The sequence below is a fragment of the Dipodomys spectabilis genome, unplaced genomic scaffold (assembly GCF_019054845.1).
Source record: "Dipodomys spectabilis isolate Male_0828 unplaced genomic scaffold, ASM1905484v1 ptg000733l, whole genome shotgun sequence".
Lineage (NCBI taxonomy): Eukaryota > Metazoa > Chordata > Mammalia > Rodentia > Heteromyidae > Dipodomys > Dipodomys spectabilis.
Window position 1 is genome coordinate 41 of NW_024871410.1, and position 70,260 is coordinate 70,300.

Here is a 70,260-nt window from a genome sequence, read left to right on the forward strand (position 1 = left end):
GTGGAAATCTTGGGCTCGCGCGCGTGGGAACTAGCTCTGCGGGAAGGGGACACGGAGGTCAAGGTTCCACGGGGAGGTGGAAGGTTCTGGACTGTAAGACAGAGCTACTCCCAGCCGGCCAGGCGCTGCGTTAGTGCACATCCGCTGCGTGGAGCATGCTGCGGCCGTGGCGGGGCCTGAGTGTCCTTTCCTCCTGTCTGGCTGCTGCCTCCTTGTCCACCCTCCGGCCCCTCCCCATCTGCTCCCTCCATGATCGGTCGCAGCGTTTCCAGCACTCGCCATGCTGCCCTCCACCGCCCCTGCCCTCCAGCCGGCCCTCCTGCCTGAGGCCCACGGCCTCGCTCCTTCAGTGTCTCCACGCAGGCCTCGTTTCCATGGTTACCACTTTGTCTCTCTCCCCAGGAGGCCTCGATGCGCCCGGGACTCCCTCCTCCCACCCATCCTCCAGGGCGCAGCCCGAGCCTCACGGAGGACGGCCCCAGAGCCGCAGCCTGGGGCGGAGGTGCTCGTTGTTAAACGCCTGGCGGGAGTCAGGTCGGAGCGTGGCACAGGGCTCCACGGACAGGGGTCTCTAGCTGACTTTCCGGCGGCTTCTGCCGGCAGCACAGAGAGGTCACCCCCCCTGGAAAGGTCTGGAATCCCCCCACGGCTCCTCCTGACTCCCCAGTGTATGGAATTCGTGTTCATGTATCCAGATTACAAGAGTCAGCTTGGTTTGTCCTCCTTCCCACCCCAACTCCCTCATGATGCGTGTCCCAGGAGTCACGTGAGATGGCTTCAAGAATGCACTGGAAGCAACAGCAATAAAGCTTCTGGGCCCACCGTGGGTCAAGAGGTACTCAGGCTGGATCCACACCTTACCACCACCCCGCAGCCCTCCACCCCGCCCCAAGAGGCCTCCCGCCCCGCAGCCCTCCACCCCGCCCCAAGAGGCCTCCCGCCCCGCAGCCCTCCACCCCGCCCCAAGAGGCCTCCCGCCCCGCGACACTTTGGGTGGCTCTCTGTGCTGCCATGGGGACAGGAGCCCATCGACTCCCAGAATAGCTGACGGCCACAGAAGCCCCAGGGCAGCAGGTGAGAAAGCGGGACCCTGGATTCCCCGGGGAGCTCAGAGGACCCATGAAGCAGGGAGTCAGCTCAATCCCGGACCCACAGCCTCCCCCACTGCACATCTGAGGCTCAAACTCCAGATAGTTGACGAGAAGAAGCCGTAGGTGGGTCCGACAGCCCTTGACGGTCACCCGAGAGGCCAGCAGACGCCGTGGGCAGAGCAGCGCCTCGCCTGAGAGCGCGTGCCTCCCTTGGGCTCGGCAGCTCCTGCACGGACACGGCTGCCCTGGGCCCCGCCGCCTGGCCATCAGCCAGATCCTCCTGGACGCCTCCACCAAAGCAGAGACTTCTCACTCTCCCTGGGAAGACCGTGGCCCTCAGAGCGCAGGCCAGGCCTCGGGTCAGCTCAAGGAAGCTCTGAGCCATGCTCGGGCGCCGCCACAGGAGAGGCCACGTGTTGGGAGCCAAAAGTTAAGTCTCTCAAACTTGATAGGCTTAACTATCTCACTGGAACAACCTGAGCCTGAGTTTACAGAATCCCACCTTTTCACCACGCCTTAAAGTAAACACCCTGCAGCTACTAACGATCACCTTTTCACCCTGCCCTAAATCTACTTAACGACCACCTTTGCACCACGCCCTAAGTCCAAGCATATAAATACCCTTGTGTGAAAAATAAAAATTGGCAGCTTGATCAGAATCCTTGTCTTGCTGTCCTTCTTCGTGTCTCTTGTCCCTTCATTCCTTCTCGCTTAGGTTCACCGCCCTCGTTGAAGTCCTGCGGGTCGGGACAACTGGCGCCCAACGTGGGGCACGAGCCTCTGACTGAGGAAGGAACGCCGTCCTCCGGGAAAACTTGGCCAAGTACAGTCCGAGATCGCGAGATCGCCTCGACAGACCCCACCGAGAGACAGATCCAGGAGGAGAGTGGGGACGGCGCATGGTAAGTGGCCCACTATGGGACAAGCAATATCGTCACATGATCTATTTCTGTCAGACCTCAGGGAGGCCTTCAAGACACGGGGAACGCGGGTTAAGAAAAAGGATTTAGAATTATTTTTCTCATTCATAGAGGACTTGTAGGAATCATAGATGCAAAAAGATGGCAAAGAGTAGGAGATTGTTTAACAGATTATGAAACCTTTGGTTCAGAAAAGGTTCCTGCTACGGCCTTTTCCTATTGGAATTTGATTAATGAAGTTTTAAAAGGTTCTCTATTTGATAGTGGAATTTTAAAACTTGTAAAAACAGGAGAGGAGGTTCTCCAACATGCCTCTAGGCCCCCCTCGGCTTGCCCATCAGTTGTATTAGATATGACTGCTGGTCAATTTACTGAAAATCCCTTCCTTTTGTGGCCCAGCCCTTCAAGGGCCCACTACCCCTCCTGATCCAGATGTTTTTTCTCCCTCCCCTTTACCTAACCTGGCACCTTTACACGAGACTCTTCAACATAGGCGAGAACACCTTCAACTTTTAAAAGAACTGCGGTCCCTTGATTATGAACTCCGCATACTGGCCTTGGCCGATACTCCAAAAACTGCCTAATAAAATTAAGGTTAGATCAGGCCATCAATCAGTTCTCGCCTTTCCAGTAACTCGGAGCCAGACAGATAGGGCCTCAGAGGGTGAGGAGGATGAATCAGAAGAGGAGGAAAAGGAGGATGAAGAGCAGGATACTGGGGATGAAGAGGAACAACCCACCCAGGGAAAAGGCCAACAAGAGTATAAGAGGCTTAGCCTCCGGTTTGTTGAAAAGCTTAAAAAATGCATGTGCCCAATATGGCCCGACTGCGCCTTATACATTAGCCTTGTTAGAAAACCAAAGTGCGCGCTGGCTCACCCCTAATGATTGGAAGTTCCTGGCCCGCACCACCCTTAGTGGGGGTGATTTTGTTTTATGGAATGCGGACTTTAAGGAACAATGTAGAGAGACCACGCAAAAAAATTTGGCTAAAACATCTTCAAAAACCTGGACCTATACTAAACTTTTGGGTAATGCGCCCTTTGATACCAATGCTAAACAGGCACGCTTTCCTACTGGACTTTTGGCACAAATTCAAAACGCTGGCCTTTATGCTTGGAAGCGTCTCCCTCAAAAGGGATCGGCTACTACTTCCCTGGCAAAGGTTAGACAGGGGCCAGAGGAACCCTACAGTGACTTTGTCTCGCGGCTTAACTTGGCTGCAGAAAGGCTTCTTGGGCCAAGTGAAAGTGAAAGTGCCTTTGCTAAATATCTTGCCTTTGAAAATGCTAATCCGGCATGTCAAGATGTCCTCCGACCACATAAAAACAAGGGTGACCTCTCTGAGTTCGTCAGGCTTTGTGCTGGAGTAGGAACCGCTCACACCATGGGGCTCGCCATAGGTGCCACCTTTACCAAGGCATTTCAAGGTTCAGTCCCCAGCTCACATACTTGCTTTAATTGTAAACAACCTGGTCACTTTGCACGTGAATGTCCCTTCGGCAAACAAAGCCAAGGGGCAGTGCCCTCCAAAGCTACAGGTAGACCACTCCCTGCCACTCATTGTATTTTAGATCAAGAACAAGCGGCCCCAAGGTGGCTGCCTGAACGCTTGATAAAACAGGTGAATGGCTTACCACAACCCAGGGGAAGCCTTCCCCCCGAGGATGATGCCTTTTCTCTTGCAGATGCAGCTAGAACTCCAGACATGGACCATCCTGTTTAAATTTATTAAATAACAGATTAATCTCTTGGTTTCTAAGCCCATACAGGTTCATCACCATCGCCTTGATATGGCAGACCGCAGCATCGAGATCTAGGATTGACCCCAGGCTTTTAATTAGTGTTTTGCCATGAGCTTGTTCCAGTGGGAAACAGCCCTCCTTTTTTTCTTATTTAGAAAACCCTCCTTATTCATAACTCCTGACCATTCAACGGGCAAGACCTATTGCCATAAGGGATAGGTTCGCCCCTCCTCCTATAGGCCCCTCCGCTTGGGGGAGGATGCACCTATGGGAGGAAGAAGAAATGCTCTAATCAAGGGTGCAGGTAAGACTGCAGGGGGATGGATCCGCGAGATCCCAAAACCCAAGACCCCTGAGTGGCAAGCTCTGGTGCATGACGGTTGGCATGCATACCCACAAGCCGTCTCCTCAAAAAACATGCCAAGGTCTGTAAAATTCCCCTCCCCGAGTGAGGACGCTCGCTCGGAGCGGAGAAAAACCCTGGGCCCTTAGAGGAACAGAGCCTCTGTCACCCTCTTAAAAAGAGCAGCCAACAATTGATGGTCAATTTTCTAAACAAGAAAGGGGGAGATGTTGGGAGCCAAAAGTTAAGTCTCTCAAACTTGATAGGCTTAACTATCTCACTGGAACAACCTGAGCCTGAGTTTACAGAATCCCACCTTTTCACCACGCCTTAAAGTAAACACCCTGCAGCTACTAACGATCACCTTTTCACCCTGCCCTAAATCTACTTAACGACCACCTTTGCACCACGCCCTAAGTCCAAGCATATAAATACCCTTGTGTGAAAAATAAAAATTGGCAGCTTGATCAGAATCCTTGTCTTGCTGTCCTTCTTCGTGTCTCTTGTCCCTTCATTCCTTCTCGCTTAGGTTCACCGCCCTCGTTGAAGTCCTGCGGGTCGGGACAGCCACGGCCAACCCCACAGGCAACAGCGTCACAGCCAGACGGAAGCTTGTTCCTCAGGATGGTGCTTTCCACACGAGCAGCAGGACCCCTCCTCAGGCGGCGCGCCGACGCTTGCCCTCCCCGCCACAGCACGCTCCTCCCGCCCCTCCCGTTCCTTTCCTGTGATGATCCCAAGCTCCGTGTCCCCCCAAGAAGCCTGCTGTGGTGCCGCAGGCTGAGCTCGAGGCTCACCCCTGCCGCACCAGGGGCCTCAGCACAGAAGCCAAAGCAGCCTCTGCGCACGGGGCCTCCGCAGCCTCTGCACACGGGGCCTCCACACCTCCACAGCCTCTACACACGGGGCCTCCGCAGCCTCTGCACACGGGACCTCCACACCTCCACAGCCTCTACACACGGGGCCTCCGCAGCCTCTGCACACGGGACCTCCACACCTCCACAGCCTCTACACACAGGGCCTCCACAGCCTCTGCATACGGGGCCTCCACAGCCTCTACACACGGGACCTCCACAGCCTCTACACACGGGGCCTCCACAGCCTCTACACACAGGACCTCCACGCTTCCACAGCCTCTGCGCACGGGGCCTCCGCAGCCTCTGCACACGGGACCTCCGCAGCCTCTGCTCACGGGGCCTCCGCAGCCTCTGCACACGGGACCTCCGCAGCCTCTGCTCACGGGGCCTCCGCAGCCTCTGCTCACGGGGCCTCCGCAGCCTCTGCACACGGGACCTCCGCAGCCTCTGCTCACGGGGCCTCCGCAGCCTCTGCACACGGGACCTCCGCAGCCTCTGCTCACGGGGCCTCCGCAGCCTCTACACACGGGGCCTCCGCAGCCTCTGCACACAGGGCCTCCGCAGCCTCTGCTCACGGGGCCTCCACAGCCTCTGCACACGGGGCCTCCGCAGCCTCTGCACACGGGGCCTCCGCAGCCTCTACACACAGGGCCTCCGCAGCCTCTGCTCACGGGGCCTCCACAGCCTCTGCACACGGGGCCTCCGCAGCCTCTACACACAGGGCCTCCGCAGCCTCTGCTCACGGGGCTTCCGCAGCCTCTGCACACGGGACCTCCACAGCCTCTGCTCACGGGGCCTCCGCAGCCTCTACACACGGGGCCTCCGCAGCCTCTACACACGGGGCCTCCGCAGCCTCTACACACGGGGCCTCCGCAGCCTTTACACACGGGGCCTCCGCAGCCTCTGCTCACGGGGCCTCCGCAGCCTCTGCACACGGGGCCTCCGCAGCCTCTGCACACGGGACCTCCACAGCCTCTGCTCACGGGGCCTCCGCAGCCTCTGCACACGGGACCTCCACAGCCTCTGCTCACGGGGCCTCCGCAGCCTCTGCTCACGGGGCCTCCGCAGCCTCTGCACACGGGACCTCCACAGCCTCTGCTCACGGGGCCTCCGCAGCCTCTGCACACGGGGCCTCCCGGCCTCCACAGCAGGCCCGGGGCTGCGTGAGGGCGGGGACTGGCTTCCGCTCATCAGCAGGGGGCTGGACTCGAGGCCAGTGTGCTGTACACAGGGCACACGCTGCTCGTGTGGGTGCTGGGGTAGAAAGCACTGCCGTGCCCTGTGCACGCTCAGACTCTGCCCGGACCCAGCAGTCGGGTGAGATGTCTGTTAAGTGGATAAAGAAGAAAAAGAGAATATGTTAACACTCAAAATGTCTGAGGAAGATGAGCACTGGCTGGATGATCAGGGAGGAGTGCACGGAGGGAATGTTGCTAGCTGTGTGAGAGGACCGGGGAGGAGCGCACCGAGGGAATGTTGCTAGCTGTGTGAGAGGACCGGGGAGGAGCGCACGGAGGGAATGTTGCTAGCTGTGTGAGAGGATCAGGGAGGAGCGCACCGAGGGAATGTTGCTAGCTGTGTGAGAGGGCCGTGTTCTTCCTCCCGTGTGTCCGCGCGTCGCCGGTGGGCAGCGTTCCGTGTGCCTGCGGCTGCTGTAGCAATGGCAGCGTGAGCACGGCGAGAGGCGGCCGTGCTGGCTGCCACGATGACAGCGCTGGGTGCTGATTCTGGTGCGGGCGTCGTCAGCACCCTTGTGCCCATCCGTCCGAGGACCCTGCCACCAGACACAAGAAGAGTGGACGCAGGCAGGGCCGCGCCCCTCCTGGCCCTGCGCCCTGCCATCCTCCTGGGCCTTGTGCTTGCGTGCGCCCTGCACGGGCCCCGAAGGAGGCGGAGGCTCACCACGCTCACCGCCTTCCTCCAGGTGAGGCGCGCGCTCTCATTACAGGCCAATCTGCAGTCTAACTAGAGAGGCCCGAGCGCACCATGTCTGTCTGGCAGGTTGGCAGGGATTTGCCCATCAACACCCACCCCGAGGAACGGGACCGGAGCACGTGGTACGACTCCACAAATCATTTCTGTGGAACACGGCGGTCGGACACGCCGTGGGCCCAAGGTGACCTCGTTGCCAGGATTTGTTCTAGTTGTCACTAGGCATACCACACCATGTCACTCAAATCGAGAATGGAGTGAGAGACCCTGACAGGCACGCGGCGCGGGTGAGCGGAGCCCGGCCGCAGAGGCCCCGCTGGACGCGGGTGTGTGGAGGGGCACTGCGGCTCCTCCGGCCCAGCCCAGGGCCTCTGCGCTCGCAGCCTCAGCTTCTGCCTGAGAGTTACCACATCCACCACCGTGGGAGGCAGCTGCAAGGCTGTCCCAGACTCTTCTCACCGAGCACAGGCCAGGAGACCTGGGCGACAGAGCCAGGTTCTGCCCAACTCTCACACAGCACAGATCCGTGCGTGCGGCAAAAGCCCCGTCAGCGGCTGGGAGTCAGGGCTGCTTGGTGAGGGAAACACAGGACGCAGAGGAACAGCGCGAAGTCCTCAACCCCCGTGCTCCTCCGCACACGGCTGGCGTGGGGGCTCAGGCCACGCTTGAGCACGGACGCGGGCCTCGTGGCTGCCACAGCACCGGCCAGGCCTCTGTCACCGTAACGTGCTGGCTGTGCTGTCAGACACACAGCCATTCTCTGAAGCCTTTGGTTTCTAATTACACAGGGAAATTACGCGTCACTGCTGTAAATGGAAACCACTGCTCTGAGAAGAGGTGATCAAAGACAAGGCTAAGAAAATGAAACGTTACTTTACAGAAGTTCTAAGTATTAACAAGAGACCACATGACAGCGCGTTCTCAGTAGCCACAACTCTGCAAATAAAAGCTGTGGTATCTTGTGAGGGTTGAGGAATGGTCTAGAAGTCACAAGAACTAAAGTAAAATCGGCTAGGCTTTTCTTTTCTGGAAGCCACAGGGCAAATCTTTGCCTTGGGCTCCCTGAAGGTGAGGCCAGGCCAGGTCCCCAGAGATGGAGGCCAGGCCAGGGGCCCTAGAGATGGAGGCCAGGCCAGGGGCCTTGGAGATGGAGGCCAGGCCAGGGGCCCCAGAGATGGAGGCCAGGCCAGGGCCCCGGAGATGGAGGCCAGGCCAGGGCCCCAGAGATGGAGGCCAGGCCAGGGCCCCAGAGATGGAGGCCAGGCCAGGGCCCCAGTGATGGAGGCCAGGCCAGGAGTCCAGAGATGGCCAAGCAAGTGTATCCGGGCAGCACAAGGGCCCCAGGACCCCCAGTGCCCATCTCAGACAGCTGTAAAGTCTGGAACTGATGACAAACACCTAAATGAAACAATGAACATTTCAGTGGAAAGATAGTTGCCTCTGTTCACTTAGGAAGCATAAGAAATGTCTTCAGGGAGATCAGGAAGATGGCAGAGTAATGACACGGAGCCACCTAGCTCTCTCTAACGAAATGGAGGTTTAGGGCATGAGGGGGCACTCCATCTCAAGAGAGTGACACCACGAAGACTATAAACAGCAGCGGCACACCCCACAAAGGATGCATGCCATGTGCACAGGAGGACAGGGAGCCGGGGGGGGGGGGAGCTCAGCCGCGAGGTCACCCCACATCGCAGGCTGCGATCCTGGCTGGCACAGAAGAAGGATGCACAGCTCCAGAACCGAAGGCCCAGAATGTCCAGAGGAAAACATGGAAACCACAATGAGAGACTTCCACATCCAGCCGTAGAGAATTTCACCTGTGCTGCCTGGGCTCTCAGAGCCAACATGAAGCCCTGAGGACCATGCGGCAGACCCCTCCCAGCCTGGCTCGCCGCTGCTCTGAGACCAGGGACTGGGGATGTGAATTTGCAGGCCGTGAGTAAGTCGCCTGACTTACATAGGCATGAAGACCGAAGCCAGAGGCTGGACCCGGGAGCGGCTGGCCGCACGCTCTCCCCACACCATGGCCCCGTGGAGCCGTGGAGACGCAGACATACCTCGTGGCGGGCTGGGCCGCGGCAGGCCCCTGCTTGCTCACAGGCCCTTCTGGAAGCAGCGACTGGCAGCCATGGCTCATTACTCGGTTTCCCACTCAGTACTAGAATTTGGCACTAAATTGGCCCCCGGGAGCAGCAAGAGCTGGCTCTGGACCCCGTGGAATCCTATGAAGTGGCATGGTGTCTGCAGCAAGGCTGCCCGGGTCAGCCTGCCCCTCTGCTGTGCTGGAGACGGGGAACACAGACCAGGGCTGCCCGCCGCAGGGTCCACGGGCGGCAGTGGGAGGAGGCTGCGTGGGTTCTGACGCATGCTCTGCACAAGTGTGGAGCGCACGTCACACGGTACGAAATGTGCTTCATATAGGTGTGATGCGTGCTCTGCACAGGTGTGATGCGTGCTCTGCGCAGGTGTGATGTGTGCTCTGCGCAGGTGTGATGCGTGCTCTGCGCAGGTGTGATGCGTGCTCTGTAAGGTGTGATGCGTGCTCTGCGCAGGTGTGATGCGTGCTCTGCGCAGGTGTGATGTGTGCTCTGTAAGGTGTGATGCGTGCTCTGTAAGGTGTGATGCGTGCTCTGCGCAGGTGTGATGTGTGCTCTGCGCAGGTGTGATGCGTGCTCTGTAAGGTGTGATGCTTGCTCTGTGCAGGTGTGATGCATGCTCTGTAAGGAGTGATGCGTGCTCTGCACAGGTGTGATATGTGCTCTGTAAGGAGTGATGCATGCTCTGCGCAGGTGTGATGCATGCTCTGCACAGGTGTGATGCGTGCTCTGTAAGGTGTGATGCATGCTCTGCACAGGTGTGATGCGTGCTCTGTGCAGGTGTGATGCGTGCTCTGTGCTGGTGTGATGCGTGCTCTGTAAGGTGTGATGTGTGCTCTGTAAGGTGTGATGCGTGCTCTGTAAGGTGTGATGCATGCTCTGTAAGGTGTGATGCGTGCTCTGTAAGGTGTGATGCGTGCTCTGTGCAGGTGTGATGCGTGCTCTGCACAGGCATGATGCGTGCTCTGTGCAGGTGTGATGCGTGCTCTGCACAGGCATGATGTGTGCTCTGTGCAGGTGTGATGCGTGCTCTGCGCAGGTGTGATGCATGCTCTGCGTAGGTGTGGTACTTGTTCTGTGCAGGTGTGATGTGTGTTCTGTGCAGGTGTGATGCGTGCTCTGCACAGGTGTGATGCGTGCTCTGCGCAGGTGTGGTACTTGTTCTGTACAGGTTTGATGCATGTTCTGTGCAGGTGTGGTACTTGTTCTTTGCAGGTGTGATGTGTGTTCTGTGCAGGTATGATGCATGTTCTTTGCAGGTGTGATGTGTGTTATGTGCAGGTGTGATGTGTGTTCTGTGCAGGATGCATATTCTGTACAGGTGTGGTACTTGTTCTGTGCAGGTATGATGTGTGTTCTGTGCAGGTGTGATGCGTGTTCTGTGCAGGTGTGATGCGTGTTCTGTGCAGGTGTGGTACTTGTTCTGTGCAGGTGTGATGTGTGTTCTGTGCAGGTGTGGTACTTGTTGTTTGCAGGTGTGATGCATATTCTGTACAGGTGTGGTACTTGTTCTTTGCAGGTGTGATGTGTGTTCTGTACAGGTGTGCTGCGTGTTCTGTGCAAATGTGGTACTTGTTCTTTACAGGTGTGGTACTTGTTCTGTACAGGTGTGGTACTTGTTCTTTGCAGGTGTGATGCATGTTCTGTGCAGGTGTGATGCATGTTCTGTGCAGGTGTGATGCATGTTCTGTGCAGGTGTGGTACTTGTTCTGTGCAGGTGTGGTACTTTTTTTGTGCAGGTGTGATGTGTGTTCTTTGCAGGTGTGATGCATGTTCTTTGCAGGTGTGATGTGTGTTCTGTGCAGGTGTGATGTGTGTTCTGTGCAGGTATGATGCATATTCTGTACAGGTGTGGTACTTGTTCTGTGCAGGTATGATGCATGTTCTTTGCAGGTGTGATGCGTGTTCTTTGCAGGTGTGATGCGTGTTCTCTGCAGGTGTGAGTCTTTCCCACTCCCCACACACAGAGCACAGATGTGGAGGGCGGTAGGGGTCTGGAAAAGCCGCTGCCTCTCTGCACAGGAAACCCCGGAGACACAGCGTCGGCCTTGCTGGAAGACAAGGTCTCCCGGTGCTGTGCTCTCTAGCCACACAGGAGCTGCTCAGCAGCCCCCGGGCCACATCTGAGTGAGACCGTCCGAATGCAGACACCGCGACGAAGCCGCTCGCCCTGAGTCACTGCGGGGACGCGCCGGCCCATGCCCAGCGCTGGCTGGCGTTTCCCCAGGCCGCGGTGTCCCAGCGCCTTTCATGGGAAAGGCGGCGCCCGGCTCTCAGGAGACACGCAGGCTGCCGCAGCATGACGGAGGAGCCCACGGCAGGGCTGCGGGGCCGGCGCAGCGTGGGGCTCACGTGGCCACGCCTTCCCCCGCCACCCGTGCCTTCAGGAGCTGCTGGGCGGGGGGGCAGGAGGGCAGCGGCCGTGCCCAGGCCTCCACCGCCGACTGAGGGCTCTCCTGACGGAAGCCTGGCCCCCGCTGATTTACAGTTGATTGGTTTGTTGGCGTGTGGCAGGGCGGAGGCTGGAGCCCAGGGCCCTGCATGCGCTAGGCGCCACACCGAGCCCACGCAGTGGCACGGTGAGTGTGAGGGAGGACGCCATGCTGGCCCCCAGCACTGTCACACAGCCGCTCCGGGCCCCAGGCCCTGGGGGGCCAACGGCATCTCCACGACCTCGCCGTGACCCGGAGCAAGCTGGAGAGGAACAAGTAGCTGTGACAGCACCATCGGTGCGGGGCCGGAGCAGACACGCGGACATTCCCGGGAGGACAGACGCACAGACATTCCCGGGAGGACAGACGCACAGACATTCCCGGGAGGACAGACGCGCAGACATTCCCGGGAGGACAGACGCGCAGACATTCCCGGGAGGGGAGAGCAGCATCTGCGCACCGGGGATGGGGTGGGTGAGCCGGGGACAGCCACCCGGCCCAGGAAGACGCCTGTCTGCAGGCCGAGCGAGGCCCGGAAAGCCAGCCTGCCCACACCGCGCTCTGACTGCAGCCTCTAGACAGGAGGTGGGTGCTGCTCCGTAGCCCGTTTGCTGTCTGTGTGGGGAGGTCTGGCGCTCAGGGCGCGTAGGAAAAGCTTCAGCACGTCTTCCGTCTGCGCTTCCCTCGTCCGCCGGCAGAAGGCCCTCCCGCCTGCGCCTCCGCCCTCCCGTTCGGCGGAGGCCGCTGACAGAACACGATCCCCTGTACCTCCACCGCCATTCCAGGACTGTCCACTGGCCCGGAGAGCACCTGCCCATCTCATCGCCAGCACTGACCCCTCCGTGAGCTGCGGCCCGCCACTGCCGCCACCCCAGGCCCTCCTCGCGCTCTCCTCCTCCACTCCGGCACACTTGGGACCGGCCCTCCCCGGCGACCCTCGAGTCTCTGGGCTGGAAGGCTTGGTGGGTACCGACCCTCTCCCCGGTTCACCCCTCCCCTGGGGGTGACATTCTACTGCCCAACCCCTCCAGGCCCGCTCGCAGAACGTTCCAGACTCCGAGAAAGGACGGATCGCGCAGGTCACAGTTAGAGGCGCCATCTTAAGTAGAAAAAAAAAACAAAAAACAAGTCCACAGGGCTGGCTGACCCCGGGGAGCCGCTTGGCTCTTTCCTGGTCGGATTCTATCGCCTCCTCCTCACACGCTCACCCACCAGCAGGAACCACACGGCAGCTTCGTGCAAGCCCAGTGGACCTAGTATGTATACTTTTGTCAGCACTGGGATTTGAACCCAGGGCCTGAAGTTTGCTTGGCTGGCACTCTACCACTTCAGCTTTGCCTCCAGCCCAGGTTTGCTGGTTATTTTGGAGATGGCATCTCACAAACTTTTCTGCCTGAGCTAGCTCCACACTGGCATCCTCCAGCTCTTCTCCCTCTGAGTAGTTAAGAATGTAAGTGAGCCAATGGCGCTCACTGGCTAGCAGTGTTTCTAGAGAACACCATCCTAGTGTTTAGTCAACCATAAACCTTGGTGGGCAGAAGTGAGAAAGAACAAAGCTAAATGGAAGAGTTACCAGAACTCAGGCAACACTACAGGAGGGGTCTGTGTGGGGTGGGGGAGGGTGTGGGTCTCTGGTGGGGGAGGAGGGGTGGTCCCGAGGGGCTGCCCCGGCGGGCTTCAAGTAACCAGAAAACTCCACACAGGGGCAGCCACACACACAGAAGCCTCCTCTCCCACGCCAGACCGGGACTGCGGGAGCGTGGGCTATGTGGAGGCTGACGCATGAAGCCCCCTGGTCCTCCCAGCCCCCGGTCCTCCCAGCCCCTGGTCCTCCCCCCCATCCTCCCAGCCCCTTCTCCCCCCAGCCCCTGGTCCTCCCAGCCCCTGGTCCTCCCCCCGCCCCGGTCCTCCCCCCGCCCCGGTCCTCCCCACCCCCCCGGTCCTCCCAGCCCCCTCTCCTCCCAGCCCCTGGTCCTCCCAGCCCCCCCCCCATCCTCCCAGCCCCTGGTCCTCCCAGCCCCTGGTCCTCCCAGCCCCAAGTCCTCCCAGCCCCTGGTCTTCCCAGCCCCTTCTCCCCCCAGCCCCTGGTCCTCCCAGCCCCTGGTCCTCCCAGCCCCTGGTCCTCCCCCCGCCCCGGTCCTCCCCCCGCCCCGGTCCTCCCCACCCCCCCCGGTCCTCCCAGCCCCTTCTCTTCCCAGCCCCTGGTCCTCCCAGCCCCTGGTCCCCCCCCCCGCCATCTTCCCGGCCCCTTTCTCCTATACACTATGCTGAAGCTTCAGCTCGATCATAACACTTGTATTCTGGGGGCAGAAAAGAGGAGGAGAAATGAGAAGGGCCAAGTGTAGATGAAAAGTAGCCTGAGAAGTGTGGATTTTCCTCAGAGTATGACCTTGTGTTCTCCCACTGGTCAGGGAGAAAGGTGGGGGGGCAGGGGAGGGGCACTGGGGAGCAGCGTCGGCACACTCTGGGGGAGGGACAGCTGGATGGGGCCCGTCTGCAGCACCAGGGCAGTGGTCCCGAGCGATGCCCTGCTGGCTCCTCCCGCTCTCCTCTCCCTTCTGATGACAGGGGCCCTGTGGCACGCCACGCCCGCCTTCCCTGTGTTCCTGGATCCTCTCCCCGAGGACGCACTGCCCCCAGCCAGGCCAGAATCAGAAACAAGTTTTTAGAGAACGGATCTTCTGCCACCAGCTGAGAACACAAGTATTTCTTCCCTCTTGCTGCAATTGAGCAACTGCCCGTGGAGGCCAGAGCTGCACATTGAGTATCTGCCGTGGAGGCCAGAGCTGCACATTGAGCACCTGCCGTGGAGTCCAGAGCTGCACATTGAGCATCTGCCGTGGAGGCCAGAGCTGCACATTGAGCACCTGCCGTGGAGTCCAGAGCTGCACATTGAGCATCTGCCGTGGAGGCCAGAGCTGCACATTGAGCACCTGCCGTGGAGGCCAGAGCTGCACATTGAGCACCTGCCGTGGAGGCCAGAGCTGCACATTGAGTATCTGCCCGTGAGGCCAGAGCTGCACATTGAGCATCTGCCGTGGAGTCCAGAGCTGCACATTGAGTATCTGCCGTGGAGTCCAGAGCTGCACATTGAGTATCTGCCCGTGAGGCCAGAGCTGCACATTGAGTATCTGCCGTGGAGTCCAGAGCTGCACATTGAGCATCTGCCGTGGAGGCCAGAGCTGCACATTGAGCATCTGCCCGTGAGGCCAGAGCTGCACATTGAGCATCTGCCGTGGAGGCCAGAGCTGCACATTGAGCACCTGCCGTGGAGTCCAGAGCGCACGCTGCACAGGCCTGGGGGTGTGGAGGGCGGAACACTCTCATCCTCACACAACACGCTAGCAAGACAGAGCTACGCAGAACCCAGGGCCGCAGGGGACTCGGAAAGAGGGGCTCACCCGCAGCAGGACCCCGGGTTCTCCTGTGACCCCTACATGGGCAGCAGGACCCCGGTTTCCCCCGTGTCCCTGACACCAGCAGCAGGACCCCGGGTTCTCGGCTGGGGATTCAGAGCCCTGTCCTCTGGCGGCGGCAGGACACTGTAGACCGTGGTGGATGGTGGGGCGCTGCCGCGGGGAACGCACCCTGTGCGCCCATGCTGGCCTCTCCCGCTGGAACACAGAACCACCCCCAGTGCCACTCTGTTCCACAAACCGGGGACACAGACTCCTGGAGCACAGGAGCCCGCACGCGCTCCGCCTCTTCTTCACGGGGCGGGTGGTGGCGGTGGCGGTGGCGGAGGAGAGATCGGCACAGCACCAAGCAACCTCCACACCGTTCTCTCCAGTGGCCACCCTGTCCCTTGGATCACATACAGGACAAACCGGACAGGTGTAGCTGAGCTAGGAGTGGAAGGCAGGCTGCGGGTGTCGGGGTCACAGGAATCTGGGGTTCTACTACAGAATTTAGGGGTCACAGGGAATGTGAGGTGTAGGGTGCCCTGTTAGCTGCTGCGCTGTCCGGGGTGGGAGGGTCTGTGCCTCTGACTTCCTCGCTGAAGGTCACTAGAGACCAACCCGACACACACACACACCCCTCAGATTAGTGGAGAGCCCGTTCCCATGGCAACCTGTGGACAAGCGCATCCTGCAATTGGCATTAATTTATTTTCCCCAGCCTCCTTGGAGTCAGTTCCCTGAAACACAGGGTCTGCCAGCTCTAATCTGCGCCGCCTTTGAAATTCCACCGGCGTGAGTAGGAGCCCAGAGAAGCTGGCAGGCCTGTGTTTACCAATTAGTTTTTTTATGATGCAAATGCTGCACACCATGCGGCAGGAATAAAAGCCAGCGCTGCTGAATATGAAACTGTTAATTGCATTTTCAGAGACACAGCTACAAGGTGAGACTAATCGTACAAATGATAACTGGGCTTTGCCACCTACAGGGTTGCTATCACTCTTGTGGTGATCTGTATTAAAACAGTCCCTGTCCATCTTTGCAGAAAAGGAAAACACATTTGGTACAGCCATCCCATCCTAAAGAGAAAAGCAGGTATGCAAGTGGGAAACAATATAAAGGATCATTTTAATTCCAATCAGATCAAGAATGTGGACGTGCACCAAGGCGAAGGCCAGGGTGATGCTCCTTGAAGCACGTTTTTGCCGTAGAATCGCAGAGCTGAGCTTGCACACGACCAGCACCAGCCCAGCACTTTCCAACGAGTGTGGCTCAGAAGGAAGGAGCTGGTTCAGAAGAAAGGCCCATGAGGATTCCCCTAGCTGCCCCACCCCGGTGGGAACAGCATAGCCCCCCCGGAATCTCTGAAGAGAGGCTTTGGAGGGCTTCCAGCTAGCAGGGAACCCAGGAGGGAGGCCAGGTGCCCAAGACACAGGCATGGCCTTGGCCTGTGCCATTCTGTGCTCAGAAGTTGCCACAGGACCCAGAGGCACCTGCAAGCCCTGGTCTGAGTGTCCATGCGGAGCAAGAATGCGTGTGTCCAGGTGATAGGGTTGGATTTGGGACTTACATCCCTATAGGAACTTGGCCCCGTGTGGTGGCTCGTGCCCATAATCCATAGCCCCAGGCGGTGGGAGGCAAGGGAGCTGAGCTGGCTGGGATCTGCCTTGGTCTCCCAGCCGCCCACGGAGTGGCTTTGGGCTGTGGTCTCCCTGGTGGGCGGGTGCAGCCCCCGGCCAGCGGAAGCTGCATGGGGCCCAGGCTGCCTGCTTCACGGTAGAATGTGTTTTGTCACCAACATGTTTCGACTATTCTTTCTAATACGCAAACATTTGCTAAGTTACTGGGAATTACAACCGAACCTATCTGGATTGGCATACGCCAGGAGAAAGAAGGAAGCTTGCACGGAAGAAGCCCCGTCCAGCGCGCCTTCTCAGGAGGGGAGAAAGGAGGCGCAAGAGAGGCCTGCAGGAGTGGCTCCGGCACCCCGCGTCTCCGCCGAAAAGCCCGCTTCATTCTGCCATTGCTGCGTCTTTAGTATCTTTCTTCTAGAAGATTAGGGAGTCAGAGAGTGATCTCAAGTCCTATTTCGCAGCCGAACTTCCCTGGAGGGCTCTGGGGGACGCTGTGGGACACTCGCGTGTCTCCTTGCTGCCACACCCAGCTCGGGGCGCCGCCCCCCCCTCCCCTCCCCACGGGACACGAGATGGCCCAGCCACACGGAGCCTTCTGCAGACCTCTCACCCTGTGCTCCAGGTCCAGGCAGGCACCCACTCTCCTCAGCACAGGCTGAGCCACGGCATCAAGGGGCCTGGCCAGCTCTGCCGTTCCCTCCCTCAGCATCATTGCTGTCAATGACCCACACGCAGCGCCTTCCACGTCAACGATGCTTCTGACTTCGCCTCCAACACTAGCCTCCAACACAGCCGCACAACCTCGTGGGCCCCACGTGCGGGCATCACCAGCCACTAACCTACAGTGGTTTTGGAAGGCACCTGCACTGAGCATGTCAGATTAATTATTCCCTGAATTATACAGCATTTACCCTGAATTGGGTGACTCACAGCCATACAGGGTGTATGCACAGGTCCCGGCGTGCGCTGGTCCTTATGTAAAGGATTGAGCAGGGTCAGCTCCCGTGAGTGGCCGTGCACAGAGCATGAGGGCACTGCAGGGCCCCTGGGGGTGAGCAGCCTCCGGACAGGCCTGGAGGGCTTCCTGCAGAGAGAGCTTCCCGAGCCGAGCGCTCAGAGGTGAGGGGAGGCAGGATCTGGAGCCTGGTGAGGGTCGGCGGTGGCCCTGGAGCCTGGTGAGGGGCAGGGGTGGCCCTGGAGCCGGGTGAGGGGCGGCAGTGGCTCTGGAGCTGGGGTGAGGGGCGGCGGTGGCTCTGAAGCTGGGGTGAGGGGTGGCGGTGGCTCTGGAGCCTGGTGAGGGGCGGCAGTGGCTCTGGAGCTGGGGTGAGGGGCGGCAGTGGCTCTGGAGCCTGGTGAGGGGCGGCAGTGGCTCTGGAGCTGGGGTGAGGGGCGGCAGTGGCTCTGGAGCTGGGGTGAGGGGCGGGGATGGCCCTGGAGCCTGGTGAGGGGTGGCAGTGGCTCTGGAGCATGGTGAGGGGCGGGGATGGCTCTGGAGCCGGGGTGAGGGGCGGCGGTGGCTCTGGAGCTGGGGTGAGGGGCGGCGGTGGCCCTGGAGCCTGGTGAGGGGCGGCAGTGGCTCTGGAGCCTGGTGAGGGGCGGGGATGGCTCTGGAGCCGGGGTGAGGGGCGGCGGTGGCCCTGGAGCCGGGGTGAGGGGCGGCGGTGGCCCTGGAGCCTGGTGAGGGGCGGCGGTGGCCCTGGAGCCTGGTGAGGGGCGGCGGTGGCCCTGGAGCCTGGTGAGGGGCGGCGGTGGCCCTGGAGCCTGGTGAGGGGCGGCGGTGGCCCTGGAGCCTGGTGAGGGGCGGCGGTGGCCCTGGAGCCTGGTGAGGGGCGGGGATGGCCCTGGAGCCTGGTGAGGGGCGGCGGTGGCCCTGGAGCCTGGTGAGGGGCGGCGGTGGCTCTGGAGCCGGGGTGAGGGGCGGCGGTGGCTCTGGAGCCGGGGTGAGGGGCGGCGGTGGCTCTGGAGCCGGGGTGAGGGGCGGCGGTGGCTCTGGAGCCGGGGTGAGGGGCGGCGGTGGCTCTGGAGCCGGGGTGAGGGGCGGGGATGGCCCTGGAGCCTGGTGAGGGGCGGCGGTGGCCCTGGAGCCGGGGTGAGGGGCGGCGGTGGCCCTGGAGCCTGGTGAGGGGCGGCGGTGGCCCTGGAGCCTGGTGAGGGGTGGCGGTGGCCCTGGAGCCTGGTGAGGGGCGGCGGTGGCCCTGGAGCCTGGTGAGGGGAGGGGATGGCCCTGGAGCCTGGTGAGGGGCGGCGGTGGCTCTGGAGCCTGGTGAGGGGCGGCGGTGGCCCTGGAGCCTGGTGAGGGGCAGGGATGGCTCTGGAGCCTGGTGAGGGGCGGCGGTGGCCCTGGAGCCTGGTGAGGGGCGGCGGTGGCTCTGGAGCCGGGGTGAGGGGCGGCGGTGGCCCTGGAGCCGGGGTGAGGGGCGGCGGTGGCCCTGGAGCCTGGTGAGGGGCGGCGGTGGCCCTGGAGCCTGGTGAGGGGTGGCGGTGGCCCTGGAGCCTGGTGAGGGGCGGCGGTGGCCCTGGAGCCTGGTGAGGGGAGGGGATGGCCCTGGAGCCTGGTGAGGGGCGGCGGTGGCTCTGGAGCCTGGTGAGGGGCGGCGGTGGCCCTGGAGCCTGGTGAGGGGCAGGGATGGCTCTGGAGCCTGGTGAGGGGCGGCGGTGGCCCTGGAGCCTGGTGAGGGGCGGCGGTGGCTCTGGAGCCGGGGTGAGGGGCGGCGGTGGCCCTGGAGCCTGGTGAGGGGCGGCGGTGGCTCTGGAGCCGGGGTGAGGGGCGGCGGTGGCCCTGGAGCCTGGTGAGGGGCGGTGGTGGCTCTGGAGCCGGGGTGAGGGGCGGCGGTGGCCCTGGAGCCTGGTGAGGGGCGGCGGTGGCTCTGGAGCCGGGGTGAGGGGCGGCGGTGGCTCTGGAGCCTGGTGAGGGGCGGCGGTGGCCCTGGAGCCGGGGTGAGGGGCGGCGGTGGCTCTGGAGCCGGGGTGAGGGGCGGCGGTGGCTCTGGAGCCTGGTGAGGGGCGGCGGTGGCTCTGGAGCCGGGGTGAGGGGCGGCGGTGGCTCTGGAGCTGTCTTCAGTGCCTAACCCACTGGAAGAGCTAGGAAATACATGGCTAACGAGGTCTCCTCCAGCTAGCCGAGCTCAAGATTGTGTTAGAAACACTCACAGAAGTGAAGCCTATTTTGCTGGCACTGGCCTCTGAGGACGGATGCCAGGCAAGGGGATGCATCCCTCTGCCCGCCGTGGCCTGGCAACGGTGCTGCCCTCCCCCGCCCCCCGCCAGGCCCACCCCGTGGAACTCTCCACGGCAGCGGCATCCCTCCGACTCCGGCAGCCTCCCGGGGTTCTCAGCGGCTTCTCTGCTTCCCTGGCTGCTGCTCTGCTCAGTCCCACCAGCTTCTCAGGGAGTGCCACATCTGTGGCTCTTCTCTGACTGCCCCGAACGTGTGGTGGGCATCCTCTGGTTTTAGGCTTTTTGAATCCCTGTGTTTGTTTGCTAGAACAAGGCAAGTATTAAGGAAGAGCAGATGCCATTCAAGCCACAGAAATTATAATGGAAAACAAGTTCAAAAGTGTTGAGTGAAAAAAAGTAAGAATACAAGAGGTGGAAAAATAAAACTGAGATAATGTTATAACATGTTTCTAATTCAGGAAAAAAAGCAGGAAACCTAACATCAGTGAGTGTGTGCACGTGTGTGTGAGTGTGTGCGTGAGTGTGTGCATGTGTGTGCATGTGTGTGAGGGGGAGGGTGCGGAGGAGGGGGTGTTAGAATGCCCTGCAGGAAACCCAGACCGCAGCCGCGTGTAATCAGCACAGAACATGCCTCCCCTAAGGGAACTCACAACCGCTGGCCGCCCAGGCCACACAGCTCCCTCCCAAGGCAAAGCAAGGAACCCAGAGCCACCGGCCCTGAGGCTTGGACTCCAGGCTTCCGGCTGTGAGAACAAAGATTTGTGGTCTGGGCTGCCCCTGCTCAGTTAACGGTATTCTACCCCGTCCAGAAAACGTAATGCATAGAACTTTATACAAAGTCGGTGGCTGTTCTTGTGCCAGAACCCACCTGCTTCCGCTCTGGTGAGTCTTAAAGCAAGAATACAGAGAAAGGGCTCGGCAGGGAAATCACCCGCACCTCGCCCGGAGGGCAGGGCCCTGGCGGGTGGCGGAGCTGTCTGGGCACCCCCTGTAAAAGGGCCCTGCCACTTGCGCCTCCTCTAAAATGTCGTGAGGGAATGGATTCGGGATGGCCAGGACAGGAAGGCAGACCTGCAGGACATTCTCACTTCCACTCCTCGATCTCCCCATGCTGCTTCAGATTTTCCCACCCCAAATGCACACTCCCATCCCCAAAGCCTTTGGCGAATAGACTTCAGTAACCCATCACCCAAAACCCGAGTCAGCCTCCCAGCTCAATCCCAGAACCCACCACAGAAGGTCTGACTAGGGCTCCGGAGCCCACCCCGCAGCAGTGCTGGCTCAATCACCATCTGTAAGGGTGCTTTTGGCTTTCAGTGGCACTGCCAAGCATAGGACGCCTGGCTTATAATCACGCAGCTCCGATCCGAAGGCCTCCTCAGGTGGAGGCTCTAAGAGGAGCAGAATGCATCTGTCCACTGCCCTGGTTGGAGTACTGCCAACAGCAAGAAGGAAATCGGAAAGAGGCCTGGATTCAGTGACTCAGCGCTGGGGTAAGAGAGCTGCCCTCCACCCTGTCTACCTCACAGGCCAGGAGCGCACGGATTGCAAGGGCAGCGGTCCCCCAGGCGCGTTCTCACCGGCCTCCAACAGAAGCAGCCAGGCATGGGGCCATGCTCACGGCTCGCGCCCGGAGGAGGGCCGATGGCAGCACAAGGCCGCCGGGCACCCGTGCAAGACCCCTTCTCAGCCGGTCATGCTGGCTGCCTGAAGGCTGAACCAGGGCAGACCACGGGCCCAGGCCAGGACGGGCAGAAAGATTTATGAGACTCTATCTCATGGAAAAAGACTGGGTATGGTGGAGTGCACCGGTCATCAGCTAGAAAGGAAAACCCAAAATAGGCCAGTCACCATCCAGATACATGCCTGGCCAGGGAGCAAGACCTTACATCAAAAGTCACCAGTCTGGAGGCATAGCTCAGCAGGAGAGTGGCTGCGTAGCAAGTGCAAGGCCTGAGTTCCAGCCCCTGGACTGAAAAAAATAAAAGGTCCAACTGTACCCAGCTGGAGGGTGATGCACGTAGTCACCGCCATCAGAGCATTTCCTTCATCACAAAGCCAGGGCGTCTGGACACCTCTCTGCTGGGATTGGCTGGTCAGAGCCACAGACATCCAGTCAGTCCACCCCAGGAAGCAGATCGACCAAGACACAGCGCCACCCCAGCCATCCACCCAACGAGAATACAGGCACTTAAAAGTTATAAAGAAAAGATGCCAAAAGATCATCAATAGATCATGAAGAGGCTCCTGAGACTCGAGCCGGATTCTTGGGCACAGGGGACGGCATGTCCTTTGTGGCCATACTGACATCAGATCACCTTCTGGGTTCCATTTGCCCCACGCAGTGCCAGCAACTCCTCCCCATTCCAGAGGTGGTCAGAACGGGAGATGACCCACAGAGCTGGTGCGTGGAGCAAAGCCTGGCATTCCCAGGATGAACAGCTCACAGAGGAGGCCAGAGCTGCGGCGTCCTGGGGAGACCCCAGCTGCTCTGAGTATTCCCCAGGTTCTGCCCACTGTTCCTTCCATTTCTGCTACTGAACACAGAAAAGGAAGAATCATACATACTGGTACCTTAAAATTTTATTTTAGTTAAAAAAGAAACAAAGATCTTGTTGGGTCCAAGGACTGAGGCATCCTGAGTTCTGCTGGTACCTCGGTCTTTACAATAGTCAGAATCAAGTTTCTACAACAGCCAGAACCAAGCTCTATAACAACCAGAATCAAGCTTCTGCAACTGTCAGAACCAAGTTTCTACAATGAGAATCAAGCTTCTACAACTGTCAGAACCAAGCTTTTACAACAGCCGGAACCAAGCCCTACAGCAGCCAGAACCAAGCTTCTACAACAGTCAGAACCAGGCTTCTACAACAGCCAGAACCAAGTTTCTACAACAGCCAGAACCAAGCTTCTACAACAGTCAGAACCAGGCTTCTACAACAGCCAGAACCAAGCTTCTGCAACAGTCAGACCCAAGCTTCTACAATAGCCAGAACTAAGCTCTATAACAACCAGAATCAAGCTTCTACAACAGTCAGAACCAAGCTCTACAACAACTGGAACCAAACTTCTACAACAGCCTGAACCAAGCTTCTATAACAGCCGGAATCAAGCTTCTGCAATAGTTAGAATCAAGCTTCTACAACAGCCTGAACCAAGCTCTACAATAGCCAGAATCAAGTTTCTACAACAGCCAGAATCAAGCTTCTAAAACAACCAGAACCAAACTCTATAACAGCCTGAATCAAGCTGTTACAACAGCTGGACTCAAGCCTCTACAATGGCCAGAATCAAATTCTACAACAGTCAGAACCCTCTTTCCATGGCGATGGTACCTAAAGGAGCAGCTTCTGTTCTTATGCGCCTGGCCACATGCAAAGCCAGAGCCAAGACTGTGCAGCTCTGTTCATAGGAGGAATTGCTGTGTGTCAGGAGCCAAGGCAGGCTGAGGCGAGCACTGGGGACAGGCAGGCTGGGGTGAGCACTGGGGACAGGCAGGCTGGGGACAGGCAGGCTGGGGTGAGCACTGGGGACAGGCAGGCTGGGGCGAGCACTGGGGACAGGCAGGCTGGGGTGAGCACTGGGGACAGGCAGGCTGGGGACAGGCAGGCTGGGGACAGGCAGGCTGGGGACAGGCAGGCTGGGGACAGGCAGGCTGGGGTGGGCACTGGGGACAGGCAGGCTGGGGTGGGCACTGGGGACAGGCAGGCTGAGGTGGGCACTGGGGACAGGCACTGGGGACAGGCAGGCTGGGGACAGGCAGGCTGGGGCGGGCACTGGGGACAGGCACTGGGGACAGGCAGGCTGGGGACAGGCAGGCTGGGGACAGGCAGGCTGGGGACAGGCAGGCTGGGGTGGGCACTGGGGACAGGCAGGCTGGGGCGAGCACTGGGGACAGGCAGGCTGGGGCGAGCACTGGGGACAGGCAGGCTGGGGACGGGCAGGCTGGGGACAGGCAGGCTGGGGTGGGCACTGGGGACAGGCAGGCTGAGGTGGGCACTGGGGACAGGCAGGCTGGGGCGGGCACTGGGGACAGGCACTGGGGACAGGCAGGCTGGGGACAGGCAGGCTGGGGACAGGCAGGCTGGGGACAGGCAGGCTGGGGTGGGCACTGGGGACAGGCAGGCTGGGGTGGGCACTGGGGACAGGCAGGCTGGGGACAGGCAGGCTGGGGTGGGCACTGGGGACAGGCAGGCTGGGGACAGGCAGGCTGGGGACAGGCAGGCTGGGGACAGGCAGGCTGGGGTGGGCACTGGGGACAGGCAGGCTGGGGCGGGCACTGGGGACAGGCACTGGGGACAGGCAGGCTGGGGACAGGCAGGCTGGGGACAGGCAGGCTGGGGTGGGCACTGGGGACAGGCAGGCTGGGGTGGGCACTGGGGACAGGCAGGCTGGGGACAGGCAGGCTGGGGTGAGCACTGGGGACAGGCAGGCTGGGGGTGGGCACTGGGGACAGGCAGGCTGGGGCGGGCACTGGGGACAGGCAGGCTGGGGTGAGCACTGGGGACAGGCAGGCTGGGGGTGGGCACTGGGGACAGGCAGGCTGGGGTGGGCACTGGGGACAGGCAGGCTGGGGACAGGCAGGCTGGGGACAGGCAGGCTGGGGGTGGGCACTGGGGACAGGCAGGCTGGGGTGAGCATTGGGGACAGGCAGGCTGGGGGTGGGCACTGGGGACAGGCAGGCTGGGGTAGGCACTGGGGACAGGCAGGCTGGGGACAGGCAGGCTGGGGACAGGCAGGCTGGGGTGAGCACTGGGGACAGGCAGGCTGGGGTGAGCACTGGGGACAGGCAGGCTGGGGGTGGGCACTGGGGACAGGCAGGCTGGGGTGGGCACTGGGGACAGGCAGGCTGGGGTGGGCACTGGGGACAGGCAGGCTGGGGACAGGCAGGCTGGGGACAGGCAGGCTGGGGCGAGCACTGGGGACAGGCAGGCTGGGGACAGGCAGGCTGGGGACAGGCAGGCTGGGGACAGGCAGGCTGGGGACAGGCAGGCTGGGGCAAGCACTGGGGACAGGCAGGCTGGGGACAGGCAGGCTCGGGTGGGCACTGGGGACAAAGATGGGTGCAGGTCAGCTCAGCAGCTATCTGTTATCTGTTATCTGCCCTACCATTCCATGTAAGATAAGAACATGTTTCACGGCTCAGGCGTGAGCCAGGCCTGGGCAGGGTTCTGTCCTCAGCGGTGCCCTGAGAGACAAGGTGAGCCCAACCTCCAGCCCCAGGCCCCACCCCAGGAGACGGCTGGGCTTTCAGACACTGTGCTGCACCAGGGAGGCCTGGCCCCTTGTGTGGAGCCCCTGGGGATGCTGGGGCTCACCCCAGCAGCAGCAAGCCCTCAGAGCCATGCACACACGCATGTTTGCATCTCTCTTCTCAGCAGTAAGAATTAGAAGCAGAAACATGAAAATTGAACAAAAACTGAAACACTTAGCAGGATCTGCTGTGTGGAGGTAATTGACACTGGATCAGAAAGCAAGCCCCTGGAAAGGAGCAGCCTGCGGATTAGCGCCCAGCAGCCGTTCAAATCCAGAGCTGGATGTGCTCCTCAGTTTATTTCCTATTGTATAGGTCTTAGTTTTGCTTCCAATTCCTTTTGTAAGGGAGGCAGCGGTTGTGACTGGCAGTCAGTGGCGGCCTCAAAGGCATCTCCCGTGAAGAGAGGCCGCAAGTGCCGATACCACGGCTGTCACAGTGCAGACAGAGTCCACGGGGCTGGGCTGCAGGCGAAGGAGCGGGCAGCTGCAGTGCTTATCATTACTTAAACTTAGTGGCTTCATCTAGAGTGGGTGTCTATTCAGGGGAAATTGAAGAACTCTATCCCTGCTATTGATCTGTTCCCAGAATATGAGTTATCAGGTAAATTGCCAGGGCCTTGCACACAGACATGCACAGAATTCAGGGGGCGGCCGTCTTCACTGGCCAGGTGTGGCTCGGGGGGGGGGCACAGGAGGTGGCACCGGCCTTCCTGCCCACAGGATGCCCACAGGCTGGCAGAACCGTCTCAGGCCAGTTCTGCCCAACGACAAAGGACCCTGGCACACTCGCTATTGACAGGAATTCTGTTGTTCTTTACTCAGGTATTTACAAACATAAACCTCGGAAATCCTTACACTCACAGTCCTGATAAGTCTCACGCTGCCAGCTGTAGACGGAACATGACAAGGTATAAAGCTCCTGTGCTCAGCACCCACCACAAGTCAGCTGCCGTGGGGTGCTGTGTCTTTGTTATGGAGTCTTCCCATGGAGGCCTTCATGGGACCCTGCCCAGCCCTGCCCACTCAGCCCTGGGGACGCCGCGGGATCCCGCGGGGGTCTCAGCCCCGGGGAAACCGTGGGATCCACGGAGGTCTCAGCCCCTGGGGAAACCGCAGGATTCTCAGCCCTGGGGACGCCGCGGGATCCCGCGGAGGTCTCAGCCCCTGGGGAAACCGCAGGATTCTCAGCCCTGGGGACACCGCTGGATCCCGCGGAGGTCTCAGCCCCTGGGAAACCGTGGGATCCTGCAGAGGTCTCAGCCCCTGGAGAAACTGCAGGATTCTCAGCCCTGGGGAAACCGTGGGATCCTGCAGAGGTCTCAGCCCCTGGAGAAACTGCAGGATTCTCAGCCCTGGGGAAACCGTGGGATCCTGCAGAGGTCTCAGCCCCTGGAGAAACTGCAGGATTCTCAGCCCTGGGGAAACCGTGGGATCCTGCAGAGGTCTCAGCCCCGGGAAAACCGCAGGATCCCGCAGAGGTCTCAACCCCCAGGAAACCGCGGGATCCCACGGAGGTCTCAGCCCCTGGGGAAACCGCAGGATTCTCAGCCCTGGGGACACCGCTGGATCCCGCAGGGGTCTCAGCCCCAGGGAGAAACCGTGGGATCCACGGAGGTCTCAGCCCTGGGGACACCGCAGGATCCCGCGGAGGTCTCAGTCCCGGGAAAACTGCAAATTCCCGCGGCGGTCTCAGTCCCGGGAAAACGGCAGGATCCCGCCGAGGTCTCAGCCCCGGGAAAACCACAGGATTCTCAGCCCTGGGGACGCCTCGGAGGTCTCAGCCCCCGGGAAACTGTGGGATCCCGTGGAGGTCAGTTGGCCCTGCCAGCAGCCTCCAGATGTGGCTGCCACCCACACCCGGCCCTGTGGGAGGCAGGAGCCCACTTGGGACGACTCATGGCTCCATTCCTGGGCGTCCAAGCTCAGCCTGGGCTGGGCTGCAGTGAGCACCCCGACGGTGCAATGGGTCTAGATCCTTTACCACCCAGACCTCCCCCCCCACTTCTCACCAGAGCCCTGGGCACAGTGGTGGGCCTGCAGGGGTCATGCAGCCCGGCCTGGGCTGCTCTACCTGGGGTTCCAGGCCAGCCATGGGCTCCTTCTCCAGTCCCTCCACAAGTTGGCTATGTCCCACAAGTCCACCCCCCAGGCATTGCTCAGAGCGACAGTCAGACTACACAGCCTAGAAGAAGGTCAGGCAAGCAATCTGCTCAAGGCGAGAAGGAAGACAAGGGAGAGTTAAAAAACATTTTAACATTTTCAAGTAGGAAAAACTGGAGGGAGGGACAATTATGAAAAGAGCAGAGAAAGGAGCGTGAAGCAGAGCCTGCCGCGGCCTGACCCCTTTATGAGCAGGGAGCGTCCAGATGAGGAGGGAGGGGACTAGAAACAACGGAAACATGCAGCGAAGAGACGAGAAAGGCAAGTTAAGGTCACGGAGGAGGAAGGGGAAAACAAGCAGCAAAAGACGCACGTTCAGTTCATCCGGGTGAGTTGGGAGGACACAGCAACCAGGCGCTTACATTGAACATCGCGAGCAGGAGGCCCTGCTGATCTACCACCACACCCTAGAGGTAGAGGCTCTCAGAGGAGGCTGGCAGAGGCCAGGCTCAGAGAACCCGCGCCAGAGCGGCAGCTGGCCAGGCACTGGGCGGCCAGGTGCCCATGGCGGAGGGGCCCCTCTCCTCCTGTGGTCAATGGAAGCCCTGTTCAGAGGTAATGCGAGAATGGATAGGGACAGGACCCACAAAATCACATAAGAACACCCGTGAACAAGAGAAACACAATTGGGAAACAAATTATGAACAGTTTCTCATGAACCTATCATACAAAATGTCACTTAAATCGGCACTGAAAACAAAAAACACAAAATGACCCTTGTTTCTCAGAAGCTCCCGTTTCTTATCACATTCCTGAAAGATCCAAGGTCCACGGTGAAAACACAGAGCACTGAGAAGCATTCGCCAATGAACAGCAGGTACGTGAGAGATGGGAGGGGAGGAATGGAGGGAGTCCTGCGGTGACGGGTCGGGGGGGGCTGCTCATGGGCGTTACACACGGCGAGGCTGCTCATGGGCGTTACACACGGCGAGGCTGCTCATGGGCGTTACACACGGCGAGGCTGCTCATGGGCGTTACACACGGCGAGGCTGCTCATGGGCGTTACACACGGCGAGGCTGCTCATGGGCGTTACACACGGCGAGGCTGCTCATGGGCGTTACACACGGCGAGGCTGCTCATGGGCGTTACACACGGCGAGGCTGCTCATGGGCGTTACACACGGCGAGGCTGCTCATGGGCGTTACACACGGCGAGGCTGCTCATGGGCGTTACACACGGCGAGGCTGCTCATGGGCGTTACACACGGCGAGGCTGCTCATGGGCGTTACACACGGCGAGGCTGCTCATGGGCGTTACACACGGCGAGGCTGCTCATGGGCGTTACACACGGCGAGGCTGCTCATGGGCGTTACACACGGCGAGGCTGCTCATGGGCGTTACACACGGCGAGGCTGCTCATGGGCGTTACACACGGCGAGGCTGCTCATGGGCGTTACACACGGCGAGGCTGCTCATGGGCGTTACACACGGCGAGGCTGCTCATGGGCGTTACACACGGCGAGGCTGCTCATGGGCGTTACACACGGCGAGGCTGCTCATGGGCGTTACACACGGCGAGGCTGCTCATGGGCGTTACACACGGCGAGGCTGCTCATGGGCGTTACACACGGCGAGGCTGCTCATGGGCGTTACACACGGCGAGGCTGCTCATGGGCGTTACACACGGCGAGGCTGCTCATGGGCGTTACACACGGCGAGGCTGCTCATGGGCGTTACACACGGCGAGGCTGCTCATGGGCGTTACACACGGCGAGGCTGCTCATGGGCGTTACACACGGCGAGGCTGCTCATGGGCGTTACACACGGCGAGGCTGCTCATGGGCGTTACACACGGCGAGGCTGCTCATGGGCGTTACACACGGCGAGGCTGCTCATGGGCGTTACACACGGCGAGGCTGCTCATGGGCGTTACACACGGCGAGGCTGCTCATGGGCGTTAAACACGGCGAGGCTGCTCATGGGCGTTAAACACGGCGAGGCTGCTCATGGGCGTTACACACGGCGAGGCTGCTCATGGGCGTTACACACGGCGAGGCTGCTCATGGGTGTTAAACATGGCGAGGCTGCTCATGGGCGTTACACACGACGAGGCTGCTCATGGGCGTTACACACGGCGAGGCTGCTCATGGGCGTTAAACATGGCGAGGCTGCTCATGGGTGTTAAACACGACGAGGCTGCTCATGGGCGTTACACACGGCGAGGCTGCTCATGGGCGTTAAACATGGCGAGGCTGCTCATGGGCGTTAAACATGACGAGGCTGCTCATGGGCGTTACACACGACGAGGCTGCTCATGGGTGTTAAACATGGCGAGGCCGGTGCGGGCGAGTTGCAGGCTCACTACGGAGAATGGCTGCACGTCGCAAAAGGCTAGAAAAAGGACCGTGAATGCTTTTGCTGTAAAGGAATGGCAAGTGTCTGATCTGGAGAGACATACGACGGATTTAAACATCACATCATGGACATATGTATCAAAATACCACATAGTGCCCCAAATGTATACCACTTTTATGTGTATATTCCACCTAGCAAAGAAAATTTATGAAAAGAAAATCATTAAATGAATCCTGTAAACCTGCTTTAAAACAACTTAAAATAGTTGCAAAAATGATCAAATTCTGTTGCGTGGCAAAGGACGATCTGAAGCCAGCGACAGCCGTCCGCGGGACGGCTCACACTCAGAGATGCCGATTCTGTGAAAAGGGAGCTAGGCCTTCCAAAGAATTTCAATGAGAAAGTACAATCTGCTTTCTGAACCTGACATGCTCATCTGAAAACGACGGATAATTTTGAAGACTTGGTAGAGACAGAATTCGCTTTCCCACTGTGGAGACGCACAAAGCACCGGCACCTCTGACCTCCGCACGGAGCTCGGCCGACACAGAGCTGGCTGCGGGATGCCGGAGCCGCCTGCGGCTCACCCGCCTGCCCGCCGGGGCCGCCCAGGAAGGCTTCCAGCCTTCGGCATTGAGCGCCATCTTGAGCTGTGGAGGTGCACGTGGTCTCTCTGTAGGTAATGTCTGTGCACTCAGATGTGTCATACCTCAATAGAAAAGTACACATGATAAAACAAAACGAGGAAGTCGAGTGGAGCAAAAGGTGACCAGCCTGGCCCTCGAGGCCCTAACATGGAACCGAGAACCAACCCCAAATGCTAGACACAGACAGATACGTGTGGTAACGCGTGACATCCCTCCTTGGCGCAGCTGAGCCGAAGGCGCCGGCCTACCCCATCCAAACAGAGAGAGACAGCTCTCAGCCCAGCACATCTGCAGAACAGCAGTGGGTCCAGTACCCAGACTTCAGGGGGAACTCGGGGCAGACAGTTACGTGACATCATTGTAGAGAAACATACCACTGAACCCAAACCATGAACTGCAATGACAATCCTGAAAACTTGATGAGAGTCAGTTTCTAAAGTTCTATATAGTAAGACACCCTAAACCAATAAAAACACAGCGAAATCTTCAGTCTGCGTTATGTATGATACAGTGACCAAGGATTGGTATTGAATATATATATATATATATATAGCAATGTATTATATACACTTACATATATTTATGGATACTTGCAGGTAATGTCTACATTTGTGTAAAATACAGAGCATTTGTAATATCTATAATGTAACAGTAGTATAAATAGGAGTCATATTTATTTCATCATATATGTTAAAATAAAAGTGTATATTTGTAAAAAAAAAAAGCTAATACAAATACAAAGAACTTTTAGTATTCCATAATAAAAAGACAAAACTCCATATAGAGTTGAAGTGTTTGGACAGGCAGCTCACAGGGGACAGGGACACATCGAGTGGGCCCCTAACCACCACTGCTCAGCCGTGGCGGGTCCCAGCAAGCCCCTGACAGTGGTGGCCCCACTGTCAGTGATGTCCCCAGGATAAACTCCATGCTAGATGCAGCACGGGACACAGAGGCACACAGATGGAAGAGGGCTGTGCAGCAATCACGCGGTGTGACCCTCACCGTGTGAACAGAGTGGCCCCGGGGGCGATGGAGCAGACGGTCAAGCGGAGCCCAGCTGGCCCCGCGAGCCAGGGCGGCCCGGCCCTGAGCACGGCTTCTCCTGCTCCGGGAAGGCTCCTGCCACACCCCCTCCAGGCTTCTTGTCCACCTCCAAGCAAGACACGGCTGCGAGTTGTGAAGCCAGACCAGGGCATGGGCCACGGGCGATCGCCGTGCACCTGCAGCACTGACCACCACCAAGAGAACCTCCCAGCCAGCCCTCAAGGACCAGGCACATGCAGAGGCCCAGCTACCATGGGCGGATGAACACAAGGGCACGGGAAAAAGTGTTCCACGTCAACAACTCCTGCCACCGCACGCAGGAAGCGGGAGGCCTGGCGTGGAACCTGTCAGCTCAGGTTTCAACAAAGCCAGGGTGAAGCGGGGGAGGGGGAGAGGGAGGACCAGGCAAAGCAGCAAGAACCCACTCAGATATGGAACCAACGATGATGATGACAGGCCATTAAGGCCCCCATGGAAAAAGTGGACAGCCTGCAAACACAGATGTGTGACTTAAGCAAACAGAGGGAAACAATTTTTAACAAAAGGACCGTGACTGAAACGATAGAATCATCTAGAATGGAGACGTGTTGATTCAAACTCTCCAAACTGAAGACGCAATGAGAAAGAAATAGAACCGAATGGAACATAATATTCAGGAACTCTGGGGCATTGCCAAGGGGTAACCTGTGTACAGTACACCTCTGGAAGGAAGAGAAAGAGAAAAAGGCACAGGAGAAACACTGGCAATAATAATGGCTGAGCCTTCTCAGCATTGACACAGACCCCGGAGGCTCAGTGAGCACCCACAGCCACAGTACCCGCACATAGTGTATTCACACTACGGAAATCAGAGGAAAACATTAAAGTGCATTATTTTTATTATAATAAAGCCTTGCTACTTTCTCCCATTTTTTGTGATATTACAGGTGTGTGCCAACACGCCTCCACTCCACAGTGTTTAATGACGCTGCAGGACACAGCGGAGCTAGGGGTGGTGGCCGCCGCCCAGGAGGCCGGGCAGAAGGGCCAAGGCCAGGCCAGGCCAGCTCAGGCAGTCAGGGATGCCTACTTAGCAACAAGCCACATCGACAGGCTGGGAGGGTCGCTTAGGAGAGCGATCGCCCACCAAGCACAAGGCCCTGGGGTGGGTGCCCAGGGCCACAAAAATATTTTCAAAGCTAGAAACTGCCAGTGTTTAGTTTTGGGGAAGAAAAAGCAAAACTATGGCCACGCATGGCTGCTGTGTGCTGAGGAAGAGGGTCTCGTACACGTTATTTGACACTTGTACGTCCTGCTCCAAGTCCTGGCTAACCCATGCATGCAGATCATTTGTCACATGATTCTCCAGGGACACAGCCTCTCCTACCACAACCCAGTGCCGGGCGAGAAGGTAAATTCCCCAAGCTGCATCTAGCCTTTTGACTAACTCCTGTACCTCTCGGAGCTCTTATTAGTCAGGAGGTTTCGAATTATTCCTGTATAGATATTTGCTTTTGGAAGACTTGCAAAGGACTGCCTTAGAGAAAAGCTGTCTGCGTTTAAAGACACCGGTGGCTCTGAGGTGCGACGCTGTCTGGGAATGAGACCCCCAGTGGACCCCTCCCCACACAGACGCAGGAGAATGTGGAGGTCAAAGGGCAGGTGGCCACCACCCACAAACTGTGTCCAGCACATCTGCTCACCGGTGATTCGAGTAATGGTGAGCTATTTCAAAATGAGAGAACCATGCCAAATGGCTCACAGTCAGACACACGCTATATACAGAATGTGTGTTTGGATCGACTGTTGTCATATGCTGAATGTGTGTAGATCCAACTGTTGTCACATACTGAATGTGTATGTGGATATGTTGTCATATACTGAACGTGTACATGAACCCAACTGTCATATACTGAACGTGAATGGATCTGACTATTGCCATATTCTGAATGTGTGGATCTCACTGTTGTCATACACTGACAACTGTGTGTGGATCTGACTGCTGTCATACACTGACAACTGTGTGTGGATCTGACTGCTGTTATACACTGAAAACTGTGTGTGGATCTGACTGCTGTCATACACTGACAACTGTGTGTGGATCTGACTGCTGTCATACACTGACAACTGTGTGTGGATCTGACTGTTGCCATATTCTGAATGTGTGGATCTCACTGTTGTCATACACTGACAACTGTGTGTGGATCTGACTGCTGTTATACACTGACAACTGTGTGTGGATCTGACTGCTGTCATACACTGACAACTGTGTGTGGATCTGACTGTTGTCATGTACTGAATGTGTGTGTGGATCTGACTGCTGTCATACACTGACAACTGTGTGTGGATCTGACTGTTGTCATGTACTGAATGTGTGTGTGGATCTCACTGCTGTCATACACTGACAACTGTGTGTGGATCTGACTGCTGTCATACACTGACAACTGTGTGTGGATCTGACTGCTGTCATACACTGACAACTGTGTGTGGATCTGACTGCTGTCATACACTGACAACTGTGTGTGGATCTGACTGCTGTCATGTACTGAATGTGTGTGTGGATCTGACTGCTGTCATGTACTGACAACTGTGTGTGGATCTGACTGGACTCTGTGTCCCAGACAAAGCTGCAATGCACAAGGCTGGGCTGGGCCCACACCAGACATCTCTGATGAGAAAACCTTTTGCTGTTGTTTTACGTGTGAATTGGAAAGACATGTGCACTCATCAGATATCCATTTTTTTAAGCTGTTTGGCGATTCAAGGTTCCAGTTATCCACAAAAGCTCTCCTGCCAGACATCCTCCGCGTGTCCCATACTTACATCAGTAATAATCAGAAGAGCCTTTCATCAAGAGTGTGTGAGAGCCGTGGGTTCCACCATTGCTCAGCAGAGACCACCCCCCCCCCCCCCCCCGTGTGGGGAGCGCAGGCGCAGGGCGCCCCCCCCCCCCCCCCCGTGTGGGGACCGCAGGCGCAGGACGCCCCCCCTCCCCCTCCCCGCCCCCCCCACCCCGTGTGGGGAGCGCAGGCGCAGGACGCCCCCCTCCCATGTGGGGAGCGCAGGCGCAGGACGCCCCCCCCCGTGGGGGGAGCGCAGGCGCAAGACGCCCCCCCCCCCCCCCCGTGTGGGGAGCGCAGGCGCAGGACGCCCCCCCCCCTCCCCGCCCCCCCCCCCCCGTGTGGGGACCGCAGGAGCAGGACGCCCCCCCCTCCCCCTCCCCGCCCCCCCCGTGTGGGGAGCGCAGGCGCAGGACGCCCCCCCCCCCCGCCCCGTGTGGGGAGCGCAGGCGCAGGACGCCCCCCCCCCGTGTGGGGAGCGCAGGCGCAGGACGCCCCCCCCCCGTGTGGGGAGCGCAGGCGCAGGACGCCCCCCTCCCCCTCCCCGCCCCCCCCCCCCCGTGTGGGGAGCGCAGGCGCAGGCGCAGGACGCCCCCCCGTGTGGGGAGCGCAGGCGCAGGACGCCCCCCCCCCCGTGGGGACCGCAGGCGCAGGACGCCCCCCCTCCCCCTCCCCGCCCCCCCCACCCCGTGTGGGGAGCGCAGGCGCAGGACGCCCCCCCGTGTGGGGAGCGCAGGCGCAGGACGCCCCCCTCCCCCTCCCCGCCCCCCCCCCCCGTGTGGGGAGCGCAGGCGCAGGCGCAGGACGCCCCCCCGTGTGGGGAGCGCAGGCGCAGGACGCCCCCCTCCCCCTCCCCGCCCCCCCCCGTGTGGGGAGCGCAGGCGCAGGACGCCCCCCCCCGTGTGGGGAGCGCAGGCGCAGGACGGCTCCGAGACTGAAGGACCTGGGGCTTGGAAAGTTGAAACCAGTGGGGCTGGGAGAGGCTTAGAGACAGCGCCCTGACACCCCTCCGTCTCCAGCCATCTCCCAAGCGGACCTTGGAAATGGTGAAGAGGAGTTTCCCGGCCGCCAGGGCTCGCCTGGTCCATATGCCCAGCCTGGGTCCCTTGCCGGTGTGCGCGCCACGCGGGCCCTGGTCTAAATCCACACGCCGGTCTTCATCGGCCCTGATCCTCTGTGGTCAGCCAAGGAGTGGGAAGTCCGGCCAGCACAGAGCCAGCGCCCTGCCCTGCCGGTGGCGTCCAAGAGCTCATGGCGCAGCGCCGGCCTCCGGCCTCCGCCAGCGTGGACCCCTCCTCCCAGAGGTGTCTGAGCGCAGCTTCCTGCGCCGGCCTCCGGAGGGCAGGCTGCAGGGAGAGGCGGCTGTGCGCACCCTCACTCGCACTCGCCCCGCCGCCCCCCCAGGTGCTTCCAGCCTGAAGGAACAAACAACACTGCGAGCGAGCGTGCACTCCAGAGCAGACGGGCCTCAGAGGCCCGAGGCCCCGGCGGGGCGGCCGGTGCGCCCGCCTCGGGGGCGGCGAGGAACAGGAGGCCACCACCACCACCATCATCACCACCACCACCATCATCATCACCACCACCACCATCATCATCACCACCACCACCATCATCATCACCACCACCACCATCATCATCACCACCCGGCCCGTGCGGGGCCGCCCGGCCCACCCGGAGGAGTGCCCGGCTCCTCCTGCTGATCACGGAGTCCCAGCTGCCTGCAAGTTCACCTTATTTTCTTCAAGTGTGCAGCCTATTCAGTTCACAGATTAATCCAATTAGCATTTCATTGTGGCAACTAAACATGCCGCATATAAATTTACATGTCAAAATACACACTCTACGGCGAGCCTGGCGGCCAGCACGGGTCGGCAGCTTTGCGGGCAAAGCTCCGCACAACAGCTGCAGCGGGCGCGCGGCTCTCCTGCCTGCAGCTCCGTGAGCCGCGGGCGCACGCAGACATCGGGCCAGAGGCTATGGACACGGGAGCTGGGAGGCTGCCACGCCCGAGCTCCTCAGGTGACGGGAATCTGGCCTCGGCTCCAGGAAGTCCCCGTGCTCCAGTGTCAGGACTGTCAGGGCCGCCTTGGTCTAGACAGCAGGCGCAGATTAACGTGCAAGAAAGCACCTCAGAGGAAGGAGGAGGAGGGGGAAGGGAAGAAGGAGGAAGGGGAGGGGGGGAGGGAGGACAGGGGAGGAGGAGGGGAGAGGAGGAAGGGAAGGAGGAAGGAAGGAAGGAGGGGGAGGGGCAGGAAGGAGGAGGAGGAGGAGGAGGAGGAAGGAGAAATGTCCCGGGCCACCGTGAGCATCTCCTATCAACTGTGAGGAGTTCTGAAGAAGAGTGGATAACATGACCGGAGACAACCCGTTTCCTCGTGTTTTGTTAAAACTCACTTAAAGGAATTAAATGTGTTTAGTGAGGGGCTCTCTCATGGAGGCGTGCTCCTAACTCCCACGGAGGGAGTGATCCCAGACACGCCACAGACACGCCACACCACCAGACACGTCACCAGACACGCCACCAGACACTCCACACCACCAGACACGCCATACCACCAGACATGCCACACCATGCCACAGACATGCCACGCCACCAGACATGCCATGCCACAGGCACGCCACCAGACACGCCACTCCACCAGACATGCCACACCACCAGACACGTCACCAGACACACCACGACACCAGACACACCACCAGATATGCCACGCTACAGGCACACCACGCCACAGGCACGCCATGCCACCAGACACACCACACCACCAGACACGCCACACCACAGGCACACCATGCCACCAGACACACCATGCTACCAGACACGCCACCAGATATGCCACGCCATGCCACAGACACGCCACGCCACCAGACATGTCACCAGACACACCACGCCACCAGACAGACATGCCACACCACCAGACATGCCACACCGCCAGACATGCCATGCCACCACACATGCCACCAGACATGTCACCAGACACGCCACTAGATATGCCACATCATAGGCACGCCATGCCACAGGCACGCCACACCACCAGACACGCCACATACAGGCACGCGATGCCACAGACACACCACGCCACAGACACGCCAGGCCACCAGACACACCACGCCACCAGACACATCACCAGACACGCCATGCCACCAGACATGCCATGCCACCACAGATTGCCACTAGACATGATACGCCACCAGACATGTCACCAGACACGCCACCAGATATGCCACGTCATAGGCACATGATGCCACAGGCACACCACGCCACCAGACACGCCACCAGATATGCCACGGCACCAGACAGGCCATGCCACAGGTACGCCACACCACCAGACACACCATGCCACCAGACATGCCACACCACAGGCACACCACGCCACCAGACACACTACCAGACACACCACGCCACCAGACATGCCACTCCACCAGACACGCCATGCCACCAGACACGCCACGCCACCAGACACACATGCCACCAGACATGTCACACCATAGGCACGCCACGCCACAGGCACGCCACACCACGGGCACGCCACACCATCAGACATGCCACGCCACCAGACACGCCACACCACCAGACATGCCACCAGACACGCCACACCACAGGCACGCCACACCACCAGACACATCATGCCACAGGCTTGCCACACCACCAGGCACACCACGCCACCAGGCACGCCACACCATGAGGAACGCCATGCCATCAGACGCTTGCACGCACAGCAGCCGCCGGGCTGCCAGCTGCTTTTGCTCAGCGCCCAGCTGCGTTTGCTGGGTAAGGAGTCAGGCTGAGGGCATCAAGGGGCTGGGTGAAGCCCCACACACGGGAAGGGCGTGCAGAGGCCCAGTGTGGATGGCAGATGGCAGGCCCACGGTGTGGTGTCAGTGCATGGCCCTCCGGTTCACCTCCGCCTCGGAGCCACCTTCCAGAGGTGGAGACCCAGGCTCAGGGAGACCGAGTCACACACCAATGAGAGGCAAAGCCAGCTCTGCTCTGGCTTTACTCTTCACACAGCCCGCACCTACCTATTGCCTGTGGCTGTACCAGGAAACAAGGAAGGAAATTAGGGGCAGGCAGGCTCGCTCACTCCTATAATCCAGTGTGGCAGGGGTGGAGAGGGGGAGGATGAAGGCTCAAGCCAAAAGTTATCAGCACCCCGTCTCAACCAATACATCAGATGTGGTGGGGTGCGGCCGTAATGTCAACTGCTTAGAAGGGTTACAGTTCAGGACACCCTGGACGTGACCTGCTCTCTGGGGGCGTGGTCTGCCACACTGGGCATGTAACCTGCTCTCTGGGGACGTGGCCTGCTCCCTGGGGACGTGGCCTGCTCTCTGGGGACGTGGCCTGCTCTCTGGGCATGTGGCCTGCTCTCTGGGCATGTGGCTGCCACACGGACATGGTCTGCTCTCTGGGGACATGGCTGTCTCTCTGGGGACATGGCCTGCTCTCTGGGGACATGGCCTGCTCTCTGGGGACGTGGATGCCACACTGGGATGTGGTCTGTCTCTCTGGGGGCATGGCCTGTCTCTCTGGGGGCATGGCCTGTCTCTCTGGGGGCGTGGCTGTCTCTCTGGGGGCGTGACTGTCTCTCTGGGGGCGTGGCTGTCTCTCCTGGGGGCGTGGCTGTCTCTCTGGGGGCGTGGCTGTCTCTCTGGGGCGTGGCCTGCCTCTCTGGGGGCGTGGCTGTCTCTCTGGGGACGTGGTCTGCCTCTCTGGGGGCGTGCCTGCCTCTCTGGGGGCGTGGCTGTCTCTCTGGGGACGTGGTCTGCCTCTCTGGGGGCGGGGCTGTCTCTCTGGGGGCGTGGCCTGCTCTCTGGGGGCGTGGCCTGCTCTCTGGGGACATGGCCTGCTCTCTGGGCATGTGGCCTGCTCTCTGGGCATGTGGCTGCCACACGGACATGGTCTGCTCTCTGGGGACATGGCTGTCTCTCTGGGGACATGGCTGTCTCTCTGGGGACATGGCCTGCTCTCTGGGGACATGGCTTGCTCTCTGGGGACGTGGATGCCACACTGGGATGTGGCCTGTCTCTCTGGGGGCATGGCCTGTCTCTCTGGGGGCGTGGCTGTCTCTCTGGGGGCGTGGCTGTCTCTCTGGGGGCGTGACTGTCTCTCTGGGGGCGTGGCTGTCTCTCCTGGGGGCGTGGCTGTCTCTCTGGGGGCGTGGCTGTCTCTCTGGGGCGTGGCCTGCCTCTCTGGGGGCGTGGCTGTCTCTCTGGGGACGTGGTCTGCCTCTCTGGGGGCGTGCCTGCCTCTCTGGGGGCGTGGCTGTCTCTCTGGGGACGTGGTCTGCCTCTCTGGGGGCGGGGCTGTCTCTCTGGGGGCGTGGCCTGCTCTCTGGGGGCGTGGCCTGCTCTCTGGGGAGGTGGTCTGCCTCTCTGGGGGCGTGGCCTGCTCTCTGGGGGCGTGGCTTGCTCTCTGGGGACGTGGCTGCCACACTGGCACATAGTCTGCCCCAGCATGCTGTCTTCATACACAGCTAGAGTGACATTGCACGCCTGCATGCGTGTGTGCCTGACACATCACAGGGTGGGGAGGGGGGAGGGGAAAGAGGAGGAGGAGGAGGCTGTCTGCAGCACTGGGCCCCAGAGGAGCATGGGTAAAGGGTGCATTTGCTCATTTAGCATGACAGCACTAATAATCTGCTAAATCGCCGGCCCCTTCCAGTGAGACCGGCCGGGCAGGTGACCACCGAGTGTCGGTGTGCGTCCCAGCCAGCCCGGGAAGAGAGGAAGCCGCCACGCGCCGCGCTGTCCGCGGGCGGACGCCTCGGAGACCGGCAGGAGGCCGCGTCCCCCCGCAGGGCGCCGACCAAGGGGGCTCCCTGCCTGCGGCTGGGAGAGGACGGCGGGGTGGGCGCGGGTCTCCCCACCCACACCCACACTCACACCCACACCCACACTCACACTCACACCCACACTCACACTCACACCCACACCCACACCCACACTCACACTCACACCCACACTCACACCCACACTCACACCCACACTCACACTCACACTCACACCCACACCCACACTCACACTCACACCCACACTCACACTCACACTCACACTCACACTGCGGGGTCGGCGCGGGTCTCCCCACTCACCCACACTCACACCCACACCCACACCCACACTCACACCCACACTCACACTCACACCCACACTCACACCCACACTCACACTCACACCCACACTCACACCCACACTCACACTCACACTCACACTCACACTCACACTGCGGGGTCGGCGCGGGTCTCCCCACTCACACCCACACCCACACTCACACACACCCACACTCACACTCACACCCACACTCACACTCACACCCACACTCACACCCACACTCACACCAACACCCACACTCACACTCACACTCACACTCACACCCACACTCACACTCACACCCACTCACACCCACACTCACACTCACACCCACACTCACACCAACACCCACACTCACACTCACACCCACACTCACACCCACACTCACACCCACACTCACACTCACACCCACACTCACACCCACACTCACACTCACACCCACACTCACACCCACACTCACACCCACACTCACACTCACACCCACACTCACACCCACACTCACACTCACACTCACATCCACACTGCAGGGTCGGCTCGGGTCTCCACACTCACACCCACACCCACACTCACACCCACACCCACACCCACACTCACACTCACACTCACACTGCGGGGTCGGCTCGGGTCTCCACACTCACACCCACACCCACACTCACACACACACACACACACTCACACTGCGGGGTCGGCGCGGGTCTCCACACTCACACCCACACTCACACACACACACACACTCACACCCACACCCACACCCACACTCACACTCACACCCACACTCACACTCACATCCACACTGCGGGGTCGGCTCGGGTCTCCACACTCACACCCACACCCACACCCACACACACACACACTCACACTCACACTGCGGGGTCGGCGCGGGTCTCCACACTCACACCCACACTCACACACACACCCACACTCACACCCACACCCACACTCACACTCACACCCACACTCACACTCACATCCACACTGGGGGGTCGGCTCGGGTCTCCACACTCACACCCACACCCACACTCACACACACACACTCACACTCACACTGCGGGGTCGGCCCGGGTCTCCACACACACACTGCGGGGTAGGCGCGGGTCTCCCCACTCACACCCACACTCACACACACACCCACACTCACACTCACACCCACACTCACACACACACCCACACTCACACCCACACCCATACTCACACTCACACTCACACCCACACTCACACTCACACCCACACTCACACTCACACCCACACCCACACTCACACACACACTCACACTCACACTGCGGGGTCGGCCCGGGTCTCCACACACACACTGCGGGGTAGGCGCGGGTCTCCCCACTCACACCCACACTCACACCCACACCCACACACACTCACACTGCGGGGTCGGCGCGGGTCTCCCCACTCACACCCACACTCACACCCACACCCACACTCACACACACACTCACACTCACACTCACACCCACACTCACACCCACACTCACACCCACACTCACACTCACACCAACACCCACACTCACACCCACACTCACACCCACACTCACACTCACACTGCGGGGTCGGCGCGGGTCTCCACACTCACACCCACACTCACACCCACACCCACACTCACACTCACACCCACACCCACACACACACACACACTCACACTCACACTGCGGGGTCGGCGCGGGTCTCCACACTCACACCCACACCCACACTCACACACACACACACTCACACTCACACTGCGGGGTCGGCTCGGGTCTCCACACTCACACCCACTCACACACACCCACTCACACTCACACTGCAGGGTGGGCACGGGTCTCCCCACTCACACCCACACTCACACCCACACTGCGGGGTCGGCGCGGGTCTCCACACTCACACCCACACTCACACTCACACCCACACTCACACTCACACTGCGGGGTCGGCACGGGTCTCCCCACTCACACCCACACTCACACCCACACCCACACTCACACTCACACCCACACTCACACTCACACTCCAGGGTCAGCCTGCGGGTCTCCTCACACTCACACTGCAGGGTCAGCCTGCGGGTCTCCTCACACTCACACTCCAGGTCAGCCTGCGGGTCTCCTCACACTCACACTCAGGTCGGCCTGCGGGTCTCCTCACACTCACACTCAGGTCGGCCTGCGGGTCTCCTCACACTCACACTCAGGTCGGCCTGCGGCTCTCCTCACACTCACACTCCAGGGTCAGCCTGCGGGTCTCCTCACACTCACACTCCAGGGTCAGGCTGCGGGTCTCCTCACACTCACACTCCAGGGTTGGCCTGCGGGTCTCCTCACACTCACACTCCAGGGTCGGCCTGCGGGTCTCCTCACACTCACACTCCAGGGTCAGCCTGCGGGTCTCCTCACACTCACACTCCAGGGTCAGGCTGCGGGTCTCCTCACACTCACACTCCAGGGTCAGGCTGCGGGTCTCCTCACACTCACACTCCAGGGTCGGCCTGCGGGTCTCCTCACACTCACACTCCAGGGTCAGGCTGCGGGTCTCCTCACACTCACACTCCAGGGTCGGCCTGCGGGTCTCCTCACACTCACACTCCAGGGTCAGGCTGCGGGTCTCCTCACACTCACACTCCAGGGTCAGCCTGCGGGTCTCCTCACACTCACACTCAGGTCGGCCTGCGGGTCTCCTCACACTCACACTCAGGTCGGCCTGCGGGTTTCCTCACACTCACACTCAGGTCGGCCTGCGGGTCTCCTCACACTCACACTCAGGTCGGCCTGCGGGTCTCCTCACACTCACACTCCAGGGTCGGCCTGCGATTCTCCTCACACTCACACTCAGGTCGGCCTGCGGGTCTCCTCACACTCACACTCCAGGGTCAGCCTGCGGGTCTCCTCACACTCACACTCAGGTCGGCCTGCGGGTCTCCTCACACTCACACTCAGGTCGGCCTGCGGGTCTCCTCACACTCACACTCCAGGGTCAGCCTGCGGGTCTCCTCACACTCACACTCCAGGGTCAGGCTGCGGGTCTCCTCACACTCACACTCAGGTCGGCCTGCGGGTCTCCTCACACTCACACTCCAGGGTCGGCCTGCGGGTCTCCTCACACTCACACTCCAGGGTCGGCCTGCGGGTCTCCTCACACTCACACTCCAGGGTCGGCCTGCGGGTCTCCTCACACTCACACTCCAGGGTCGGCCTGCGGGTCTCCTCACACTCACACTCCAGGGTCGGCCTGCGGGTCTCCTCACACTCACACTCCAGGGTCGGCCTGCGATTCTCCTCACACTCACACTCAGGTCGGCCTGCGGGTCTCCTCACACTCACACTCCAGGGTCAGCCTGCGGGTCTCCTCACACTCACACTCAGGTCGGCCTGCGGGTCTCCTCACACTCACACTCCAGGGTCAGCCTGAGGGTCTCCTCACACTCACACTCAGGTCGGCCTGCGGGTCTCCTCACACTCACACTCAGGTCGGCCTGCGGGTCTCCTCACACTCACACTCCAGGGTCGGCCTGCGGGTCTCCTCACACTCACACTCAGGTCGGCCTGCGGGTCTCCTCACACTCACACTCAGGTCGGCCTGCGGGTCTCCTCACACTCACACTCAGGTCGGCCTGCGGGTCTCCTCACACTCACACTCCAGGGTCAGGCTGCAGGTCTCCTCACACTCACACTCCAGGGTCGGCCTGCGGGTCTCCTCACACTCACACTCAGGTCGGCCTGCGGGTCTCCTCACACTCACACTCCAGGTCGGCCTGAGGCTCTCCTCACACTCACACTCCAGGGTCAGGCTGCGGGTCTCCTCACACTCACACTCAGGTCGGCCTGAGGCTCTCCTCACACTCACACTCCAGGGTCAGGCTGCGGGTCTCCTCACACTCACACTCCAGGGTCGGCCTGCGGGTCTCCTCACACTCACACTCCAGGGTCAGGCTGCGGGTCTCCTCACACTCACACTCCAGGGTCAGGCTGCGGGTCTCCTCACACTCACACTCCAGGGTCGGCCTGCGGGTCTCCTCACACTCACACTCCAGGTCGGCCTGAGGCTCTCCTCACACACACTCCAGGGTCGGCCTGCGGGTCTCCTCACACTCACACTCCAGGGTCAGGCTGCGGGTCTCCTCACACTCACACTCCAGGGTCAGCCTGAGGGTCTCCTCACACTCACACTCCAGGGTCAGCCTGCGGGTCTCCTCACACTCACACTCAGGTCGGCCTGCGGGTCTCCTCACACTCACACTCCAGGGTCGGCCTGCGGGTCTCCTCACACTCACACTGCAGGGTCAGGCTGCGGGTCTCCTCACACTCACACTCCAGGGTCAGCCTGCGGGTCTCCTCACACTCACACTCAGGTCGGCCTGCGGGTCTCCTCACACTCACACTCCAGGGTCAGCCTGAGGGTCTCCTCACACTCACACTCCAGGGTCAGCCTGCGGGTCTCCTCACACTCACACTCAGGTCGGCCTGCGGGTCTCCTCACACTCACACTCCAGGGTCAGGCTGCGGGTCTCCTCACACTCACACTCCAGGGTCAGGCTGCGGGTCTCCTCACACTAACACTCCAGGGTCAGGCTGCGGGTCTCCTCACACTCACACTCCAGGGTCGGCCTGGGGTTCTCCTCACACTCACACTCAGGTCGGCCTGCGGGTCTCCTCACACTCACACTCCAGGGTCGGCCTGCGGGTCTCCTCACACTCACACTCCAGGGTCGGCCTGCGGGTCTCCTCACACTCACACTCCAGGGTCGGCCTGAGGGTCTCCTCACACTCACACTCAGGTCGGCCTGCGGGTCTCCTCACACTCACACTCCAGGGTCAGCCTGAGGGTCTCCTCACACTCACACTCAGGTCGGCCTGCGGGTCTCCTCACACTCACACTCAGGTCGGCCTGCGGGTCTCCTCACACTCACACTCCAGGGTCGGCCTGCGGGTCTTCTCACACTCACACTCAGGTCGGCCTGCGGGTCTCCTCACACTCACACTCCAGGGTCGGCCTGCGGGTCTCCTCACACTCACACTCCAGGGTCGGCCTGCGGGTCTCCTCACACTCACACTCAGTTCGGCCTGCGGGTCTCCTCACACTCACACTCAGGTCGGCCTGCGGGTCTCCTCACACTCACACTCCAGGGTCGGCCTGCGGGTCTCCTCACACTCACACTCAGTTCGGCCTGCGGGTCTCCTCACACTCACACTCAGTTCGGCCTGCGGTCTCTCCCCTCGTGGCAGCCCAGGCTGGGCACCATCCCCCCCCAGCAGGTGCACAGGTGACAAGCACTGCGCAGGGTGGAGCCGGGGGACAGATGTTGAAGGCAGGGAGGAGCAGCCAGTCCTCCAGGGCGGGCTGCGAGGCCGATGCACAGGGCGCGGAGCCCACGGGGTGCTCGGGAGGGAGCCCCGCCAAGCCCCACCGTGTCTGAGTTCAGAGCGGGCGCGAGCTGTGCGTTCACAGAGCGTGGCACTGACTTGAACCCGTCAACTCAAGTGATGCTCAGAATTCTTCTACTTGCTCAATTTTAGAACAATAAAGTCAGAAATCCGGGAGGACCTTCGACAAATAGTGTGTTCTGGATTTAATTACAGATAAAAAGAAATCTGACTTCTATTAAAAGATGAGAAACTGCATAGAAAATGGAAATTATTGCCCCAGAGCACAAAACGCCATTGTCTCCCTGTGTGTATTATTTTAGAATTAAGAAAACGGAACTATCTTTTGGCTGGTTCTTGAAAAGCTTTCCTAAAATGTAAAGACAAGGTAAATGAGTTTGTGCTGAACTCTGCTCCTTAAGCAGAGATGTCTTCTCTGCCCCGCGGCTCAGCTTCCCTGCCATTTCCTCTGAAATCGCTCAGGATGCTCAGTGTTTGCTCGGCAGGGACCGTGTGCTGGGCCAGATGTGGGCAGAACAGTAGAAAGTTCCCTCGGGCCCCTTGGCTCAAGTCCTCCTGGCCCAGAATCTGCCTCTGGCTCCAGAGCCAAGGAGCCGGGGAGATGCCGGGCCAGGCCCGGGGGTACGGCCCAGGCCGTGTGCAGCTCTGCCGGGCTGCTTGCTGTCCACTGGCGTGGAAGCCCCTCCCCACGCCTTCCCATGCCCCAGCACGGAGGCCGGGTGGGCAGCACGAGATGTTCAAGGATCAATAACCCAAAGAGCATCAGACACTTTGCAGAGGAAGTACAAATGGCCATTAACGACATGAAGAAACGCCAACATCCCAGGCCATGAAGAGAAATGAAAACCAGGTGGAAATTCCAACACACTCCAGGCAAGGCGGCCAACAAGAACACGAACAGCAAAGGCTGACAGAGAGGCCCTAATACACACGACGCAAGCACACTACAGATGTCAGGACGGAGGCAAATACAGAAGTTACCAACAGAACCACTGCCCAGTCCAGTGATTCCACCAGGACGAGTCCTGCACACCCGTGCGCACGGCCCTGGTCACAGTACACAGCCCACACACCCTGCAGCCAGTGGATCAGAAGTGCCAGTACACACACACAGTGAAAGCCATCAGAAAACATGGAATTGTGCCATTTGCAGGAAATGGACAGACTGGGAATCACACGGAGTGAAGAGGCCAGCTCAGGAAGGCAGGACTCATGTTTTCTCTTGTTTGTTGAGGGAGACGAAGCATGAGCATCCCGGAGCGTGCAGCGGGGCCACGAGCGTGCGTGCACACTCCAACAGACCGACTGGCGGGGCCACGAGCGTGCGTGCACACTCCAACAGACCGAGTGACGGGGCCACGAGCGTGCGTGCGTGCACACTCCAACAGACCGCCTGGCGGGGCCACGAGCGTGCGTGTGTGCACACTCCAACAGACCGACTGGCGGGGCCACGAGCGTGCATGTGTGCACACTCCAACAGACCGACTGGCGGGGCCACGAGTGTGCGTGCACACTCCAACAGACCGACTGGTGGGGCCACGAGCGTGCGTGCACACTCCAACAGACCGACTGGCGGGGCCACGTGCGTGCGTGCGTGCACACTCCAACAGACCGACTGGCGGGGCCACGAGCGTGCACGCACACTCCAACAGACCGACTGGCAGGGCCACGAGCGTGGGTGCACACTCCAACAGACCGAATGGCGGGACCACGAGCGTGTGTGCACACTCCAACAGACCGACTGGCGGGACCACGTGCGTGCACGCACACTCCAACAGACCGACTGGCGGGGCCACATGCGTGCGTGCACACTCCAACAGACCGACTGGCGGGGCCACGAGCGTGCGTGCGTGCACACTCCAACAGACCAAATGGCGGGACCACGAGCGTGTGTGCACACTCCAACAGACCGACTGGCGGGGCCACGTGCGTGCGACGTGCGTGCACACTCCAACAGACCGACTGGCGGGGCCGCGTGCTGGGGGGAGGGGCACGGAGTGACCCCCCCACTGACCAGCTCCAGGAAGCTGAGATGCGTCTGAGTGGTGGAAGGTGCTGGCAGGGGCAGACGGACAGAGAGGAGTGGCTGAGTGGTAACAGATGCACATAGCTGAACACGGAACTCGAGAGGGGAGAGGCGTGGCGGTGGAGAGCGACGCGGCATTCAATTCAAAGATAAAGTTAGAAGTAGGGTGCCGGAGCTGGGAGAACCACGCCCCTCCTCTCCCCGTGGCCGTGGTGTGACAGGACTGTCGGGGTCCTTGCGAGGCCCCCCCCGAGGGTGTGGTAGGGAGGAGACCCATGGCGCAGCCCTGTAGTCCCCTCCCCACACTCCGCTCCTGTTAGCAAGAATCCCTGATGACCTGCAGCCAGCCACGCGGCAAACTTAAGTGTGGGTATGCCACAACTGCAGTCAGGAAGCGCGGAGCAAGTTCACGTGAGCAGGGCTGATGCTTGCCCACGGCTCGGGTCCACTCGAGGGGCCGCCGCCTGCTGCCAGAGCCTGAGCAGCACGGGGCCACCCCTGGGGGACGGCTGGGGCGTGACCTCTGTGCCTTCCACACTGCCAGGTTCCACCGCAGGCTCCGCCTCCGTGACCTTGCCCGACCCCAGGCCCGCGCAGAGCCTGCCCCTCCGGAGTCCCCACCCAACTCACACGGAGACTGCCCTGGGGACACAGACGGCACGGCCAGCCACGGCGTGGCGGCGGGCTCACACCAATTCCATCTCTGAGGCCAGGGCCTGCTGGCCGTGGTTCCATCTCCGAGGGCCGGGGCCTGCTGGCCCGCGTGGACTCTTGCCCCGGAGCGCTGCCCCGGAATGTGAGGTCAGAAGCCTTACTGTGTGGGGGCTAAGAGCAAACACGCCAGGCCTGGCGGGCTCTGTGGCCTGCCACACTGCCGGGCAACTAACTGCCTTGGCTGTGAACACAGCCACAGACAGAATGTGCTGGCCAGCATGGCTGGGCGTGGCCAGACGCATGAGGAGGCGGGGCTGGGGCCAGGAAGGGCGGCTCAGGGCTCTGACGACACCGACAGAACGTGGGACTTCCCACCTCCTGAAGAGCTAAGTGAGTCTGAGAGCTGAGGCAAAAGTAGCTGGAAGGAAGAAAGGGAGGGAGGAGAGAGGAGGGAGGGAGGGTGAGGGGAGGAGGGAGGAGGGAGGGAGGGAGAGAGGAAAGGGGGAGGGAGAAGGGAGGGAGAGGGGAGGGAGGGAGGGAGAGGGGAGGGAGGGAGGGAAGAGGGAGGGAGGGGAGGGATGGGGAGGGAGGGGGAAGGAGGGAAGGAGGGGGAGGAGACTGGGAGGGAGGGGGAGGGAGGGGGAAGGAGGGAAGGAGGGGGAGGAGACTGGGAGGAGACTGGGAGGGAGGGGGAGGGAGGGGGAGGGAGGGAGTGGGCTGCCGGGCTAGGGGAGACCCAGATCTCGGTAGAAGCAAGGGCTGTGGCCGTTCAACAGAGACAGGCAGGCTGTGGCCAGCCCGGCTGTGGGCTCTGTCCCCAGCACTGTGGCCTTGTGTTTCCGCAGTATGAAGGCCGGGGTCAGCCTAAGTGCCTCCACGTGAGAGGTCAGGCAGCGTGGCTGTGGGCCGCGCTGGGGGTGATGTGCTCCGGCCTGTGACAGGCCAGGCAGGGCCCTCTGTCCTGAGATCTCAGAGCAAGAAGCCGACTGCAACTCCTGCAGAGTGCGTCGGAAGAATCGCTGTTCTGCTGATGAAGGTCAGAAAACCCAGTGTAACCCAGAGGCTGTGTAGACACTCAGAACCACCGCTGATCAACCAGAACACCACCACCCGGCTCTTTCTGAACAGAAATGTACACTCAACCACCGCTGATCAACCAGGACACCACCACCCGGCTCTTTCTGAACAGAAATGTAAGCGCACGTCATTAAGCAGAGGACAGCCGGAGCCAACTGAGTTACCAGCTGATTCAGTCTGTGGCTGGGCTGATTCAGTCTGTGGCTGGGCTGATTCAGTCTGTGGCTGGGCTGATTCAGTCTGTGGCTGGGCTGATTCAGTCTGTGGCTGGGCTGATTCAGTCTGTGGCTGGGCTGATTCAGACTGTGGCTGGGCTGATTCAGACTGTGGCTGGGCTGATTCAGACTGTGGCTGGGCTGATTCAGACTGTGGCTGGGCTGATTCAGACTGTGGCTGGGCTGATTCAGTCTGTGGCTGGGCTGATTCAGTCTGTGGCTGGGCTGATTCAGTCTGTGGCTGGGCTGATTCAGTCTGTGGCTGGGCTGATTCAGTCTGTGGCTGGGCTGATTCAGTCTGTGGCTGGGCTGGTCAGTGGGTGAAGTTGAGAGACGCTTTATTTGTACTGTTTAATAACATGGTGGAAGCTGTATAATTGCCGGTGCTAAAGACTTCCTTCCAAACCTGCTTTCCCACACTTGGCAACGGCAATAAGACAAGGCGCTAATGGAATGCAAACTTTTTAAATCTAAAGGGATAATTGCATGTCTACCTTTAAGCTATGCTGACATTCACACACAGAAGAGAGATGCCTCTCCTGGGCTGCCTTGGATGAAGGCCCACTTTGTACACGAACACGACCTTCAAGAGAATTTCAATACCCACAAGCATAGTACAACTCGAGCACTACCAACTCACAAGCACAGGGCCTGGTCCGTGGGTGTGAGGAGTCCACTAGTGTCTCACTAGCACAGGGCCTGGTCACAGGTGTGAGGAGTCCACTAGTGTCTCACTAGCACAGGGCCTGGTCACAGGTGTGAGGAGTCCACTAGTGTCTCACTAGCACAGGGCCTGGTCTGTGGGTGTGAGGAGTCCACTAGTGTCTCACTAGCACAGGGCCTGGTCACAGGTGTGAGGAGCCCACTAGTGTCTCACTAGCACAGGGCCTGGTCTGTGAGTGTGAGGAGTCCACTAGTGTCTCACTAGCACAGGGCCTGGTCTGTGAGTGTGAGGAGTCCACTAGTGTCTCACTAGCACAGGGCCTGGTCTGTGGGTGTGAGGAATCCACTAGTGTCTCACTAGCACAGGGCCTGGTCTGTGGGTGTGCAGAGTCCACTAGTGTCTCACTAGCACAGGGCCTGGTCTGTGGGTGTGAGGAGTCCACTAGTGTCTCACTAGCACAGGGCCTGGTCTGTGGGTGTGAGGAGTCCACTAGTGTCTCACTAGCACAGGGCCTGGTCTGTGGGTGTGAGGAGTCCACTAGTGTCTCACTAGCACAGGGCCTGGTCTGTGGGTGTGCAGAGTCCACTAGTGTCTCACTAGCACAGGGCCTGGTCTGTGGGTGTGAGGAGTCCACTAGTGTCTCACTAGCACAGGGCCTGGTCTGTGGGTGTGAGGAGTCCACTAGTGTCTCACTAGCACAGGGCCTGGTCTGTGGGTGTGCAGAGTCCACTAGTGTCTCACTAGCACAGGGCCTGGTCTGTGGGTGTGAGGAGTCCACTAGTGTCTCACTAGCACAGGGCCTGGTCTGTGGGTGTGCAGAGTCCACTAGTGTCTCACTAGCACAGGGCCTGGTCTGTGAGTGTGAGGAATCCACTAGTGTCTCACTAGCACAGGGCCTGGTCTATGGGTGTGAGGTGTCCACTAGTGTCTCACTAGCACAGGGCCTGGTCTATGGGTGTGCAGAGTCCACTAGTGTCTCACTAGCACAGGGCCTGGTCTGTGAGTGTGAGGAATCCACTAGTGTCTCACTAGCACAGGGCCTGGTCTATGGGTGTGAGGAGTCCACTAGTGTCTCACTAGCACAGGGCCTGGTCTGTGGGTGTGAGGAGTCCACTAGTGTCTCACTAACACAAGGCCTGGTCTATGGGTGTGAGGAGCCCACTAGTGTCTCACTAGCACAAGGCCTGGTCTGTGGGTGTGCGGAGTCCACTAGTGTCTCACTAGCACAGGGCCTGGTCTGTGGGTGTGCAGAGCCCACTAGTGTCTCACTAGCACAGGGCCTGGTCTGTGAGTGTGAGGAGTCCACTAGTGTCTCACTAGCACAGGGCCTGTCTGTGGGTGTGAGGAGCCCACTAGTGTCTCACTAGCACAGGGCCTGGTCTGTGGGTGTGAGGAGTCCACTAGTGTCTCACTAACACAAGGCCTGGTCTGTGGGTGTGCAGAGTCCACTAGTGTCTCACTAGCACAGGGCCTGTCTGTGGGTGTGAGGAGTCCACTAGTGTCTCACTAGCACAGGGCCTGGTCTGTGGGTGTGCAGAGTCCACTAGTGTCTCACTAGCACAGGGCCTGGTCTGTGGGTGTGAGGAGTCCACTAGTGTCTCACTAGCACAGGGCCTGGTCTGTGGGTGTGCAGAGTCCACTAGTGTCTCACTAACACAAGGCCTGGTCTATGGGTGTGCAGAGTCCACTAGTGTCTCACTAGCACAGGGCCTGGTCACAGGTGTGCAGAGCCCACTAGTGTCTCACTAGCACAGGGCCTGTCTGTGGGTGTGAGGAGTCCACTAGTGTCTCACTAGCACAGGGCCTGGTCTGTGGGTGTGCAGAGTCCACTAGTGTCTCACTAGCACAGGGCCTGGTCACAGGTGTGCAGAGCCCACTAGTGTCTCACTAGCACAGGGCCTGGTCTGTGAGTGTGAGGAGTCCACTAGTGTCTCACTAGCACAAGGCCTGGTCTGTGGGTGTGAGGAGCCCACTAGTGTCTCACTAGCACAGGGCCTGTCTGTGGGTGTGAGGAGCCCACTAGTGTCTCACTAGCACAGGGCCTGGTCACAGGTGTGAGGAGTCCACTAGTGTCTCACTAGCACAGGGCCTGTCTGTGGGTGTGAGGAGCCCACTAGTGTCTCACTAGCACAGGGCCTGGTCTGTGAGTGTGAGGAATCCACTAGTGTCTCACTAGCACAGGGCCTGGTCTGTGGGTGTGAGGAGTCCACTAGTGTCTCACTAGCACAAGGCCTGGTCTGTGGGTGTGAGGAGCCCACTAGTGTCTCACTAGCACAGGGCCTGTCTGTGGGTGTGAGGAGCCCACTAGTGTCTCACTAGCACAGGGCCTGGTCTGTGGGTGTGCAGAGCCCACTAGTGTCTCACTAGCACAGGGCCTGGTCACAGGTGTGCGGAATCCACTAGTGTCTCACTAGCACAGGGCCTGGTCTGTGGGTGTGAGGAGTCCACTAGTGTCTCACTAGCACAGGGCCTGGTCTGTGGGTGTGAGGAGTCCACTAGTGTCTCACTAGCACAGGGCCTGGTCTGTGGGTGTGAGGAGTCCACTAGTGTCTCACTAGCACAGGGCCTGGTCTGTGAGTGTGAGGAGCCCACTAGTGTCTCACTAGCACAGGGCCTGGTCACAGGTGTGCGGAGTCCACTAGTGTCTCACTAGCACAGGGCCTGGTCTGTGGGTGTGCAGAGTCCACTAGTGTCTCACTAGCACAGGGCCTGGTCTGTGGGTGTGCAGAGTCCACTAGTGTCTCACTAGCACAGGGCCTGGTCTGTGAGTGTGAGGAGTCCACTAGTGTCTCACTAACACAAGGCCTGGTCTGTGGGTGTGAGGAGTCCACTAGTGTCTCACTAGCACAGGGCCTGGTCTGTGGGTGTGCAGAGCCCACTAGTGTCTCACTAGCACAGGGCCTGGTCTGTGAGTGTGAGGAGCCCACTAGTGTCTCACTAGCACAGGGCCTGGTCACAGGTGTGCGGAGTCCACTAGTGTCTCACTAGCACAGGGCCTGGTCTGTGGGTGTGCAGAGTCCACTAGTGTCTCACTAGCACAGGGCCTGGTCTGTGGGTGTGAGGAGCCCACTAGTGTCTCACTAGCACAGGGCCTGGTCTATGGGTGTGAGGAGTCCACTAGTGTCTCACTAGCACAGGGCCTGGTCTGTGAGTGTGAGGAGTCCACTAGTGTCTCACTAGCACAGGGCCTGGTCTGTGGGTGTGAGGAGCCCACTAGTGTCTCACTAGCACAGGGCCTGTCTGTGGGTGTGCAGAGTCCACTAGTGTCTCACTAGCACAGGGCCTGTCTGTGGGTGTGCAGAGTCCACTAGTGTCTCACTAGCACAGGGCCTGGTCTGTGGGTGTGAGGAGTCCACTAGTGTCTCACTAGCACAGGGCCTGGTCTGTGAGTGTGAGGAGTCCACTAGTGTCTCACTAACACAAGGCCTGGTCTGTGGGTGTGAGGAGTCCACTAGTGTCTCACTAGCACAGGGCCTGGTCACAGGTGTGAGGAGCCCACTAGTGTCTCACTAGCACAGGGCCTGTCTGTGGGTGTGAGGAGCCCACTAGTGTCTCACTAGCACAGGGCCTGGTCTGTGGGTGTGAGGAGTCCACTAGTGTCTCACTAGCACAGGGCCTGGTCTGTGGGTGTGAGGAGTCCACTAGTGTCTCACTAGCACAGGGCCTGGTCTGTGGGTGTGAGGAGTCCACTAGTGTCTCACTAGCACAGGGCCTGGTCTGTGGGTGTGAGGAGTCCACTAGTGTCTCACTAGCACAGGGCCTGGTCTGTGAGTGTGAGGAATCCACTAGTGTCTCACTAGCACAGGGCCTGGTCTGTGGGTGTGAGGAGTCCACTAGTGTCTCACTAACACAAGGCCTGGTCACAGGTGTGAGGAGTCCACTAGTGTCTCACTAGCACAGGGCCTGGTCTATGGGTGTGCGGAGCCCACTAGTGTCTCACTAGCACAGGGCCTGGTCTGTGGGTGTGAGGAGCCCACTAGTGTCTCACTAGCACAGGGCCTGGTCACAGGTGTGAGGAGCCCACTAGTGTCTCACTAGCACAGGGCCTGGTCACAGGTGTGCGGAATCCACTAGTGTCTCACTAGCACAGGGCCTGGTCTGTGGGTGTGAGGAGCCCACTAGTGTCTCACTAGCACAGGGCCTGGTCACAGGTGTGCGGAATCCACTAGTGTCTCACTAGCACAGGGCCTGGTCACAGGTGTGCAGAATCCACTAGTGTCTCACTAGCACAGGGCCTGGTCTATGGCCCAGCAGCCAGGGAGGGTGAGGCCCCGCACAGGCCCAGCCAGGGAGGGTGAGGCCATCGCACAGTGTAACAGTCAAGAAAGAATCTTAAAAAAGAAAACTGATCCATTTGGAGTTGATTCTAGTGCAGGGTGATATATAAGGATCTAGCTTTAGTTTTCTACAAGTGATTAATCAATTTTGCCAGCACCATTTACTGAAGAGCTGTCTTTCTTCCATTCTATTTTTTTCGCTCCCTTATCGAAGATGAGGTGGCTAAAGGTCTTTAGGTTCATTTCTGGGTTTTCAATTCTATTCCATTGGTCCTGAGGTCTGTTCTTGTGCCAGTACCAAGCTGTTTTGATTACTATGGCTCTGTAGTAGAGTTTGAAATTTGGTATCCGAAATTTTCTTTATAACAGAGATCCAGAAACACAACAAATCGGGGCTGGGAAGGTGGCTCAGTGGTAGAGCGCTTGCCTTGCATGCCTGAGGCCCTGAGTTCGATTCCTCAGCACCACATAAGCAAAAAGAAAAAAGCCGGAAGTGGCGCTGTGGCTCAAGTGGTAGAGCGCTAGCCTTGAGCTGAAGAGCTGAGGGACAGCGCCCAGGCCCAGAGTTCAGGCCCACGACTGGACCAAAAAAAAAAAAAACAACACAACAAATCAAAGAGGTTGGACAAATGGGATTGCATGAAATTGCAGAGCTTTTACATGGCAAAGGACATAGCTAGCAAGATCAACAGAAAGCCCACAGATTGGGAGAAGATCTTCACTAGCCATACAATGGACAAGGGTCTCATATCTAAAATATACCTGGAACTCAAAAAATTAAATCCCCAACAACAAATCCTCAAAGAAACAACTGCCCAATAAATAAATGGGCTAAAGACTTACAGAGAAACTTCTCTGAAGAGGAAAGAAGGATGGCCAATAGACCCTCCCCCACGGTATAACCCCTGCTTTCACTGTATTTGATGTTGGTATAATTTGTGGAGGGAAGGGAAAAAACAAATTGTTTAAATAGGGACACAGGTGGACCCATTGCAACAGTGAGATGTACAAGTCGTATGTTGAAAAACGAACTTTATAACTTTGGCGCGGAGAGATGAGAAGGGGTGGTGAGGGGAAACAGTAGGAGGCCACAATGCTCGGTAAGAAATGTAGTCATTACCTTGCTTGCAACCCTCTGTTCGGTAGCTTCACAATTAAAAAAAAAGTAAAACTGGGCTTTGAATGGAACTAAACTACATGTCCTCTCCCCAACTTCACTCCACCAGCCTCCGCCATGGGGACCCAGGACAGCCAGAAAAACAGGAGTTGCCTCCCATGGCCTCAGCGCCGGGTTCCATCAGCTGGCGCAGATGCTGCAGGAGCCCCAGGTCTCGACCCTGGCAGCACAGATTCCATGCAGAGGCCGGCCATGGAGCAGGCCGCCTCCATCTCCATCTCCATCTCCATCTCTGTCTCCGTCTCCGTCTCTGTCTCCGTCTCCGTCTCTGGTGAGCAGGCCGTCTCCGTCTCCATCCCTGTCTCTCGCTGGTGAGCAGGCCGTCTCCATCTCCATCTCTGTCTCTGTCTCCGTCTCTGGTGAGCAGGCCGTCTCCGTCTCCGTCTCCATCTCTGGTGAGCAGGCCGTCTCCGTCTCTGTCTCCGTCTCCATCTCTGGTGAGCAGGCCGTCTTCGTCTCTGTCTCCGTCTCTGGTGAGCAGGCCATCTCCGTCTCCGTCTCCATCTCTGGTGAACAGGCCGTCTCCGTCTCTGTCTCCGTCTCTGGTGAGCAGGCCATCTCCGTCTCCGTCTCCATCTCTGGTGAACAGGCCGTCTCCGTCTCTGTCTCCGTCTCTGGTGAGCAGGCCGTCTCCATCTCCGTCTCCATCTCTGGTGAGCAGGCCGTCTCCGTCTCTGTCTCTATCTCCATCTCTGGTGAGCAGGCCGTCTCCGTCTCTGTCTCCGTCTCTGGTGAGCAGGCCGTCTCCGTCTCCATCCCTGTCTCTCACTGGTGAGCAGGCAGTCTCCATCTCCATCTCCATCTCTGTCTCCGTCTCCGTCTCCGTCTCTGGTGAGCAGGCCGTCTCCGTCTCTGTCTCCGTCTCTGGTGAACAGGCCGTCTCCGTCTCTGTCTCCGTCTCTGATGAACAGGCCATCTCCGTCTCCGTCTCAGTCTCTGGTGAGCAGGCGGTCTCCGTCTCCATCCCTGTCTCTTGCTGGTGAGCAGGGCGACTCCATCTCTGGTGAGCAGGCCATCTTCGTCTCCGTCTCTGGCACTGGCTGAGCCCCACTGGTCTGTTGAGTAGTTTGCATCTGATACCCTCGTGCCCCAAGACCTGTTCCTGCCACTGACCCACCTACAAAGCGCATCCCACGCCCCCGCCACCCCTTCCTGCACCAGGTGGCACAGGTGTGATCTGCCCCAAGCCCCATGGAGTCACCCAGCGGGGAGCATTCGGAGGGCTGCCCCAGCACCACGCTGCTGCATGGGCGCAAACGTGGCTGCTGTGAGGGGCAGCCCGCCAAGGTGGAGGCCAGGCTGGACTCACTGTTCAGGAGCGACGCTGCACCGCTGTGGGTGTTGGTCAGATGCCCACCCCTGAGCCTCAGGGACAGCCACATCCATCCGCCCGCCCCAAGGCCCTGTGCGGGCACCCGCCCTCACTGCCTGGCCCTCCCTCTGTCCAGAGGGAGAGCTGTGAGGCTGCGGTGCCCACACTCCACGGTTGTCCAGGGTCCAAGGCCTGAAACGCTGGCAAGCAGAAGACATGTCACAGGGTTGGGGCCTTCGGGGCTCTTGCATCGTAACACCTCTATCTCCAGAGACACCAGGAGACACCCCGACCCCGCCTGCAGTGGACACCACAGCTCTGCTTCTCCGGGGAAGGGAGCAGGCCAGCACTACAGTGGGCTCTGTCTGGAAGGACCATAGCAGACGTTGCCCCCGCGGAACCCCTGATAACCTGCAGAACCCTGATACCCCAGGGAACCCCTGATACCCCAGGGAACCCCTGACACTCCGCGGAACCCCTGATACCCCACGGAACCCGATACCCTGCGGAACCCCTGGTACCCCAGGGAACCCCTAATACCCCGGGGAAACCCTGACACCCCACAGCACCCCTGTCGCTCCAGGGAACCCCTGCCTCTCCAGGGAACCCCTGCTGCTCCGTGGAACTCCTGACCCCCGCAGAACCCCTGACACCCCAGGGAACCCCTGCCTCTCCAGGGAACCCCTGCTGCTCCGTGGAACCCCTGACCCCCGCAGAACCCCTGATACCCCGGGGAACCCTTGACACCCCAGGGAACCCCTGCCACTCCGGGGAACCCCTGACACCCTGTGGTACCCCTGCTGCCCCATGGAACCCCTGATGCCCCGCAGAACCCCGGTGGTTCCAGGAAACCCCTGCCATCCCGCGGAACCCCTGCCACCCCACTGAACCCCTGATACCCCGGGGAACCCCTGACACCCTTGGTACCCCTGCTGCCCCGTGGAACCCCTGACGCCCTGCGGAACCCCTGGCACCCCAGGGAACCCCTGGCGCTCCACAGAACCCCTGCCGCTCCAGGGAACCCTTGCCACCCCACAGAGCCCCTGATACCCTGGGGAACCCCTGACACCCCAGGGAACCCCTGCCGCTCCAGGGAACCCTTGCCACCCCACAGAACCCCTGATACCCCGGGGAACCCCTGACACCCCAGGGAACCCCTGACACCCTGTGGTACCCCTGATGTCCCGCAGAACCCCGGTGGTTCCGGGAAACCCCTGCCACCCCACGGAACCCCTGCCACCCCACAGAACCCCTGATACCCCGGGGAACCCCTGGCGCTCCACAGAACCCCTGCCGCTCCAGGGAACCCGACACCCCACAGCATGTGCCCTCTTCTGGCAGCCTTCCAGAACTCTCAGCTAAGACTGGCTGATCCTTGGACCCTTGGAGAGCTAAGTGTGCTAAGGAAAAGAAAACACAAAGTCATGTCATTTGCAGGAAATGGATGGAAGCAGAGATCACTGTTCTGAGCCAGACTCCAAAAGACAGACACTGCTTGCTCCCTCCCATGCAGATCTCGAGTTTAACAGGGAGGGTAGAAGCAGCAGCATTGGTGTCAGAGGAGAGGAAGAGGCAGCATGGCAGGGGTGGGAATAACAGAGGGTGATGGAAAGTCATTCGAACCAAGTGCCCAGTATACACGTATGAGAACATAGTGAAGTGCTGCACAGTACACACGCATGGGAACCTAGCGAGGTGCACAGTACACACGCATGAGAACCTAGCGAGGTGCTGTACAGTATACACTCATGAGAACCTAGCGAGGTGCACAGTACACACGCATGAGAACCTAGCGAGGTGCTGCACAGTACACACGCATGAGAACCTAGCGAGGTGCTGCACAGTACACACGCATGAGAACCTAGCGAGGTGCACAGTACACACGCATGAGAACCTAGCGAGGTGCACAGTACACACGCATGAGAACCTAGCGAGGTGCACAGTACACACGCATGAGAACCTAGCGAGGTGCTGTACAGTACACACGCGTGAGAACCTAGCGAGGTGCTGCACAGTACACACGCATGAGAACCTAGCGAGGTGCACAGTACACACGCATGAGAACCTAGCGAGGTGCTGCACAGTACACACGCATGAGAACCTAGCGAGGTGCTGCACAGTACACACGCGTGAGAACCTAGCGAGGTGCACAGTACACACGCATGAGAACCTAGCGAGGTGCTGCACAGTACACACGCATGAGAACCTAGCGAGGTGCTGCACAGTACACACGCGTGAGAACCTAGCGAGGTGCACAGTACACACGCATGAGAACCTAGCGAGGTGCACAGTACACACGCATGAGAACCTAGCGAGGTGCACAGTACACATGCATGAGAACCTAGCGAGGTGCTGTACAGTACACATGCATGAGAACCTAGCGAGGTGCTGTACAGTACACACGCATGAGAACCTAGCGAGGTGCACAGTACACACGCATGAGAACCTAGCGAGGTGCACAGTACACACGCATGAGAACATAGCGAGGTGCTGTACAGTACACACGCATGAGAACCTAGCGAGGTGCACAGTACACACGCATGAGAACCTAGCGAGGTGCACAGTACACACGCATGAGAACATAGTGAAGTGCATATATACACGTATGAGAACATAGTGAAGTGCACAGTACACACGTATGAGAACATAGTGAAGTGCATATATACATGTATGAGAATATAATGACACCTGTTCTTCCATACACTTAATGCATATTAATATGGAAGGAAGGAGGGAGGGAGGAAGGGAGGGAGGGAGGGAGGGAGGGAGGAAGGAAGGAAGGAAAGAAGGAAGGAAGGAAGGAATGAAGGAAGGAAGGAAGGAAGGAAGGAAGGAAGGAAGGAAGGATGGGAAGGAAGGAAGGAAGGAACGAAGGAAGGAAGGAACGAAGGAAGGGAGGAAGGAAGGAAGGAAGGACGGGAAGGAAGGAATGAATTTCCAGGAGAGAATCAGTCAGGACAAGGCGGTGTGTTGCATGTCAGTGCGCGTTTACCGTGCAGCATCCTCACCTTGTGATGTTTGGAAGGGATGAATGTGGTGTCCACTGCATGTCTAGTCATTAATTTTAGCGGGCTCGAAGCCCTTAGGTGTGCCGCGGGACGCCTCCCTGTGACCTTGTCTGTGCTGCGCCCCAGGGGCAGAGGCAGCCGTGGTGCATTTTCAGGTCCTCTGTGGGTGAGGCTGCTGGCTTCGTGTGCCGATGGTGAGCACGGTGACACCACAGCCATCTTTGCCGTGCGCCTGCCCCACGAGGGACATGGGGAGGCTGGCAATGACACGAGCGAGCCCACAAGGAATCGCATTTACTCCTGAGTTCTCCCTATCGGGCTCCATGTGGGCTGCATCCTGGAGATGCTGCCCCCCCCCACGGGCCCCGGGGCCCGTCCCAGGGGCAACTCTGCTGCCCCCACGGGCCCCGGTGCCCGTCCCGGGGGCATCTCTGCTGCCCCCATGGGACCCGGTGCCCATCCCGGGGGCGTCTCTGCTGCCCTCACGGGCCCCGGGGCCCATCCCGGGGGCGTCTCTGCTGCCCCCACGGGCCCCGGTGCCCGTCCCGGGGGCGTCTCTGCTGCCCCCCCTCCACGGGACCCGGTGTCTGTTCCGGGGGCGTCTCTGCTGCCCTCACGGGACCCGATGCCCGTCCCGGGGGCGTCTCTGCTGCCACACCACGGGCTCCTCGGGACCTCACACTTGTTTATAATCCTCCCCGTACATCAGCAGGCACAGCCGGAGCAGCACGGCATTATTCAAAATAGGAAACGAACTGGTTTTATACATTCAAGGAAGTTATAACCGCACAGCACGCGAAGCACGAAGCACTGACGCAACACAGACACAGGGCAGGGCGGCCAGCGGCAGCGGTCAGGGCCCGGGGGGGCTGCACCCTGTATGAGGCGAGCGGCAGCGGTCAGGGCCCGGGGGGGGCTGCACCCCTGTCTCAGGCGAGTGGCAGTGATCAGGGCCCGGGGGGGACTGCACCCCGTATTAGGCCAGCGGCAGTGATCAGGGCCCGGGGGGGGCTGCACCCCTGTCTCAGGCGAGTGGCAGTGATCAGGGCTCCGGGGGGGCTGCACCCCGTATTAGGCGAGCGGCAGCGGTCAGGGCCCGGGGGTGCTGCACCCCGTATTAGGCGAGCGGCAGCGGTCAGGGCCCGGGGGGGCTGCACCCCGTATGAGGCCAGCGGCAGCGGTCAGGGCCCGGGGGGGCTGCACCCCGTATTAGGCCAGCGGCAGCAATCAGGGCCCCGGGGGGGGGGCTGCACCCCGTATGAGGCGAGCGGCAGCGGTCAGGGCCCGGGGGGGGGGCTGCACCCCGTATGAGGCGAGCGGCAGCGGTCAGGGCCCGGGGGGGGGCTGCACCCCTGTCTCAGGCGAGCGGCAGCGGTCAGGGCCCGGGTGGGGGGCTGCACCCCTGTCTCAGGCGAGTGGCAGCGATCAGGGCCCGGGGGGGGGGGCTGCACCCCTGTCTCAGGTGAGCGGCAGCGATCAGGGCCCGGGGGGGGCTGCACCCCTGTCTCAGGCGAGCGGCAGCGATCAGGGCCCGGGGGGGGCTGCAGCCTGTATTAGGCGAGCGGCAGTGATCAGGGCCCGGGGGGGGCTGCACCCCGCATTAGGTGAGCGGCAGCGATCAGGGCCCCGGGGGGGGCTGCACCCTGTATTAGGTGAGCGGCAGCGATCAGGGCCCCGGGGGGGGGGCTGCACCCCTGTCTCAGGCGAGTGGCAGCAATCAGGGCCCCGGGGGGGGGGCTGCACCCCTGTCTCAGGCAAGTGGCAGTGATCAGAGCCCGGGGGGGGGCTGCACCCCTGTCTCAGGTGAGCGGCAGCGATCAGGGCCCCGGGGGGGGGGGGCTGCAGCCTGTATTAGGCGAGCAGCAGTGATCAGGGCCCGGTGGGGAGGGCTGCACCCCGCATTAGGCGAGCGGCAGTGATCAGGGCCCGGTGGGGAGGGCTGCACCCCGCATTAGGCGAGCACTCCTCCAGCCGAGTCAGCGCCCCACACGGACATGCCTGACTGAGCAAGAGCGCGACTTCAATCATCAGCTCTGTGCTCACTACGGGGCGACAGCTGGGTGAGTGAACAAATGGGCGGCCACTGCGGTGAGCACCGCCATGGCTTTGCACGTGGAAAAATCTGCCTTGCACCCGCGCTTTCCCGTTCAGAACACCCTCAAGTTCCAGAAGTCCAGCTTCACACCAATCACCTTCTCACACTGGATGGATGGTCATAGTGAGGCGCTGCCACGCCCCTCCATGTGACCCCAGTGGCCCTCCGTGTGACCCTGGCATGGGGTCCCGGCGCCCTTCTGTGTGACCCCGGTGGTGGGGTCCCCGCATCCTTCCGTGAGGGTCACAGGGTGGTGGGGTCCCCGCGCCCCTCTGTGAGGGTCACATGGTGGTGGGGTCCCCGCGCCCCTCTGTGAGGGTCACATGGTGGTGGGGTCCCCGCGCCCCTCTGTGAGGGTCACATGGTGGGGTCCCCGCATCCCTCTGTGAGGGTCACATGGTGGTGGGGTCCCCGCGCCCCTCTGTGAGGGTCACACGGTGGGGTCCCCGCGCCCCTCTGTGAGGGTCACACCATGGGGTCCCCGCGCCAATCTGTGAGGGTCACACCGTGGGGTCCCCGCGCCCCTCTGTGAGGGTCACATGGTGGTGGGGTCCCCGCGCCCCTCTGTGAGGGTCACACCGTGGGGTCCCCGCGCCCCTCCGTGAGGGTCACACCGTGGGGTCCCCGCGCCCCTCCGTGAGGGTCACACCGTGGGGTCCCCCTGTGAGGGTCACACCGTGGGGTCCCCGCGTCCCTCTGTGAGGGTCACACCGTGGGGTCCCCGCGTCCCTCTGTGAGGGTCACACTGTGGGGTCCCCGCGCCCCTCTGTGAGGGTCACACCGTGGGGTCCCCGCGCCCCTCTGTGAGGGTCACACCGTGGGGTCCCCGCGCCCCTCTGTGAGGGTCACATGGTGGGGGCCCCGCGTCCCTCTGTGAGGGTCACATGGTGGGGTCCCCGCGCCCCTCTGTGAGGGACACACCGTGGGGTCCCCGCGCCCCTCTGTGAGGGTCACACGGTGGGGTCCCCGCGCCCCTCTGTGAGGGTCACATGGTGGTGGGGTCCCCGCGCCCCTCTGTGAGGGTCACATGGTGGTGGGGTCCCCGCGCCCCTCTGTGAGGGTCACATGGTGGTGGGGTCCCCGCGCCCCTCTGTGAGGGTCACATGGTGGTGGGGTCCCCGCGTCCCTCTGTGAGGGTCACACCGTGGGGTCCCCGCGTCCCTCTGTGAGGGTCACACCGTGGGGTCCCCGCGCCCCTCTGTGAGGGTCACACCGTGGGGTCCTGGCTGAACCTGGTAAGCACTGACACGGAGCCCGGCACACACTAAATAGATGCTGCTGAGCAAAGCAGCAGCTGGACGCCCACGACGGGCCAGAGCTGCCCCCTGAGAGCAGTGCAGCACCCAGAAGGCCACCTCCTGACTCCTTGTCCCCGGAGCACCCAACAGTCCCCGCGCTGCACACCAGACCCCGGGGCCTTGCGGAAGCCTAGATCCCCCAGACCTCCGGAACGCACACTACCTTGCAAAGACGCTTCTGAGGACAAAGAACGCGTTGGGTCCAGGTCAGTACCCGCACGCGAGAGTCCCGGGAGAGTTCCCCTGCGTACACCGCCGCTCCTCCGGGAGAGGAGACGTCCGTCCACGCGGCGCTCGCTGTGCTGGGTGGAGCCGTGCGAAGCGCAGAGCGCGTCGTGTCACGGGGGGGGGGGGGGCCCTGCCGCCGCGGGCCACCGCAGGTCTGGAACTCTCGGAAGCCGCGCTTCGCAGCCGGGTGTGCGGGCTGGCCTCGGAGCACCACACCCCAAGTCTGCTCCCACTCCAGGACAGTCCCTCAAGACACCCACAAGCCCGGAATCTGAACAGCAAGCCCAGCGCCCCTCCAACCTCAAGACCTCCACTCAGTCTCTGCTCAGACACCACACACGTCCGCCTGTGCCTCTCGCCAGTGCGGCGGGAAGCACCTCACACCAGCAGCACACCACGCTGCGCAAGCGACGCTGGGCCTCACTTTTCCAAAACAGTTTCACAGTTTTCTTTTCTCTCTTAGACTCAGCAGTGCCAAAGCCAGGCCCCACATTCGAGAAGGCCAGGCAACGAGGCCCTGGTGTCCGACCGACCCTGAGCCCCTCCTCCGCCCAGCCGCCTGGGCTGCGCGCGCCACTGCCTCTCCTGGCGTGCTCCAGTGAGCACAGCTGTGCACCACACACGCCTGGAGACAGACTTACCCGTAGCCTTCTCCACATCCACAGCCGTCACATTGCGGGGGTTGGCGCTCACTTTGAAGGTCACTGCCGGTCCCAGAACCCTGAAAGAGATCATTTGAGAACGGAATCACTACAACATCACCACAGAGGGCCACGTGTCCAGGAGCAAGCAACCCGAGACCATCTGTGGAGCTGCGGCGTCCACGCGAGGCCGCCCGGGCAGGGGTGTGAGCCTGCGCCCTGCAGCCTGCGGCCTGCCTTCCGCCCCGGGGTGACTGTGCTAAGTCCGGTTCGTGTGTTTTATGTTTTGAAAACACACAGCAGGACATAAATTCATCTCTGCCCCAGGAACCCAAGACATCCATCCTTACAAGCGGAGAGGAAGAACTGTTCTGGAAAAGACTTAGCCTGGCCCCCAAAGGGGCGCAGAGCAGGGGTGGGGGTGGGGCTCAAGCTCTGGGAGCCGTTTTGAAAACCGACAAGTCACCGACAGCTATTTATCACAAAACAACGCGTAGGAAATTGCTAGACAGGAATTACCGAAATTGCTTGACATTCTTTAAATATCATGAACATAATTTTGAAACAACAGCGTCACTTTCTCGGCGGAGTTCCCTGCCCTCTCCTCGCCCCGGTGTCTTCCAGCTGAGCCTCTTCTCCGTGCGTCCTCTGACCCCCAGGCCCGGCGGGGGCGGGTCCTGCTGGGCCTCCACGGAGGCCAGCGGACCTCCCTGCGACCACCACGGCCCACCTCCCCTCACAGCTCCGCTCGGCCCCGAGCTCTCCACCCCACGGGACACCAACCACAGCAGTCTGCCTTCCTCCCACATCTTCTGGGGGACCACAGAGCAGACAGTTAGCGACTCGGACAACAGATCTTAGCAACGGGACGCAAGGAACGGAGGGTCTGTGAAGCTGAACGTGTCCACCAAGCTCTCTGGGAGAGGAGGCTAGAATGTGCCCCAGGCCGACAGTGCCTCTGGTGCTGACAATGTTCTCTGCAGACGATGAAGAGAACTCTTTGAACTCACCATGCAAGCTGCGGAGAGGAGAGCAGCCCCACCTTCCTTCTCCAGCCTGGGCCGCCGAGGGTACACAGGCCTGGAGCCGCTGTGGGTACACAGCCCCGGGTCGCCTTCCTTCTCCAGCCCGGGCCACCGAGGGTACACAGCACCGGGCCGCCTTCCTTCTCCAGCCCGGGCAGCCGTGGGCACACAGGCCTGGGGCCCAGCCCGGGGCTGCCCTGGGCAGAGCTGCCAGCACCACCTAGGCTCTCTGGCCGGCAGAGTGTGGCCAAGGCCTGGTCCACACCTGCAGGAGCCCCACGCTGCGGAGGCAGAGGGCCCAGCCCGCGGGACCCGTCTGTGCGAGACCCACCGCAGCAGCTGCACCGGCGCGTGGCGGCGCTGTGCCCGCCGCCCGGTCTCCACGGCGCCTGCCAAGCCCTTCAGCCCCCGCCTCCTCCTACTCAGGTGTGGCGAGGGCAGGGCTCTGGCTTTCAAATGAAAATCACCTGTGACAGTTACCCAGCTGGGAGCTGTGCTGCTGAGCCGTGTCCTCGGCCCGCGAGGCGCTGTGTGGACGGGCCAGGGCTGAGGGCCATCCTGGGTCCTGCCCGCGCTGTCTGTGCTGTGGCCTGCACACGCCACACCCGCAGCGCAGGAGCTTCCCTGGCTCTGCAGCCGGCACTCTATAAACACTCCCAGCAGGCCCAGCGGGGCCAGGACGGAGGCACTAGGTCCAGCCAGGACATGTTGGCTCTAGAGAAGAGAAGAAGAGGGAGCGATGCCGCCCGTGGAGCCCAGCACGGGGCGGGCGGGGGCGGCGGCAGGCCCAGGCAGAGCCTCCGTGAGACCCGGCCTGCACAGCGGGCCACGCAGGACTCAGGGCTTCCAGTTTGTGCGAGAGCCACAAAGCTAATTTTAATCAAGTTGTCTCACGTTGCAATCGATGGGTGCTTGTGATCACAGCGCTGTTGGCAAAGAGGCCAGGGAGGCAAATAGATCCTACAGAGCACGGATGGGCTGGGTTCAGGGCAGCCCCTTTCGGATGGCAGCACATCTCCGATGGGCATTGGGGAAGGGGACCTGGGGCCTCGCTTGGAGCCGGCAGTGCGAGGGCTGCTCACCTCACCGTGGCCGGGTCACCGGAGTCTGGGGAGTGCCCGCTGCTGAGCTCCTCTCCTCCAACGGCCTGGGAATAGCCATCACCTCTGCGGAGGCCCTGCCCGGGGCGGCACGCCAGTCCCGCTGGGAATAGCCATCACCTCTGCGGAGGCCCTGCCCGGGGCGGCACGCCAGTCCCGCTGCCCGGCTGCCTTTAGCCGTCCCTCTTCTGTTCTCAGGAGCACTCACCACACACTGCCAACCGTTGCCTCTCTTCTGCCTGCCCGGAGGAGCAGCCTGGGCTCCGGGTGACACGGCTGGGGCATCCGGCTGGCAGCCAGCGTGGCAGCGGTGTGGCCGCGAAGTCTCTCGGTCCTCACGGCAGGCGCCGCGGTGGCCATGTCCCCTGTGGTGTGGGCCCCGGACACCGCGGAGCCAGCCAGCCGGTGTGCGTGCCCGCCACCACGGGTCTCCGCGGAGCCAGCCAGCCGGTGTGCGTGCCCGCCACCACCGGTCTCCGCAGAGCCCTCGGCAGGGCCTCCGCCCTGTGTCCCGGCCACCCTCCTCCATGGGAACCGGTGGCGGGAAGGGCCTGGCTCAGGCAGGGGACACATCCAAGGACACCATGGCGAGAAGGAAGGCAGCGCGTGGACCTCCACCCGCTCTCCAGGAGGGAGGGCAGCCCCGACAGTCAGACACCCACTGACTCCTGCCTGGCCTGCCAACCCGGTCTGCCTGGAACCTGGAGGACCCCACCCATAAGGGGGTCCCCAGGAAGCCCTCACCCGGGGACAAGCAGACGCAGCCTCCTGCCAGGGGCCCACGTGGGACCCACAGGGCTCGCACACCTCCCTTCAGAAGGCTGCCAGCCAGCAGGAGCCCCACAGGCTGCCTCGCGGACCGGCCATGGGCAGCAGCAGCTTGGCGGGGCCGGTGGATGGACGCCACCCCTCCCGGGTCTGGGCCGCAGCTCAGCGGCTCTGCATCGCCAGCGCTGAGTGCAGGGGCCGCAGCAGGGCCTCACGGCCCTCCCCAGCCCAGGGTGCCCGCTCCCCCCCGCCTCCTGCACCCTGTTCCTGCTTGTGAACACTGCTGGCCCTCCCCTGCGGTGCTGTGCACTGGGCACACCAGGGCTGCTGGGGGCTTTGCACCCACGGGACCCGCACGCTCCCCGCCCGGGCTGGGGCCGCACAGCAGCCCTGAACACACTCACTAGGCAAAGATAACCAGCCTAGGGAGCAAACAGCCTCCAAGCAAGAGCGTTCCCTGCACCAAAACCGCCTGGAAACCCTCCCGGGGCCTGCAGGGCTCAGGTTCACGCTGTCTGCAGGAATCTGCCTCAGCTGCAGCCGCTTCCCCTGCTGCCTGAGACACGTCTGTGCTCAGCCCTGTCCAGGGGTGGCCCTGGCCCTGGTGTCCTGCTCCCGGAGGGGGCTTTGTCCCGGGTGTCCTGGTCCTGGAGGTGGCCCTGGCCTGATGTCCTGCTCCCGGAGGTGGCTTTGTCCCTGGTGTCCTAGTCCTGGAGGTGGCTTTGTCCCTGGTGTCCTAGTCCTGGAGGTGGCTTTGTCCCTGATGTCTGGTGGCTTTGTCTCTGGTGTCCTGCTCCCAGAGGGGGCTTTGTCCCTGGTGTCCTGCTCCCGGAGGTGGCTTTGTCCCTGGTGTCCTGGTCCCGGAGGTGGCTTTGTCCCTGGTGTCCTGGTCCCGGAGGTGGCTTTGTCCCTGGTGTCCTGGTCTCGGAGGTGGCTTTGTCCCTGGTGTCCTGCTCCCAGAGGTGGCTTTGTCCCTGGTGTCCTGGTCCCGGAGGTGGCTTTGTCCCTGGTGTCCTGGTCCCGGAGGTGGCTTTGTCCCTGGTGTCCTGGTGGCCTTGTCCCTGGTGTCCTGGTGGCCTTGTCCCTGGTGTCCTGGTGGCTTTGTCCCTGGTGTCCTGGTCCCGGAGGTGGCTTTGTCCCTGGTGTCCTGGTCCCGGAGGTGGCTTTGTCCCTGGTGTCCTGGTGGCCTTGTCCCTGGTGTCCTGGTGGCCTTGTCCCTGGTGTCCTGGTGGCCTTGTCCCTGGTGTCCTGGTCCCGGAGGTGGCTTTGTCCCTGGTGTCCTGGTCCCAGAGGTGGCTTTGTCCCTGATGTCCTGGTGGCCTTGTCCCTGGTGTCCTGGTGGCTTTGTCCCTGGTGTCCTGGTCCCAGAGGGGGCTTTGTCCCTGGTGTCCTGGTCCCGGAGGTGGCTTTGTCCCTGGTGTCCTGGTCCCGGAGGTGGCCTTGTCCCTGGTGTCCTGGTCCCGGAGGTGGCCTTGTCCCTGGTGTCCTGGTCCCGGAGGTGGCTTTGTCCCTGGTGTCCTGCTCCCAGAGGGGGCTTTGTCCCTGGTGTCCTGGTCCCGAAGGTGGCTTTGTCCCTGGTGTCCTGGTGGCTTTGTCTCTGGTGTCCTGGTCCTGGAGGTGGCTTTGTCCCTGATGTCTTGGTGGCCTTGTCCCTGGTGTCCTGGTGGCTTTGTCTCTGGTGTCCTGGTCCTGGAGGTGGCTTTGTCCCTGATGTCCTAGTCCCAGAGGTGGCTTTGTCCCTGTGTTCTGCTCTCGGAGGTGGTTTTGGGCCTGGTGTCCTGGTCCCGGAGGTGGCTTTGTCCCTGGTGTCCTGGTCCTAGAGGTGGCTTTGGGCCTGGTGTCCTGGTCCCGGAGGTGGCTTTGTTCCTGATGTCTTGGTGGCCTTGTCCCTGGTGTCCTGGTGGCTTTGTCTCTGGTGTCCTGGTCCTGGAGGTAGCTTTGTCCCTGTGTTCTGCTCCCAGAGGTGGCTTTGTCCCTGGTGTCCTGGTCTCGGAGGTGGCTTTGTCCCTGGTGTCCTGGTTCCAGAGGTGGCTTTGTCCCTGGTGTCCTGGTCCTGGAGGTAGCTTTGTCCCTGTGTTCTGCTCTCGGAGGTGGCTTTGTCTCTGGTGTCCTGGTCCTAGAGGTGGCTTTGGGCCTGGTGTCCTGGTCCTGGAGGTGGCTTTGTCCCTGGTGTCCTGGTGGCTTTGTCTCTGGTGTCCTGGTCCTGGAGGTGGCTTTGTCCCTGATGTCTTGGTGGCCTTGTCCCTGGTGTCCTGGTGGCTTTGTCTCTGGTGTCCTGCTCCTGGAGGTGGCTTTGTCCCTGGTGTCCTAGTCCCAGAGGTGGCTTTGTCCCTGTGTTCTGCTCTCGGAGGTGGCTTTGGGCCTGGTGTCCTGGTCCCGGAGGGGGCCTTGGCTCCCACTCCCTGAGAGAGGAGCATCGGCCCCTTTGCTGGAACCAAAGATGCAGTGGTAGCCGTGGTCTCCACAGGCTGCCTACAACTCACCTTTGAGAGGGGCTTCCTCCACCCCGCCACAAGCTGAGCCTGAACTCTGCTCCGTAATCTGCTCTCCCAAAACTGGGTCTGGAGCACGCTTTCCTGGAGCCCGAACTGCAGGCACTTGGTGCCCAGAGCCAGTCTGTGCCCACCCTGAAACATCATGCATCTGCCGGGCTGTCACAGTCAGTCGCTGGCGAATGTTAAAGGGTGGAAAGGGTTGGAAAGGGATCCGATTTCACCCGGTGCACCGAGCTGCAAACTGGCCACATCTGCTGTCCAGACACAGCCAGCAAGGAGACGTTAGCTGCTCAGAGGTGGGAACCTGAGCCCCCTGGGCTGGAGACTCACTAGAGTCCGATGCATGGGAGGCAGGCAGGTGGAGGTGGTGTGAGGCCTGTGGGAAGGAGGCTGAGCGATCAATGGCATCCGAAAGCAGGAAGTGAAACACAGAAGCATGAAGTCTGGCAAGTCTCAAGGTTAACATTGGACCTTGAAGCTCACAGGAAGACAGCAGACATGTTGGGGAGGTGCTTATGGATGAGCAGTATCTTGCCAACTCCATTGAGGTTTTTTAAAAAACTCACAATATACAGAATTGGGGTTTTCACTAGGAAAGAACTATTGAAAAGACAAAGGAAGCTGAGCACCAGGGTATGAGGAAATACCAGGTTTAACAAGGAAACAAAGATAGTGTTATTGACATTCAGATTCAGACTCAACAAATAATTACTAAAGACACCACAGGTGTTCCTGTTGCCCAGGTGGCTACTGTCCCTCAACTCATCTAACAGTGCAAAACACCAGCAGAGCCATTGTCCCTAGAGCAACAGCCAGGGGCTGGTCACGCACACAGTTCAGTGTGGTTTCTACGCCGACACCTCACGTGATACACACTGTGGAGTGATCAATGCTGAACTCACA

At 60.5% G+C, this 70,260-nt stretch overlaps 2 protein-coding genes across 2 annotated transcripts; one reads left to right on the forward strand and one right to left on the reverse strand.

The window, feature by feature from the left end:
• Positions 1-17,561: 17,561 nt before the first annotated feature.
• Positions 17,562-20,735, reverse strand: LOC122102086 (basic proline-rich protein-like). The gene is made up of 2 exons (XM_042672630.1): positions 20,563-20,735; positions 17,562-19,404 (listed from the first exon to the last, which is right to left on the reverse strand). The coding sequence occupies exons 1-2, from the start codon at positions 20,733-20,735 to the stop codon at positions 17,562-17,564; spliced, it is 2,016 nt and encodes a 671-aa protein (XP_042528564.1).
• Positions 20,736-25,781: 5,046 nt separating this feature from the next.
• LOC122102087 (basic salivary proline-rich protein 2-like) lies at positions 25,782-31,219 on the forward strand. Its single transcript, XM_042672631.1, has 4 exons — positions 25,782-26,691; positions 27,801-27,858; positions 29,799-30,012; positions 31,001-31,219. The coding sequence occupies exons 1-4, from the start codon at positions 25,782-25,784 to the stop codon at positions 31,217-31,219; spliced, it is 1,401 nt and encodes a 466-aa protein (XP_042528565.1).
• The last annotated feature ends 39,041 nt before the right edge of the window (positions 31,220-70,260 follow it).

Excerpts from the sequence above, each read along its gene's own strand:
- LOC122102086 (XM_042672630.1), bottom strand. The coding sequence starts at position 20,735 with ATGGGGAGATCGAGGAGTGGAAGTGAGAATGTCCTGCAGGTCTGCCTT. Across the intron at positions 19,405-20,562 it reads GGCCCTGCCCTCCGGGCGAG|AGCCACCGCCGCCCCTCACC; the intron begins GTGCGGGTGATT and ends CCCCGGCTCCAG.
- LOC122102087 (XM_042672631.1), top strand. The coding sequence starts at position 25,782 with ATGACAAGGTATAAAGCTCCTGTGCTCAGCACCCACCACAAGTCAGCT. Across the intron at positions 26,692-27,800 it reads AACTGTGGGATCCCGTGGAG|ATCCAAGGTCCACGGTGAAA; the intron begins GTCAGTTGGCCC and ends CATTCCTGAAAG. Across the intron at positions 30,013-31,000 it reads GAGGTGCACGTGGTCTCTCT|AGTGGCCCCGGGGGCGATGG; the intron begins GTAGGTAATGTC and ends CCGTGTGAACAG.